The 72,089-nt window shown below is 39.3% G+C and overlaps 1 protein-coding gene and 1 pseudogene across 2 annotated transcripts; one reads left to right on the forward strand and one right to left on the reverse strand.

Moving 5' to 3' along the window:
* Positions 1–16,355: 16,355 nt before the first annotated feature.
* PGSIP6 (plant glycogenin-like starch initiation protein 6) lies at positions 16,356–47,037 on the reverse strand. 2 transcript variants are annotated; one of them, XM_088903993.1, is made up of 10 exons: positions 46,485–47,037; positions 46,091–46,211; positions 45,779–45,964; positions 22,294–22,457; positions 20,492–20,599; positions 20,111–20,248; positions 19,875–20,009; positions 18,630–18,915; positions 18,403–18,523; positions 16,356–16,449 (listed from the first exon to the last, which is right to left on the reverse strand). In XM_088903993.1, exons 1-10 carry the CDS (start codon positions 46,722–46,724, stop codon positions 16,371–16,373), a joined length of 1,578 nt encoding a protein of 525 aa, XP_088760119.1. In that variant the 5' UTR covers positions 46,725–47,037; the 3' UTR covers positions 16,356–16,370. The 2 variants fall into 2 exon arrangements, with proteins under 2 accessions (XP_088760119.1, XP_010247242.1); XM_010248940.3 differs by lacking the exon at positions 16,356–16,449 and adding an exon at positions 16,662–17,011.
* Positions 47,038–62,080: 15,043 nt separating this feature from the next.
* Positions 62,081–72,089, forward strand: part of LOC104590326 (uncharacterized) — a 23,822-nt pseudogene continuing 13,813 nt past the window's right edge.

Raw genomic sequence — 72,089 nt, forward strand, 5'->3', positions numbered from 1 at the left:
GCCACCTCTATCTGATCGGAGGGCTTTAAATTCTCGACCTAACTGTTTCTCGACCTCTTGTCTGAACTCTTTGAACTTTTCAATGGATTCAAACTTGTGTCTCATTAGGTACACGTAACAATGTCGTGAAAAATCATCGGTGAAGGTGATGAAATACACGTGTTGATTCCGTGTCCTAACACTCAGGGGACCACATACATCAGTATGTATAAGGTCAAGTGTGCCCGTACATCTTTCAGGCTTACCGTTAAATGGCCGTTTCGTCATCTTGCCATGCAAACAAGGCTCACAAGTGGGAAGATCTTCTACAGTTAGAAAATCTAAAGAACCATCATTTACCAATCTTGTGATTCGGTCAACACCGATGTGACCAAGTCGGTAATGCCACAGGCAGTTTTAACCATTTAAAACTAGGTCTTTACAGGTTGGGCCGATTTAACCATTTAATTAAATATCAATCCTCAGGCCCATTAGTGGGAAAATTAGGGCTGACTTTCAGCCTTGATCGAACCCTAGATTTGGTCCAAACAATTTGAACCAATCTTGGTTCGAATGGGTCCAGGGTTTGATCTTTAATTAAATCTTTAATTCAAGAAAAATAATTAGAAATTAAATACTGATAAAAGAAAAACAATAATCAGTTAAACAGGGCTATTCACACAATCCATCCTACAAAACAGAGGTTAGAACACAGATTGCAGTTTCACAAACTGCAAACCGCAGATTGCGATTCTCCCATCTGCGAAATCTCCTTCTTTGCGCCGCCATCTTCAATCCAAAATATAATAAATAGAAATCCTACCAAGGCTAACACTGGTGTGCTGCCAACTGTTGGGGTGGCTTGTCTCAGCCGCCAGGGTAAGACCCAAGGCACATGCAGTGTAGGATTAATTGAACCCTTGAACCGGACCAGATTTCCAATATTGCCCTGGACATTGGAGATTGATGGGCAAAACTGGAAAGTTACACCTGACCCCTAGACCCGATTATGGTACTGCACTAGATGTCGGATTGGGCTATCTTTGATATGCTAATCAGTGAGATCTTTAGCGGGGGTCAAAACCTGGGTATGTTGGGACAGTCTGAGAATTCATCTGAGTGGGTGATCATAGTGACGAGATCAGCCCCTTTGTCAGACAAAGGTAATGATCGGGGATGCACTCTCTCTGATGGAAGCCAAACTGCCGGCAGTTGATTTCAATCGTTGGAATTTTGTTTTGCAAAATTTATATATATGATATATATTTAAGTATGGTTTCAAAATTGTTTGCAAATGGTTTTAATTCCCGAGATAATTGTAAGTAGAGAGTGCAGCACTATTCCTTGCAGCCGAGGGAGAGGTCCTCTCTTGTCGGGCAGTGCTTGATCATTATGGGCTGAGAGGTTAAGTGTAAAGCCATTTGGGATGATACCTGATGGGTTAATCTAGCACCTGCCCACAGTCCCTGGGTTTTTATAAGATGGCTTGGCCCAGGGACCACTTAGTGTAAGTGTTGGGCCCATAGGGTCCATGTGATGGGCTCAAGGGGTTCACTGGGCTCTCCAGTGAATTCGGCCAGGCTTTGTAACAAAGGTTGGGCCGAACCCATGTGGCTGGTGTGTAGATCAATGCTTGGGTCCCACGCCATACAAAGAAGCCCAACTGGGCAGTAGTTTGGATGACTTTTGAGCACATAACCTTATTGGGCCTAAAGCCCATTTCGAACTGGGCTGATTTGATCAGTCATTATTAAGGGGTGGATTTGAGATTGGGACAAGCCCAAAAGCTTATCTAATCTGCAGATCAGATTAAGAAGAGTCCTAATCCAAAATACAGATTTGGATAAGGGGCAACTTCTGATATGATCAGTAAATCCTTTCTTAATCATTATTTAACTGGAAGAAACCCTAATCGAATTACATGAATTCGAACCCTAGGGAGACAGAACACACATCCTGCAGTTTTGTGAGATAGGATCTCAGAAACCCTAGAGAAAAGAAAAGCAGTTCGCCATCTCTTTCTCTAGCTCCCTCCTGTTGCAGCCGCTGCCACCTGTCACAGTTCGTTTTCTCTGTCAAAGAAAGATCAAGAAAAGTTCTTGATATTAGTCTTTGTTGAAAGGTTGATTCGGTTTGGTGCTCATTGTCATCCAAAGGATTCTTGCGAATGATTCAGTGTGTATGACGCACCCTGTTGGTTCTGTTCCACAGTTGTTGTGTCATCTTCAGCAGGAGCAGATCTTGGTTCCTTCTTTGGGCGTGAACACCATCTTTGGGATAAATTTTTTTTCTCTGGATCAGGTATAATTACTCCCTTCACTTTTGTTTCAAATCTGGTTCGGTTCTAGTTCAAGTAGGATCCTTGAATATTGATTCTAAAATTAGGAAATGCAGTTCCCAGTTCAAAGGCAGGTAGAAAATTTTTCAAATTCACCCACCCATTCCGCAACTGTTTTGGCGTCCATACGATGGATTCTACCATCCCTTTTAGTGGTATCAGAGCCACAGGTTCGAATCTTGAACCAAGAATTCAGATCTGAACCTGTGCAATTCGGTAGAAGTTGTTCTATCCGGGTATTGCACAGTTTGTTGTTTTATTTCAAGAAATTGTTTCTTGTTGAGGGCGATTGATCTGAAATTAATTTTATTTAAATCTGAAATTTATTTAGAATGGTTCTTGATTTATTTCTTGATTTAATGGATTGTTCATACCTGGAGATCGAAGTGCAGAGTTGGCGCAGATTGTTTGCGCATTCCTTTTGTAATTTCTATTCAATTCGGTCTGTAAAATAATTATTTTTTTGTCTTTATTTTTCTAGACTGGATGTATAGGATTCAATCAAGGATGTAATTAATTAATAGAAATAGGATTTCTATTTTATTTTATTTTATTGATTGAAGAAGACGGCGGCACTGGAGATTTGCAGATGGAGGGATCGCATTCTGCGTTTTGCAGTTTATGAAACTGCAACCCTTGTGACTAACCTCTGTTTTGCAGATGGTGCGAACAGTCCATATCTGATTTATGATTGTCTAAAAAATCAGAAATATTAATTTCATATCTTTCCTTAATTAATTCTTGAATTGAAAATCAGTTTCGGACCATCTCGGACCAAATCTGTTTGGACCGAATCTAGGGTTCGAAAAGGGACTGCTTTCAGTCCAGTTTTCTCACACTACCAAACTCAAATCTGATGTTCAATTGCAAGGATTAATTCGGCCCAACCTGTAAAGCCCAGTTTTAAAAGGTTAAAACTGCAAAAGCCCATCTTGTGAGAAAAGCTATATGGGCCGAACTGCTAACTGCTATTCAGCCCATATACCTGGATGATATTAATTGTTAATATTGTGTTTTTGTTGGGCTGATTAATGGGCTTTACAGCTAGTGATTGATTGGATCAATTCTTCCATTTCATGCGATGTGTGGATGTTTGATGTGCTACGACCATGGGCCATAAGCACTTGGCCCATGATGACTCGTTAATGGCTCTTGCGCACACCATGGCTGAATTCACATCATTGCCATGGTGTCACATAAGGTCATTGGATGAATCCTCCTTGCTTGGTGGGCCCCACAACCCTGAAAAGGGAAGCATGCAGAAACCCTAGCCGATTTAGGCCCACCAGAAATCTGACTTTATGAAAGTCAGTGGGAGCCACTTTGGTTTGACCTAAATTAGAACTAGGGCGTAATTTTGTTCCCTCTGATAATATGAGTGCATGTAATAGGGAGATCCATATGATGGACTCTCTAAAGGCCTTCCATCATTAGCACGATGATGGGTCCTTTAGTAATGAGGAAACGCACCATAAAATTGGGCTATCCATTTGTTGTTGGGTCTGTCAAAGTGTTTCATAAGATGATAGGGGCGTCATAGACCGATGTGGGAGGGGCTTCACCAGAAAATGGGAACTCTCTCACGGTACCTTGGCGTAACCTGAATATGATGGGTGAGCACTCACTGGATAGAAAGGTTTACCTGAAAACAACTCTGAACCTTGTCTGACAAAGGCCAAAGGGAAACTCACACGATGAGTGGATGTGATCTGTCGCAGAAAGGTGGTGGGGTTATGCAGCTGAAACAGTTGGCTCCATGCACCCTATGTGATTTCCCACATTTCCAGAGACATATCGCCGTCTCCGTCACTGAGATAGGAGGGAAATCTCATAGATGAACAAATGGAAATTGAACATAGATTAAAAGCCATATCTATGTAGGTAACATGAATCAAACTAAAGGTTGTGGACTAACGTTTTGTTGTTTTACCAGAAAATGGCAAACGGATAATTTGCTAAGTTTCTTAACGACAAAGCTTAAGAGACCCAATTATGCCGACTGGTACAAAAACCTTATGCTGGTCCTAGCTTCAGAAAAACTGGATAAGGTGGCTAAAAATCCTGTTCCGGATCGTCCGGGGGACAGGGCTTCTGAGGCCTGAAGGAGAGAATACCAGGAATGGGAGGATAAAAACTCCTTAGCCCGCTGCTATATCATAGCCTCTTTGCACAATCCGATACAGAGGCAGTTCGATCAGATCGAAATCACCAAAGACATATTGGATAGTCTGAAGACTATACGAAGAGCAGAATCGTTCTACTCGACAAAAGGTCCTGAAACAGTTCATGACCGCGCAGATGACTAAGGGGCAGCAAGTGCATGACCATTGTCTTCAGATGATGGGCTACATAAACGAGCTGGAGGCCTTGGTTCCGGGCTAGATCTGGTCACACAGATCGATGCTATTCTCAACCTGTGAAGGATCATATCCACTCATCATATGAGTTTTCCCTTTGGCCTCTGTCAGACAAGGTTCAAAGCCGTTTTCAGGTAAACCTTTCTGTCCAGTGAGTGCTTACCCATTATATTCGTGAACGCCAAGGTACCGTGAGAGAGTTCCCATTTTCTGGTAAAGCCCCTCCCACATCGGTCTATGACGCCCCTATCATCTTATGAAACACTTAGACAAGCCCAACAGCAAATGGATAGCCCATTTTCTAGTGCGTTTCCTCATTACTGAAGGACCCATCTTCGTGCTAATGATGGAAGGCCTTTAGAGAGTTCATCATATGAATCTCCCTATCACATGCACTCATATTATCTGGAGGGAACAGATAATTACACCCTAGTTCTATCTTTAGGTCAAACCAAAGTGGTTCCCACTGACTTTCATAAAGCCAGATTTTGGTGGGCCTAAATCGGCTAGGGTTCCGCACGAGACCTCATGATGAGGTGTGGGGCCCACCACTGAGGGAGGTCATCCAATGACCAAAAGGGACACCATGGCAATGATGTGCATTCAGCCATGGTGTGCGAAAGAGCCACTGTCGATTGAGCATGGGCCAAGTACTTATGACCCATGTACGTAGCACATCACACATCCATACATCACATGCAGGGATAAATTGATCCAATCAATCAATTATCTGTAAAGCCCATTTGAAGCCCATTTTAAATCCATAATATTAACCATTAACATTATCTAGGTATATGGGCCAAGCGGTTCAACCCATATAGCTTTAAGGGTTAAGTGGGCTTATAGCAGTTTTAATTGTTTAAAACTAGGCCTTTACAGGTTGGGCCGAATTAACCATTTAATTAAATATCAATCCTTAGGCCCATTAGTGGGAAATTAGGGCTGACTTTCAGCCTTGATTAAACCCTAGATTCGGTCCAAACTGTTTGAACCAATCTTGGTTCGAATGGGTCTAGGGTTTGATCTTTAATTAAATCTTTAATTCAAGAAAATAATCTGAAATTAATTACTGATAAAAAAAACAACAATCAGTAAATCAGGGTTGTTCGCACAATCCATCCTGCAAAACAGAGGTTAGATCACAGAATGCAGTTTCACAAACTGCAAATCGCAGATAGCGATTCTCCCATCTGCGAAATCTTCTTCTCTGCGAAATCTCCCTTTCTGCGCCGCCATCTTCGATCCAAAATTAAAATAAATAGAAATCCTATTTCTATTAATAATTACATCAGATCGAATACCTATACATTGAGTCTAGAAAATAAAAAAAATTATTTATAGACCAAATGTAATAAATAAATCAAGAAACTGCAAATCTTGCAGGTTCCCTGCGCAAACCAAGATTTCGATCTCCTCTTGTACGAACAGCCCATAAATCAAGAAAATCATAAAGAACAATTCTAAATAATAATCAGATTTATATAAAATTAATTTCAGATTATTCGCCCATTAATTTTGGGAACAAAATTTCCCAAAACCCATATCTGCGCAAATCGGGTAGAACACCTTCTGCCCATTTGCACAGGTTCAGATCTGAAACAAACTGGTTCAAGATTTGAACCATGGCTCTGATACCACTGAAGGGATGAGAGATCCATCCTATGGACGCCCAAAAGATTGTGGAATAAGGGGCGAATTTCAAATTTTTCTCTCCCTTCAACTGGGAATCGTATTCCCCATTTAGAAAATCATATTTTCAAGGATCAATTCTGAACCATAAACTGAACCAGATCTGAACCAAAAAGAAGTGGGAAGGATTATACCTGATACGGAGAAGTAATATCTCCCAACGAAGGTGTTCACGCCCAGGGAAGGATCCAAAGACTGCTCCCACTGAAGATGGCGCAGTGCAGGTGGAGCAGAATCAGCAGTGTTCTTCTCCAAGAACTCTGTCCTTCGCAAGAATCAGCAAGATGGCACGTGAGCACAGCTTCCTTTCAATCCTTTCTCAAAGGACTGATGTCATGATCCAATCTTGACTTCTCCCACCAGTGGAGATCGAACTGGAAAGCAGGGTGGCAAGAACAGGGAGGCGGCAAGAGAGTATTTGCAGGGAGCAGAATTCTCTCTTCTAGATTTCAGCACCAAAGAAACCTGATGATCTGTGTGTATATGTTTTTTTTTTTTTTAAAGGCTGCCGCCCCCTTCTTCTTTTATAGTCTTAAAGGGATCAGCTCCTAATCAGATTAGAAGTTGCTAATCCAAATCATATTTGGTTTAGAAGTCCCTTTAAGTGATAAGGGATAATCCTTATCTTATCTGGAGATCAAATCAGCCATCTTCTAATCTAATTAGGAGGTTTCCAGATCTAAATCTTATTTAGATCTTGGACTCTCTAAGTGGATAGGGTCTAGGCCCAATCCTATTAGCTGATCCACTTCAGATTTCGCCCCTTTATTAACTAAATAAGCAGCCCAGTTCGAAATGGGCTTTAGGCCCATTAAGCTTACGTGCTCACTTAACCCTCTTAACTGCTGCCCAGTTGGGCTTCCTTGTATGGCATGGGACCCAAGCATTGATCTACACATCAGCCACATGGGTTCGGCCCAGCCTTTGTTACAAGGCCTGGCCGAATACACTGTTAAAGACAGTGCACCCCCTGAAACCCATCAAATGGGCTCTACGGGCCCAACACTTACCCTAAGAGGTCCCTGGGCCAAGCCACCTTGTAACACCCAGGGACTGTGGGCAGATGCAAGATTAGCCCATCAGGTATTAACCTCAATGGTCTTACACTTAACCTCTCAGCCCATAATGATCATACACTGCCCGACAAGAGAGGACCTCTCCCTCGGCTGCAAGGAACAGTGTTGCACTCTCCACTTATATGGATCCCGGGAATTAAAACCTTCTTGCAAACAATTTAGAAACCATACATATATACTTTTATATCATATAGAATATATTTTGCAAAACAAATCTCAACGGTTGAAATCGGCTGCCGGCAGTCTTGGTTTCCATCAGTGAGAGTGCATCCCCGATCATTTCCTTTGTCCGACAAAGGGGCTGATCCTGTCACTATGATCACCCACTCAGATGAATTCTCGGACTATCCCAACATACCCAGGTTTTGACCCCCGCTAAGGATCTCACTGATTGGTACATCAAAGACAGCCCAATCCGACACCTAGTGTATTATCATAATCGAGTCTAGGGGTCGGGTGTAACTTTCCAGTTTTGCCCATCAATCTCCAAGGTCCAGGGCAATACTGGAAATCTGGTCCAGTTCAAAGATTCAATTAATCCTACACTGTATGTGCCTAGGGTCTCACCCTGGCAGCTGAGACAAGCCACCCCAACCGACTTGGTGGCACTACAGTGTCAGCCTTGTCAGGATAGGTCTCCCCAGACCGACCCACTAGCTGTGAACATTCTAAACTAACACGAGTCTCATTAAGTGTCCAGTTTAAGGGTAATACACAGAAACATACCAAGGGAACTTGAATCAAATATGTATCTTTATTCATTTACAATAAACTCATAAAGTACATCATTCTGATTGAAGCTAAGGGCATACAAAACTGTGTTAGACAGTTTTGTATGCCCTTAGCTTCAATCATTTTGATGTACTTTTGTTATTTAGTGGAAATAAATAAAGTGCATGTTTGATTCATGTTGTTTGGTTTAATTCTGTGTAAAACCCTAAAACTGGACATTTGTAGAGACTCATGTTAGTTTTAAATGTTCACAGCCGTTGGATAAGTCTGGGGAGATTTATCCTGCCAAGGCTGATACTGGTGTGCCACCAAGTGTTGGGATGGCCTGTCTCAGCCATCAGGGTAAGACCCGAGGCACATACAGCATGGGATTACTTGAATCCTTGAACCGGACCAGATTTCCAGTCTTGCCCTGGACCTTGGAGATAGATGGGCAAAACTGGAAAGTTACACCTGACCCCTAGACTCGATTATGACACTTCACTAGGTGCTGGATCAGGCTGCCTTTGATATGCCAATCAGTGAGATCCTTAGTGGGGATCAAAACCTGGGTATGTTGGGGCAGTTTGAGAATTCATCTGAGTGGGTGGTCATAGTGACAGAATCAGCCACTTTGTCGGACAAAGGGTAATGATCGGGAATGCACTCTCTCTGATGGAAACCAAACTGCCGGCAGTTGATTTCAATCGTTGGAATTTTGTTTTTGCAAAATTAATATATTTACATATATATGTACGGTTTCAAAATGTTTGCAAATGGTTTTAATTCCCAGGATCCATGTGAGAGGAGAGTGCGGCACTGTTCCTTGCAGCCGAGGGAGAGGTCCTCTCTTGTCGGGCAGTGCTTGATCATTAAGGGCTGAGAGGTTAAGTGTAAGACCATTTAGGATAATACTTGATGGGCTAATCTTGCACCTGCCCACAGTCCCTGGGTTTTTATAAGATGGCTTGGCCCAGGGACCACTTAATGTAAGTGTTGGGCCCATAGGGTTCATACGATGGACTCAAGGGGTTCATTGAGATTTTCAGTGAATTCGGCTAGGCCTTGTATTAAAGGCTGGGCCGAACCCATGTGGCTGGTGTGTAGATCAATGCTTGGGTCCCACGCCATACAAAGAAGCCCAACTGGGCAGCAGATTGGAAACTAATTAAACACTGAATACCTAATGGGCCCAAAGCCCATTTTGAGGTGGGCTGATATGATCACCCATCAATGGGGCGAATTTGAGATTGAAGTTAGCAAAAAAGGATTGGGCTCTTAGCCTTATCCACTCTTAGAGACCAAATTCAAATCAGATTTGAATCTGGTAACCTCCTGATAAGATCAGGAGTAAGCTAACTCTATCTGGGAAAGGGATTAAGATTATCCCCTATCCAAATACTGATTTGGATTGGGATAACTCCTAATTAGGAGATTTCTTAATCAAGAAGAAAGGGAGGAGATTTTCGAATGAACCAAAAAAGGGAGAAATCAGATTTCGATCCAAGAGGTTTTTGGTAAGCAAGAAGGGTTCCTGCGAATTGAGATTAGATCTCATTCTCTCCAGAAAAGAAAACAGTTCAGCCTTTTCGTTTCTGGAAATCTCCTCCTGCCGCCGCCATCTGCATTGTTGCAAGACTTGATCTTTGCAGAAAAGAAAGTCAAGAAACCAGTTCTTGACATCAGTCTTGCAAGAAAGACTGAGAGAATTCAGTGTTTAGTACATCCAGGGGATTCTTGTGAAGGATCCAGTGTGTAGGACGCACCCTGCTGGTTCTGTTCCATCCACAGCTGTGTCATCTTCAGCAGGGACAGATCTTGGAGCATTCTTTGGGCGTGAACACCAACTTTGGGAGATACTGCTTCTCCGGATCAGGTATAATCCTCCCATTTATCTTTTGGTACAGATCTGGTTTGATTAGGGTTCAAGTAGATCCTTGAATATTGTATTCTAAATTCAGGGAATATGATTCCCAGTTGGGAGAAGGTAGGAAATTTTTGAAATTCGCCCCACCCATTCCGCAACCTTTATGGCGTCCATTAGATGGATCCTACCATTCTTTCAAACTGTCTAACAGTTAGGACACACAATCAACACGTGTATTTCATCACCTTTACCGATGATTTCTCACGATATGGTTACGTGTACCTAATGAGACATAAATCTGAATCCTTTGAAAAGTTCAAAGAGTTCAGACAAGAGGTCGAGAAACAGTTAGGGAGAGGCCCTTCGATCGGATCGAGGTGGCGACTATCTCTCTAACGAATTCAAAGACTACTTGAAGGCCAGTGGGATTATCTTACAGTTGGCTCCTCCTGCAACACCCCAGCTTAACGGTGTTTCGGAGAGGAGGAATAGGACATTGCTTGACATGGTCCGGTCACTTCTCACACGCTCAGAATTGCCCACGTCCTTTTGGGGATATGCGTTAGAGACCGCAATTTACGTGCTGAATAGGGTTCTAACCAAATCGGTTCCGAAAACTCCATACGAACTATGGACCGGAAAGAAACCAAGTGTCAGACACTTGAAGATTTGGGGTTATCCTGCGCACGTTAAAAGAACGAGTGTAGACAAGTTGGAATCCAAGACCAGTCGTTGCCTGTTTGTAGGCTACCCAAAGGATTCAGTGGGTTATCTTTTCCATGACCCAATTGAGTAGAAAGTGTTCTGCAGTCGAAATGCCATGTTCTTAGAGATGGATTATATCTTGGACACTCATCGTCAGGAAATAGTTCTTGATGAGGAGAGCTCAGGATCAGTGGGAGATGTCTCGCAGGTTCTAGGTAGTGACCAACCTAGAAGATCCACCCGGGTATCCAGGCCACCAATCCGTTATGGTTATGACCAGGATAGTTACCTAGTGGAAGCCTTGACTAGTGAGGAGGATCCCGTGACTTACGCGGAAGCTATGTTGGACATAGATTCCCAGAAGTGGGTGGAGGCCATGAGAGCTGAGTTGGACTCGATGGAGGCCAATGGAGTCTGGACTCTAGTAAATCCGCCCTCCGGAGTAAAAGCAATTGGTTGCAAATGGATTTATAAGTGGAAAAAGGGCCCCGATGGCAGGATTGAGACCTACAAAGCTCGTTTGGTGGTGAAAGGGTATACTCAGAAGGAAGGTATCGACTATGAGGAAACCTTTTCGCCCATGGCCATGCTTAAATCCATTAGGATCCTGCTAGCTGTAGCAGCATACCATGACTACGAGATTTGACAAATGGATGTCAAAACCGCGTTCCTGAATGGAGATCTTAGTGAAGATATCTACATGCAGCAGCCGCAAGGCTTCATTGCCGCTGGTCAGGAACACATGGTATGTAAACTTAATAGATCCATATATGGACTTAAGCAGGCTTCTAGGAGTTGGAACATCCGTTTTGACTTTGCCGTCAAATCGTTTGACTTTGAGTAGAATCCTGATGAGCCCTGTGTTTACAGGAAGTCCAGTGGGGATAAGGTCACCTTTTTGGTGTTATATGTGGACGATATCCTGTTCATTGGAAATGATGTAGGAATGTTGATTTCGGTCAAGGTATGGCTTTCGTAGTAGTTCTCCATGAAAGATCTTGAAGATGCTTCCTATATAATGGGTCTTTGACTCTATAGAGATAGATCGAAGCGAATAATTGGATTATCCCAGGCTGCTTACATTGACAAAATTGTCAAAAAGTACAGCATGGAGAACTCCAAGAAAGGAAACATTCCTTTCAGGCACGGAGTCACTCTCTCCAAGAAGATGTCTCCCAAGACTTCTGAGGAGATTGAGGGCATGAAAGACGTTCCCTGTACCTCAGCCGTAGGGAGCATCATGTATGCCATGCTGTGCACTCGCCCTGACATTGCTCAGGCGGTGAGTGTTGTAAGCAGGTTCTAGGCAAACACAGGGCAGGAGCATTGGACAGCTGTGAAGAATATACTTAAATACCTTCGGAGGACAAAAGAGTTTTTTCTGGTATTCGATGGTAGTTCACTACAAATTCTAGGGTATACTGATGCCGATTTCCAATCGGATCCAGATGATAGAAAGTCTACATCTGGGTATGTTTTCACGATAGGATCATGTGCTGTTTGTTGGAAAAGTAGCAAACAGGGGTCCACGGTAGACTCCACAACCGAAGCCGAGTACATTGCCGCAAGTGAAGCTGCCAAGGAAGCTGTGTCGATGAAGAAGTTCGTTCACGAATTAGGAGTGGTTTCGTCCAGCACATCACCCATCCCGTTGTTGTGTAACAACAATGGAGCCATCGCCCAGACTAAGGATCCTCGGGTCCACTCGAAGTCAAAGCACATCGAGAAGAAGTACAATGTACTGCGGGAGATCGTTGGTAGAGGGGACGTCCTGATTCAGAAGGTAGCATCAGCGGATAAAGTGGCAGACCCATTAACTAAGCCACTCACACAGAAGGTGTTTGAGAAACACGTGGAAAGTATGGGACTCCGGCTTGTACCAGATTGGACCTAAGTGCAATTTAGAGCTGTTGAACAGTTTTTGTATGCCCTTAGCTTCAATCAGTTTTGATGTACTTTTGATATTTAATGTAAATAAATGAAGTACATGTTTGATTCATGTTGTGTTGTATACTTCTGTGTAAGACCGTAAAACTGGACACTTAATGAGACTTGTGTTGGTTTTAAATGTTCACAGCCATTGGATAAGTCTGGGGAGATTTATCCTACCAAGGCTGACACTGGTGTGCTGCCAATTGTTGGGGTGGCTTGTCTCAGCCGCTAGGGTGAGACCCAAGGCACATGCAGTGTAGGATTAATTAAACCCTTGAACCGGACCAGATTTCCAGTATTGCCCTAGACCTTGGAGATTGATGGGCAAGACTGGAAAGTTACACCTAGAAAGTTACACCTGACCCGATTATTCCAACCATGAGCTCTTAGTGGGGGTCAAAACCTGAGTATGTTGGGACAGTCTGAGAATTCATCTGAGTGGGTGATCATAGTGACGGGATCAGCCCATTTGTCGGACAAAGGTAATGATCGAGGATGCACTCTCTCTGATGGAAGCCAAACTGCCGGCAGTTGATTTCAATCATTAGAATTTTGTTTTGCAAAATTTATATATATTTAAGTATGGTTTCAAAATTGTTTGCAAATGGTTTTAATTCCCAGGATCCATGTAAGTAGAGAGTGCAGCAATGTTCCTTGCAGCCGAGGGAGAGGTCCTCTCTTGTCAGGCAGTGCTTGATCATTATGGGCTGAGAGGTTAAGTGTAAGGCCATTTGGGATGATACCTGATGGGCTAATCTTGCACCTGCCCACAGTCCCTGGGTTTTTATAAGATGGCTTGGCCCAGGGACCACTTAGTGTAAGTGTTGGGCCCATTAAGAGCTCATGGTGATGGACTCAGGGGTTTACTGTTTCCTACAGTGAATTTGGCCAGGCCTTGTAACAAAGGCTGGGCTGAACCCATGTGGCTGATGTGTAGATCAATGTTTGGGTCCCATGCCATACAAGGATACCCAATTAGGCAGCAGTTTGGAAGAAGAGGGAGCACATGGACTTAATGGGCCTAAAGCCTAATTCGAACTGGTTTAATTTGATTAATTAAAAGGGGGCAGATCAGGGATTTAGATCAGTAGATGGGATAAGGGATTGTCCCTATCCACTCAGAGATTCCAAATCCAAATAGAGATTTGGATCAGGAAACTCCTAATAAGATTAGGAGGGCTGATCTTTATCTGCAGATAACATAAGGGATTATCCTCATCTCTTAAAGAGAATCTAGATCCAAATAAAGATTTGGATTAGGAAACTCATAATAGGATTAGGAGAACCTCTCTTTAAGGCTATGAAAGGAGGAGGAAGGCGAAACCCAGTTCACCTATTCTGATCACAGATACAAGAGAGAAGACACCTCCAGTGAGACTGACGTCATCTTCTGTTATTGCCTTCTCCTCCTGCTGCTGCCATTGCTAGTTCATTCTCCACCTGTAGGAGCGATCAAGAAGCGTTCTTGATATCAGTTTTTGGTAAAAAAATTGATCTGAAGTCGTGATCACTCACCCTCCATTGAATTCTTTCTGAAGAGTTTGGTTCTTGCTGAAGAACCACCTGCTGATTCTGCTCCACCCTACGCTATATCATCTTCAGTGGGAGCAGCCTTTGGCATTTTCCTTGGGCGTGAGGATTCTAAACTAATACAAGTCTGATATGTGTCCAGTTTAAGGGTATTACACAATAATACACCACAATAACATGAATCAAATATGTACTTTATTCATTTACATTAAAAGTCATAGGGTACATCATTCTAATTGGAGCTAAGGGCATACACTGTCTAACACAGTGAACCCCTAAGTCCATCACCATGGGTTCCTAATGGGCCCAACATTTACACTAAATGGTCCCTGGGTCAAGCCACCTTATAAAAACCTAAGGACTGTGCGCATATGCATAAATAGTCCATCAGGTATTACCCTCAATGGTATTACACTTAACCTCTCAGCCCATAATGATGAAACACTACCTGACAAGAGAGGACCTATCCCTCGACTGCAATGAACAATGTTGCACTCTCTACTCACATGGATCCCAAGAATTAAAACATTTTGCAAACATTTTGAAATTTGCAAAACAAATTTCAATGGTTGAAATCGGTTGCCGGTAGCTTTGGTTTCCATCAGAGAGAGTGCATCGCCGATCATTCACTTTGTCCGACAAAGGGGCTGATCCTATCACTATGATCACCTGCTCAAATGAATTCTCGGACTGTCCCAACATACCCAGGTTTTGACCCCCTCTAAGGGTCTCACTGATTGGCATATCAAAGACAACCCAATCCGACACCTAGTGCAGTATCATAATCGAATCTAGGGGTCAGGTGTAACATTCCAGTTTTGCCCATCAATCTCCAACGTCCAGGGCAATACTGGAATTCTAGTCCGATTCAGGTTTTCAAGAAAACCCACACTACATGTACCTCAGGTCTCACCCTAGCAACTGAGACAAGCCACCCCAACCAACTGGGCGGCACATCAGTGTCAGCCTTGGCAAGATAAATCTCACCAGACCGATCCAATGGCTGTGAAGATTCTAAACTAACACGAGTCTCATATGTGTCCAGTTTAAGGGTATTACACAGAAACACACCATAATAACATGAATCTAATATGTACTTTATTCATTTACAATAAATGTCATAAGGTACATCATTCTGATTGGAGGTAAGAGCATACTCTGTTTAACACAGGGTTCTACCATCCATATGATGGATCTCTCATCCCTTCACAAACAAACTTTACTATCAAATACAATATAAGTTTTAAGCATACATATTCAAACTGAACCAAATCGGATTATATTGGATTAGATAGGAGTGGATCTATATCTAATTAAATTCAGATCATCTATGATGCTATTGAATTTGAATGGTTCAGACAATACCATTATGTTTGCAACCCTAGATACCATTCATGACTTTTCAATATACTTTAGGTTGTGCTCGATAGGAGTGTTAATGGACCGGATTTGGGTTAGACTCCATCCAAATCATAATCAATTTGGACGGATTGGACAGACCAATAAGACATTGAATTAGACCAGTTTAGACTTAATAGTCCAAAGTATTTATTGAATTGGATTGGATTAGATTGAGGCAATATCTGCTCCATTACTAAAAGATGAAAATACAGGTGTCAACAGACCAAGTTTGAGTTGGAACCGACCTAAATTAAAATGAATTTGAACAGATTGGACGGTCCAGACATTGAATTGTACTGGTTCAAAATGGTCTTAAACATTCATTGGACTGGATTGGACCAGGTCTATTTGTAATGGACTCACATTGGACTGAATCGGATTGGACCAAATCCAGTCCAATTGGCACCCCTACTGCCCATCCAGCTTTATGTTTGGTCATCTTTGTGTCAGACCTTAACCTGTTCATTAAATCGTTTTACCCACCATCACAAGAAAGAAGAGAACAATTCAAAAGTACACTGGTTGAAAAGATCGAATAATCGATCCATGTTACGGTCCCATTCCTTGATTGACACGCATTAAAAAACAAGAAAACAACAATTTTCCCTTAACGGTGGACAATGGTGAATAGGAGAGATATCATTGGACAAGGGTTTGATTATAATGGCAGAACGTCATGATACCGGAGAAACTTGCAACCAAATTAATCACCATCAGGATCACTATTATGATATAATCTTGGGAGGCCTAAGCACGAGGGAATAGCAGGATTCCTGCCACAACGCTCAGATTGTATTAGAGGAAATCATCCATTTCAAAATTATCCTTGGGCGTGTGAATTGTGAAACCATCCAGTTCAAGTACCTGCCAGGTTGAAATAGGTCAAAACCACAATGCCATTAGCATCCTAGTAAGGGCTCAAGGCAACTCTAATCCCCAATTCTTTTATACCCAACATCCATAAAAAATAGACCCATTGGAGTCGATGACCAAAACAAGAACCATCACAATATTTTAGAATTCTAAAACCCCCAAGCTTCAGTAACGGCTACTATAGAAGGGTGTACAACTGAAAATTTATGAGAACTTCACAAAGTAGTGATAAATAAAACTGCGGTTGTTGAATTGCTGTTACATCAAAATTTTGTAGTGTAAAGAAATTCTAATTTGACAAATATTTTACAAATACACAGATAAGGAAAAAATAGCCAAGTAAATCACAAAGTTGGGAGGAATCCCTGTTCTTATAGTGTACAATTAATTTAAAGATGCCGCTGCCGCTGATCAACATAATAAACACAAGCTTCTTATCTGTGGGGCATCCCGATCTTCAAGGCCTTTCAAGAATGCTCTAATTGCAAGGTGCTCTGAAGCATATGTCATGAAAGATGCCAAAACCAAACCACCCACAACCATCAATCCTAACCTGTGGAGACGCTGGTCATTTCAAACTACATTCTCTTAAGATGAAATGGAATTCAGAAAACCAGACAACTCCCCTCGTTATCATTTGAATCACCACTCAATGACTAAATAAATAATGAGTAAGTTCGCTGGAGTCCAGATCTCCTGCCCACGTCTACCCACCACACAACATCGCAGCCACATGGAGAACATCTCATCCTCCTACACAGTATTATGCAGTGGGAGAAGCTCCCAATTCACGGGGGTAGTGTGTTCTGGGTAGTGGGCAGAGTTTGTGTGGGCAGGAGATCTGGAGTCAGTCCTACATAGTATTATGCAGTGGGAGATGTTCCCAATTCACGGGGGTAGTGTGTTCTGGGTAGATGTGGGCAGAGTTTGTGTGGGCAGGAGATCCAGAGTCAGTTCTCACTGTTTCTCTTCCTCATCCAGAGGTGGAACAGTAGAGGCCGTCAAGGCCATAGAATTGATCAATTAACATATTGTTCACTTTGGCAAATGAAAAGATAATTATGCTGCAGCCTGCAACATTGCATGAAAATCTGATTAACTGTGCAGAGATTTTCTTTTTTTTTTTTGATAAATAAACTGTGCACAGAGTTACTTGCTAGTCTGCAGTCAATTTATCATACGATTGAATTTAACCAAAAGTATCAATAGATATTGTCTGGTGTCATATTCCTCCTAGAAATATTGCATAACTTCTAGTTTTAAGATATTATGATAGAGAAGAAAAACCCCTATATTGGAAATTCTTCATAATCAATAAACAAATATAACAAGGAAACATTTACTAATCAAGTAGGAAGCTTTGACCATACATATTTCTGCATGTGGAGAGATTGTGTTGCCAACCAAGATTGTCCACATAGGGGGCAAGGATTGGCACATGTAAACTTCCACAATCTATATCAACCCTATACCCCACACTGTATTATTGCTGGTTTTCTAAATTAATATTATCACTTGAAAGTGATAATTTTTAATATAAATCTAACCTAGGGATCATCTTGAAAACAAGGCTAGGACTTATGGGCCAAAATCTGTTCTATGAATATAGGGTAGGAGAGTAACATAGGGAGTCGGAAAAAGCAACAGCAATTAACACCAAAAGGCCTTCAGGCCAAGACTGACATAGACTTCCAAATTTTGAACATTTTAAGGAGATAATGAACAAGGATGCATGAAATTCATAAATTTCACTGCCTTTAACTGACAGTGAATTCATGATTAACATGTAGGAGTAATGAAATAATACCAAAATTGTCATCATTGGTAACATTTGAGAAGTTCAAATGGAGAGATTATCCTCAGCCAAATTACAACATAATGTAGCAATCATGAAATATGTTGAGAAAACTTGCGGAAATCACTGAAATCCACTGAGAAAATTACCTCGTAAACATTGCTGTGATCCCCAAAAGGCACGGCAATGAAGGGGCAGCTACAGCAAGAAATGCCATCCCTAATCCGTAATACCATGTGGCAAAATCACAATTAGACACAAGACGATGACCTACATTGCACACAAGAATCATAAGCTAATAAACTACTAAACTAGATTAAAGAGAAACTATTTATACCTCGAATATATATACTGGACATGACTACATTTTACAAACCTTTTCTGGAATCATAGTCAGAAGATTCAGGATGATTGGAAACGGATCCTGCTTGAGTTGCTGTCATCCTACCCCACTGATATATTAAATGGATATAACCTCCAAATAATATGAAGAAAATTGTAAATATCCACTCGTACATCAGCAGTAAACCTGTCCATGGCATTACTTGCCGAGGGACAATTACAAGTGCAAGTGCAATGGACACCACAGCAGCCAGGAAACAAACGAAAACAGAGATTCCACCCAAATAAGCGGGTACCTTGGAATGCAGTCCATTTGAGAACTGTTCAACATAAAAAACAAACCTTAACAGCACAGAAATAAAAATGTCTCCAACTTTCTAACAAGTAAAAGATAAAACAAAAAATTGACTATGCACCTCATTTTTCAAACAATGACCACCACAGAAAACTAAAGGCCTTTATCATTGTCAAATTGATGGTTCCTAAAGATCAAGGTGACCAACTAAACCATACTTTTATAATATCACCATGGACAAATTGACGGTTCCATTATGCCAGTAAAGATCATGACTGCAAATGACAAATGGACAAATACAATAACTTATCAGATTCCATTTTGTTCGCAGGAATAGGGATCTAGAATCGGAATCGAGATGAGCCATCCCGATTCCAACTGTTTAGTTGGGTGGAATCGGAATCCCATTCCCATTTCTGGGGGAATGTCATTCCCCCATTTTAGGGAATGGTCATTCCCTCCCTTGGGAATGAAAACCCATTCCAGCTGATTCCAATTCCCATGCCAATTCTTGTATGAACCAAACAGACTGTGGGAATAGACCATTCAGATTCCGAATCCAATTCCAATTCCACTTCTGACTGTGAACTAAACGGACCCTCAATCATACATTCTGACTTAAAATCTTGGAACTTTTTTTGATAATTAAAAGGGTTCAACTATGATATGGAAAAAGATATGATATCCGAAAAACATCTGACCAATCAACTGGAATCATAAACTTGGGAGTGAATCAGGCGTTAATTATCAAAATGCATGGGTGGGTTTTGATTGGTCAAAACTCTTTCCATACCATTATCCTTCCCACATCATAGATTTTCCCTAATTAAAATCTTAGAACCTTTATCACAAAATGACTTAAAGATAACCCTATTGGTAGAATGAACATTGGGTAATGGCCTTTACCATTGTCAAATTGAAGGCTCCTAAAGATTAAAGTAACTAATAAAATCATACTGATAGAATAAAAATTTGCATACTGACCTGTTGATTGGAATTAATGGACGATGAAGAAACACCAACAGCAGAATAAAAAAATCCACCAGCTTTAAATTTATAATAAAGATGTCTGACATGATCATAGAATGAGTTTCTACAAAATGTGCCACATGAATCCCTCTGCATTTGGATTAATACCAAAATTATTTTGGTGATTACAAGCAACCAAAGTTTATTTTATTAGATTCCAACAAAGTTAAGTCAATTCAAAATGTGCTAACCTGAAAAAGGGAACGATGGTAACAAAGAAGCAGAGCAATTAAGGGAAGGAAGAAAAGAATTTTGACTAGAAGAGAATCATTTGGATTTTTTCCCCCTGCTGTTCCTGGAAGAGATTCTTCAAGATGTTCCCGGACATTCTGCAGGGTCACCAAGATAAATCAGATAGTTGAAGGTACAATGGTGTCTCATTTGTCTGGTAAAATCTTTTCAATGCTTAATTTCAATAACATGCTCCACACAAATGCCAGCATAAACAAATAAAAAACATGATTACCTCATCCTCACATGCAAAACAAGTATACATGTCACACAAAAGCATAGGAACTGCAACACACAAACATGTCTACACATGAATGCTACTCATCCAAACATGTCTATACCTGCCAAATGTCAACAGGTTTTAGGAGCCATGCTGTCCACCAGTCCCATGGTTTAAGGGGACCAAGTGTGTAGTGAATAACCCGGAGTTCTTTCTCATCTACCATCCACTGCATAAATGATATGGACAAAGAGAACATTAGCGAGATAGTTCAAGGAAAAAGTAATGCAAAGCAATGGTCAAAAGTAAATAGAGTTCTATTAGCTAATACTAGAGAAGCCAATATCATATATGAAAGAATTTAATGCAAGACTACCATAACCATGGGCATCTATTGTTAATAACTTAAGTTTGGAAGAAAAAAAGTTGAACACCATGGTCATCTATTGTCCTCGGAAAATAGGGTATCAGGGCTTCTCCAGCAGGGTCGTTCAAATTTAACATGCCCACGATCAATAAAAAATAGTGAAGTTAAACACTACAAACATCAACGAACATTAGTACATTCTTGCTTGAGTAAATGGCAGTTACCAAAACCATGATAATCAATTGCCCATACATGGATGCCCTGTGTAATTGGGATGGTGAGGCGGTAAGAGATGGTCTCTTAGAAAGACAAAGATGACCAGGATTGGAAGAGGCAAGGTCGAGAAGAAGTTTTGTAAAAGAGGGGACTGCAAGAGGAGTAGGAGGCAAGTGAACTCGAGAAGTCTGGAACCCGGGAATCTTGAGACAAGTCTCATATGAGAAGCAGAAAAATAGGGACTTTCCCATTAGGAAAGAGGATCACAATTCTCTAGTCTTTAATTGGTAAACTCCGCTGGGGTTTTGCCACGTGTCCAGTGAGCAATAGTTGTACATGTTTTCTGAAGTTATCAACACAACATCTTCCCCTTTTTTTGATAGGAAACATAAGTTTTCATTAACACCGGTAAAATTTATACAAGATATACAGGTCCAATCCATAAGAATAGGGAAACCAACCCCCAAAAGAAAACCACATTCTTTCCTATGAATTATTAGTTTTACTACTTCTGTTAGTAGATAGTAGAATTGAGAAAAAGGTCTCTTTACAACAGAAAAAGGATGGTATGATCCTAAAAACAGCTTTACATATGGCATGGAATTGTCAGCATACAACATTCCTGATTCTTCATCCTAAACTGTTCGAACTAAAGACACCCACAACAGTATATTCCTGTAAAAGATATCAAACAGTCCAAAAATTTGAGCTCACATCTTAATCTCCATAGCCAAATAGCTTTTCCCTTGGCCCATCTTAAGCACTCCATTACCAAGATGATTTCCTTCTATGATCAGGTCCAGAGAGGAGTGCCATGACTTAGATTCATTTAGCTTAACCCCTCCTAGGTAGAAAGCCTATGCAAAATTAAAAACTTGCCCAGAGGATATGCTTTCCATCCCAAAACAAATGAAATTTGCGTGAGCATATATGATTAACAATCATAATTCTTTTAGGTATCCATTCTAAATTAAAATATGATTATTAGGAGAAAAGGTGTTTCTTCTTCAAAATTCACCCTGCCACTCTTCTAAAGTGTAGTCAACTTGGTTCTTGTTTTCTTGTTCTTTAGAGTGAAAAATACACCACCTGCAAACTATGCTATAAGTAATTGAAATAATTAGGTATTCATAAAAATTGAAACCCAACATTTCCGGTTTTTTAATGCATTGTTTTTCTATTACTCAAGTCATGCTATAACCGTATGAAGATTTATATTTTTTTTTTTATCAGTAACCGTATGAAGATTTATATTGTTGATATAAAAGATAATTTCTAGGGATGCATAAATATTCACATTTCACACAACATATCTATTCAAAAATTAGGATGGCAATTACCTTATTGGCCAGCATATACAGGCCAACATCTGCATTATACAAAGTAGAGAGTCTCTCCATTTCAGGTACCGGTCTAGAATTTATCACATCAGAAGACAAGCTTGGCTCAAAAACATGCGCATTTGCAAATTCAGGGAAGTATGCATTCAGAAACCCCTGATCTCCTGTTATGGTAAGGGAATGTGAGCACATATTACTTTCACAGACAAGTAAGAACTTGACATAATGAATCCCTATATACTTGTATGCTATGTCCTTTCTTACATTCCATAGGAAAGATGTAATTAAAGATATAAGATGAGGGGCACAAAAGAATTAGTATTAGAAGTTATTTGTGAAATAATCTATGTAACCCAGATACAGAAAGGAATAAGTATTCTGAGTCCATCATTCTAGTTGTGACTTGTATTTAAACTTTTAAGTGTCAAAACATAATTTTAAGCCTGACTTCAGTATCATTTGTTTATCTAACAATCCCAATGGTCCACAATATGGACATGCATCCAGAAAAACATGGTTAATTTAGGATATAGTCCACAAGTCTTTTTTGTTTTTTCTTGGATCAATAACAGAACTTCATTAGAAATATGAAAAGATAATTACAAGATTAGGAGAGGTACACTTTCTTAACTCTCCAGAAAGAAATTTGCTATTACAATTGAGCCCAGAATAATTGATTCCTTCCCACCCCTTGTTTTGCTAATACATCAGCAAACCCATTTGCAATTCTTTTAACCCAACTGAATTTCACGTCCATATTTTGTGTCAGCCACCTGAATCTCTTCTTTTCATTACTAAAAACCCAGAGTCCCTTTCTTCCTTTTGCAGTCACTCCACTACCAGACTTGAATCAGCTTCCTTGTGTTCATATCCTTTGCCCTGCGCAGTCCCCTCCATGACAGCCATAATCTCAGCCCCCTTAAGGAGTCACCTACTCCAATGAGGCCTGAAATAGACCAATAGTTCTGCCTTTACTATTTCTAAACAACCCTCTAATACCAGAGGGACCCAGTTTTTTTTCAAGAGTAAGAATAAAAAATTTATTGATAAAAAGAAAAACTGATTACAACCAGACAGTGATAAGATAACACCTAAAATAGATACAGAAGTACAACAAAGACACGATCAAACATGATGGAAACAATCCCCCCTCCCCAACAGTGCAAAAGCACCTAATCTTCAGCTTCAAACGTCTCATTGTAACCATCATCGTCCTCATCCCAGATCTTGCCTCCTTCACTTACCAACTTCTTCATTCTCTCTTCCTTTTTGCTCTTTTCAAATATTTCAAAAGCTCTTCTAGCGAACACCTCACCTCCCCAGAAAAATAAACCTAAGCTCTTGCCAATTTTAACCTCCCTATCAACCAATCTCTTAATCTCTGCTTCCTCCCCCCCTCCTCTCCAGCTTGTTGAGCCAAAGCGAGACAACTATCACCGACTCGACCTCCCTCCTCTGTATTCCTTGACCCTACCCTAACCTCCAAACCTTCCTTTGCCAAAGTCAACGTTTTCTCACCCACTTCAGTTTGAAACTCTTCCCCACACCCCCCTCCTTCATCACCTTTCTTCTTAGGATCTAAAACTTTTAATTTATCCTCTTGTAGACTCTCTTATATTTACTGGAAGGACCCACCCTAATCAACCCGAACTTTAGCCTTGAAAAAACCTTCAACACATGAACAAAATGGAACTTATTTGTCTCTTTGGCTTTCTTCAATCCTTCTGAATGTTTAACGTCTCCTTCCTTGTTCACGCTTCTTAACCGACCTAAATCAACTCCAATCCTCCCAACTAAAACTTCAAGCTTTTGAAACTCCTCATACTCTGTTGACTAACCAGAATCCCCATCATTGTCCCAAGCCTCTTCCAAAATCTCAGCACAGCAACTAGATTTCGATCTCTTATCGGCACCTCCTTCCTAACCAACCTCTTACACCCTTCCTTGCGCTCTCCTTCCTAACTTGCTGGTTCCTTTATTGCTTCCTTCAAACCCTCCTCCCTTCCCTCCTGGCCTCCTAAACAAACATCGTATAGATCCTCCACAACCAAATTCCATGGCTGAGACAAGTTAGGAGGTAGATTGATGAAGAAATCATCAAAAGAAATAACTTTACCTATTTGATGACCAAGCCTTTTTACCTCCTTTCTTCCATCACAAGGTTCCTTTAAATCATAGATATTCTCAAACCTGTCGCATTGAGCTCCTTTCTTGAAATACACATGAGCAAACTCGTCAATTGGACTCGAGAGCCACTTACCAATATTTTCATATTGAAATGAAAGCCAGATTATTTGACTCTTCGAAATTTCTCTTGTTTGAAACCCTTAAACTGCAACAATGCTTCTTAGAAATCACTTTGTCTCTATTAGGAAGCCTAGCTCTCGAGACACGAACCTTATCCAACCCTTCAACGCCTCTTCCAGATCGAAATACCTCCTCGTCTTCTAAAGTTCTAGAAGCCACGTTTTCTTTAACAGTTTAACCACCCCAAGTCTCCTTTTTTTCATCTTCCACATTTCCCATAGGAGGAGCCCCCCTTATCGTCATCGCCTTCTACTATAGAAACACCCTTAATAGCCCTATTTATCTCCATAATAACCACTTCATTTGATATCGCATGGGCCCCACCACTTTCAGCTCTTTTTGGGACTCTTCGAACATTAAACTCGATGGACCCCAACAAAAAATCCCCAATTGAACCATTAAAATTTTTAATTCCAAAAATACCCTTGTCTTCAACCTTGCACCAATCCCCTACATTATAGACCTTCTTGGCCTCCTCATTTCATCTCTTCATATTTTCGATTCATCTTCTTGGATACAAACCTTCTACTACCAACCTTAAGTCAAACCTTTCGCCAACAAATCGAAGGGGCAAGGACATCGAGACACGGTGGATCTCATCAATTTAGATTAAAATATAAGTAGCAACCAAGTTTCTCCGTGAGATTGTTTAGGGTCAACAAATCTAAATCTCCACACAGATCTCCCACTGCCTTGAAGGTTTGAAGACTCCATGCATGCAAAGGAATCTTGAACACAGTAATCTATCGTTTGTTGGGAACATCTTGAAAAGAGGGCTGAAAGGAAGGTCTACAATTGAGTTAAGTTGAGAACATCTTCCCATTTGTGATAATACCCTTTGTTCACCCTCATGAATTTATCGCGTATCCCCACCTGATCTCTCTTCTAGGCCTTTGAAAATCCTCATCAAAGGAAGGTGTAGGTATATGTTGATCACCACAAGTGTGGTGGCACAGAAGGTGCTAAACCAATACCATAGAAACACCCATGACAAGCTCATAACTCAGCAAACATCCGTGACGAGCTCAAAGCCTGCACAGACTTGCAATGTTCTCAAAGCCTAAAATGATCTTGCGATGAACTCAAGACCACCGCAAGCCTGCAATAAATCCAAAGCAACAATGACAAAGACAAACTCAAAGCCATCGTGAGCCTGCGTTGAGCATAAAGCCATTGCGAGGCTACGATGAGCACGAAGTCGTCACACACCTATGATGAGCTCAACACTACCGCGAGTCTGCAATGAGCTCAAAGCCATCGCAGGTCAGAGACAAATGAAGAAGCACGTAATCCACTAACGTCACGTGTGACGGAGCACCCAATGAGATTAAAAGACACGTGAGATTAGTATTGAAGTCATTCGTGCCACGTCAGTCTAGGAGGCTCGCAAAAGGAAGTAGCATACGTGTACTATGAGAATCCTTTGACAAAAGGAAACCTCACCTCAGATATATCTCATAAGACACGTGACGAAACACTGGCAGTGTTCCCTGAAAACTGACACCGAATCGAAGATTCCCTTTCCTATTGGGAGTTAAACACTTTTGGCTCTTTCCTTTCAGGACCTCGGGATCTCTCCCTATAAATAGAGGTCTAACTCATAATGAAGAGATCATTCTATCATTCTACCTTTTTTTTGATAAATAACAGAAACTTTTATTAATAGATACTAATAGAAAAAGATACAACAGGAGGGGTAAAAACTCTTAAACCTCCCAATAAGTGCATTTCAGTTTACAATATTGCCTAGAAAAAGTTGACTCTTCCCACCGCTTGTTTGGCCAATGAATCTGCCAGGGAATTGGCACTCCTCTTAGTCCATTGAAACTTGACTTCCATGTTTTAAATGAACTGTCTAACTTTCTTTTTCTCATTTAGAAATTTCCACAAACTAAAATTGTCCTTTTGCAACCAATTGGTAGCCATCTTAGAATCACCTTCCACCATTAGTTTTCTGATATTCAACTCTTGGGCTCTTTTTACCCCTTCCAAAACAGCCAATATTTCAGCACTAAGAGAACCCCCCCCCCATCCAATAGAACCAGAATACATGGCAATAATTCGACCTTCTCCCTCGCTACTACCATCAAAGTTTAGTTTAGTGAACCCCACAGCTAGAGGAGACCAAATTGGGTTAGATGAAATCTTCATTGGAGCTGACCAAGCCACTTCTTTCCACTTCCTGATGATGTCTCCTTCTAAATAGTTTTCAAAGAGCTTCATTGTCTTAGCCCAATGAGCCACCCTTATAGAAATTAGTTCAATGATGGCACCCTTATTTCTTTCTTTCTCATGAAAGGTCCTTTGATTCCTTTCCTCCCAAACTATCGAACATATAGCTGCTCTTATACATCTCCACAGAATTTTCCCTCTTCTTCAACCCCCTAACTGAAGTAGAATGGAACAAGCTTTGTACATTTGGGAGGGGGTCCACCTGCAACCAAAAAGAGAGAAAAGCCAACACCATATCTCTTAAATAAATGGGCAAGATACCAATAAGCGATGGCAAGTCCCACCATTCTTCTTACAAAGGATGCACCAATGCGGGGATAAACACCAATTAGGCCTTTTTCTTTGAAGTAGGTTGCAAGTGTTACACTTTTCTAAGAAGGCTTCCCAACAAAAAGCACTAATTCTAGGAGGGATTAGTCTATCCCAAACTTCCAAAACTAGGAAGGGTTGTCCAAAAACAGGTGGGGAATGAACCAATTCTTTGAAAAAAGAAGAGCACAAGAAGACACCTGAAGAAGAAGGGACCCAAATCCTATTATCCCTCCTATAGGGGTCAATACCCACCTCAAGTAGGATTTTGAGCAGGTCAGAAATAAGGTTTAGTTCAAAGTCTCTAAGAACCCTTCTAAAACCCAAGTTCCAATCAATAGTTGAATTAGAAGTGGTAAGAAAAGTGGAGATTGGCTCATTTTTAAAACGTGAAAGAGAATACAAAGAAGGGAATAGCTCTTTCAACGGTGTGTTTCCCACCCAAACATGATCCCAAAATTTCACAAGGTTACCAGAGCAAAGGTCATAACTGATTAGAGGAAGGAAAAAAGGAAGTATGGCATGAATGGATTTCCAAGGAGAAGCTCTTGTAGCCCTAGATGATACTCCCGTGTCCCAACCATCCGCCGCTTGCCCATGAATACGTAAGACAACTTGAGCCCACAATTTATCCCTCTCCAACGTCAATCTCCAAATCCATTTCCCCAATAGAGCTTCATTCTTTTTCTACAAATTACCTAAATCAAGCCCACCATCACTTTTGGTTTTTGTAACTATATCCCACCCGGCTCTATAATCCCTTTTCTCCTCTCTTGGTTCCCATAAGAAATCTCTAATTAACTTTTCCAAAGTCCCACATACTCCCTCAGGCATTTTAAACACAGGCAAAAAGTAAACAGGCAGGTTAGCCACTGTTGACTTAATCAAAGTTATCCTGCCTCCCATGGAAAAGTAAACAGGCAGGTTAGCCACTAAGCTAACCTCTTAGTGAACCTATCAATCACTGGATTCCAAAAGCTCTTTTTACTTGGGTTATCCCCTAGTGGCAGTCGCAAATAGATCAATGGCCAATGGGCAATCTCGTAACCCAAAATTCGAGCCCTTCTACTTCACTTTCACTCAAATTAATGCCAATCACTTAGCTCTTATCTAAATTCACTTTGAAATTAGTCACCTGTTCGAACACATTGATCACTAGCTTTAAATTACCAACCCAACTTACCTCGTCCCCACCACAGAAAAGAATTGTGTCGTTAGCAAATTGTAGATGGGTTATTGGGACCCTATCCCTCCAACCTTTCACCAAGTTTCTAGAATATGCCCTCTCAATGAGCTTCCCTAAGGCTTCAGCAATAGGGTAAAAAGGAAAAGAGAAAGGGGGTCTCCTTGCCTAATGCCCCTAGTAGCCGGGAAGTGATTTACCACCTTACCATTCACCAAAATAGAATAGTAGCATGTCCTAATACATCCTTTAACCCAACTACACCACTTCTGCCCAAATCCAAAGGACTCTAGGACTTCCAATAAGAACGACCAGTCCACCAAATCGTATGCCTTTTCGAGATCCAATTTGCACACCAACCCTTTCTTCCCACTTCTTTTGAAGTCTTCCACACTCTCATTTGCAATTAGGATTTGATCCACAATTTGTCTATTCTTCACAAAGGCACCTTGATCCGGGGAAATTATTAAGGGTAGCACCTCTCTAATCCTCTGAGATAACACCTTGGCAATGATTTTATAGATTATTTACCAAACTGATGAGCTTCAACTCTTTGGGATGACAAGCTTCTCCCTTTTTCAAAATCAAAGCAAGGAAGGTAGAATTTAGACCTGGATTGATAACCCTCTTTCAAAAAATTCAGAAAACTCTTTGAATATCATCCTTAAGTATCTCCCAGCAGTCTTGATAAAAAGCCATCGTAAAGCCATCAAGACCAAGTGCCTTAGATCTATCCATAGAAAATATGGCTATCCTTATTTCTACTAATTCAAAACTTCTCTCCAACCACACTCTTGACTCTTCTGAGAGCCTAGACCACTCCAAACCTTCAATCTATAATCTGCTAGACAGAGGCCTTCTATTGATGGACTTGAAGTGGTCCACAAAATCCCCTTCAATCTGTAATCTGCTAGTGGGTTACGGTTATACCATTAATCACTAGCTTAGAAATGAGGTTCTTCTTTCTCCTACCATTAGCTATAGCATGAAAAACTTTTGTGTTCCTATCACCTTCCTTTACCCACTTGTGTAGCGTCCAATGAAATTCCATACCTTCCCAATTAACCCTTGGGTTGCTTCCTAACCACCACTCCTTTACTTTTTCCTCAAAACTTGGTTGGGACAACCACATATTCTCAAATCTGAAGGTGGTACGTCCTCTATTCCTAGGCTCAAGCTTACTTATCAATATTGGCCAATGATCAAAGGTAACTCTAGGCAATGTCCTTGACACCAAGTCTCCCCTAGTGTTTTAAAAGCGCAAGGTGCAAAAAAAGCGCAAGGCGCAAGGTGAGGCGTGTGCCATTTTAAGAAATGGCGCAAAATTACAAAAAAAAGGCAGAAAATTCCAAAAAAAATTAAAAAATATTAAACATAATGTTAATAAAAATATAAACTTCAAACTTCAAAATAAATGATTTTAAAAACCTATTATCTAAAATTAAAATACATAAACATAACATGTAAAGTGTACTCAAATGAAAATTTAAAAATAAAAGCAAACATATAAAGCATTTTCAAGCATGTAAAACCCACAATCTCTTTTTTCGTTAATTGCATTGCTTCAAGTAGTTAATGTGATGTAAAACATATTACATTCTTCATTCTATGAGTCGCCTTTGTAGCACGCCCCTCGAGGCAAGCCCGAACAAGTCTATGTTAGGGTCTAAAATTCTTATTTCTCACATCAAAAATAATAACCCCCTATTTGCTTATGTTGTTCATTCATTTATTGCAATAAAATATCTTCTTAAAAGGCAATGAAAGTTGTAAAATCATTATTTTTTATGAGAAATAAGAATTTCAGACCCTAACATAGACTTGTTCGGGCTTGCCTTGAGTGGTGTGGTCAGGGGTTCGGGGGCAAAGCCCCCAGCCTAGCTGTTGGACTCAAAAAAAAAAGCAAAAACCGCAAAATTTTAAAAGGCGCATGCCTTGGCTGAGGCGCAAGGCGCACCAGGTGCACGCCTTTTGAAAGAGGTGCGCCTAGGACCTGGGCAAGGCGCATACCCCAAAATGCACCTCGCATGTGTGCCTAAGCGAGCCTAAGGCGCACCTTTAAATCACTAGTCTCCCCAATGTTCTTCCCAATCAGCAGTGAAGAGATATTTGATAAACGCCATACAAAGAGAGGCTAGGTTGAACCCATGTGGCTGATGTGTAGATCAATGATAGGGCCCAACGCCATACAAAGAGAGCCAAGCTAGCCAACATTAAAGCGGAAATGAGCCTGAAAGATTAATGGGCCTAAAACCTCATTTTGAACTGGGTTAATTAGATTAATTAAATAGGGGTGGATCTGGGATTTGGATCAGTAGATAAGATAGGGGATTATCCTTATCCACTTAAAGAGTCCAGATCCAAATAAAGATTTGGATCAATGGAACTCCTAATTTGATTAGGAAGGCTGATATTAATCTGCAGATAAGACAAGGGATTATCCTTATCACTTAAAGAGTCCAGATCCAAATATAAGATTTGGATTAGAAAACTATTAATGGGATTAGGAAGTTGTCTCTTTAAGGCTATAAACAAGAGAGCAGGGCGAACATCAAAAGAGACATTTGCTGAATACAGAGAGAAGACAACACAATTAGACTCCTCTTGCCTTCAGCTCCTTTTCTTCCTGCTCTTGCCGCCCACCCTGTTGGATCTCCAGTTCTTGGATTCGATCAATATTGGATCTTAATATTGTTTCTTGCGAGAAGAAACAATCTAGAAGTTGTGCTCACTGTCTCATTCGATTCTTGCTGAAGAATCTCTAGTTCTTGGTGAAGAACTACCTATTGATCCTACCTCACCCTAAATTGTGTCATCTTCAACGGAGGGAGGATTTGGTACTCTCTTTAGGCGTGAACACCTACATTGGGAGGAGCATTCTTGTATGCATTCCGTATCAGGTATATCCCTCCCTTAATTTGGTTTCAGATTTGGTCTGGATTGGTTACAAGAACGAACCTTGAAAATGCAGTTTTCTAAATTGGGAATAAGATTCCCAGGTGGGAGTAAAGAAATTTTTGAAATTTCGCCCAACCTTCCTACAGGGTTCGGCTATACATATGATGGAATCTCTTCATTTTCTTCTTATCTACCTCCTTTCCTTCCCCTTCCCTTTCTTTCACTGAATTTTTTATCCCCTTCCAAATCCAGCTTCATCCTCTCAACCTTGGTTTAAAATGTCGTGAAATGTCGGAAATGTCGCCCCCGACATATGTTGGTGTCGGGACCCAGCGGCAAAATTTTACCCGAATTAAAAAAAAATACAATATGTCGACCGATATTTCAAACATCTCGGTAAATGCTGACAATATCATTCCAAAAAACAAAAATATATATATAATATATCAAAATATTTCCAAGTATATGTCAACAACTCAGCATATATTTGAACTACAAACATCTCATATCAAACAAAAGGAGACGTTAAAGGGGAAAAAGAAGAGGATTTTTTAATAAAAAAAAAAAAGAAGAGGGTTTTACATTTTAGCTTGTGTACCTGGAAGTGGAGTACAACTTCAGGATCTAACCAAGCACAAGAGTGGTCACACGCTGAAATATCTTTTTCTTGGAAGCAAGACGTTCAGCTTATGAAACTTTGAAGAAATTTCTCTCATCTTGATTCAGATATGCAATAACCCTATTTCTCTCTCATGGTGAATAACCATGAAAAACCTAGGAAAAAAGGAGAGAGAGAGAAGGCAACGGAAGGTGTGAACTCAAGGTCAAGAAGGAGAATGCTCTTCGTCATCTTCTATTTTTCTTGAAGGGCTTCATTGAGTGTTGGTTTGTTGCTCATTGGTTGTAGACACTCTACGTCTCTCGACATTTGAGGAAGCTGAAGTTCATTCAAATGAAATTGAAACCTCAGCCTTAACTTAAGTTTATTTAAACTTTAAATTCTTGTTATAGTCCATGATGGTCTATGGAAGCCTATAGACCATCACAATAGCAAGCCCTAAAATGGAATCTTTAAAACAACTTTATATAAACATGTTACAATGCAAGAGAGTCTATTGTAATATTATAGACCACATAAATGAGAAATTATAAATAGAATCTTAATTTCACTCTTATTACAGTACATGAAGGTCTACAACAATAATGTAGACCCTCACTACAAAAGCCACTAAAATGAATAAATAATAAGAAAATTAATATTTGAGATAAAATTACAATATTCATTAGAAAACAAAAATAAAAAACAGAAAATGTTAACTACTTAGTATTTTTATAAAAAAGAATTAACAAAAAATAAAAACAAAAGAATAAATTAATTACTTTATAATATAAAACATAAAATATTTTTCAAGTAATAAAATATTAACTAGTTAGTATTTTTAAAATATTTATTAAAATCAGAAAATGTTTATTAAATTTTATAATAAATCATATTCTACATTTAATATAAAAGATCAGAATAAATTTATTAAATTTTATACTAAATCATAATTTATTAAAAATTTAGTATTAAAAATCATAACAAATTCATTAAGTTTTATAAGAAATCAGAATTTATCATAATCTTAATGCTACAAAAAGGAGAATCAGTTTATTAAAAACATAATGTACTATAGCTTTAATATTTAAAAAATCAGAAAAAAATGAATTTATATTTACTAGTGTAAAATAAATATATTAGAATCTATAATAAATCAGAATTAAAAATAAGAAAAGAAAATATCGGATAACCTTGTAAAAACATCAAAATGCATAATAAATGAGTAAATCGTCATTTAATAATTTGTTATTGATCTTAGTTTCTTAGCTTTATATAATGGTTGGGAATAAGATAATAGTCGAGAAATAATGTATTAATGCTTTTTTTATCATTTTATAAAATATCATTGCATATTTCCACAATGTCTCTAATTTTTACAATATTTCCCCTCGACATTTCCAACATATGTCCTATATTTTGGTAAGCGACATTTCCATTGACATCGATATTTTAAACCTTGCTCTCAACTTCACTCAACTTTCTTTTTCTCACCTTCCCTTCTTTTCTATTCTTCAGGTATGCTTTCAGCTCATTTGGGTTTTTTTTATTTTATAACCTAGTTTAATCACATATTCATCCAACGAATCATTTTTTGTTTCTTCTTTTTCAATCTTCTCCCGATCCTCCTCTCCGATCTCCTCATTCTTTCTAGACTCCATCTCATCTTCGACTACTTTATTCCCACTATCCTTACTCTCATTTTCCTTCTCCTCTAAATCTTCCTTTGTCAACTCATTGAGCTCTTCCACTATAAGGCTCCACACTCTCTCCCCTCTCTTCTCTTCCTCTTGTGCCTTAGCTACATCATGGGCAACATGGAAGCAAATCTGGAATCTGGGATACAAACAGAAAGGCCAGAGCTAGGATTAGTACCAAAACCCAAAAGCACAAGCATACCTAGAACTGAATTTGAGGTAGGTTCAACAAAAGATTGGGCTTCACAATTCACTTCCAGAGCAGGGATTTTGCAAGGAGCTTCCTGAGCCTGATTCACACTCACAATTACTTCCAACGCCCTGTCGTTTATCCCCTCCTGTGGTACCTTTATCTAAAGTTTGGTGAATGGTTGCTATCATCTTATATGTTCCCTACCCACTACTTAATTTCTGGCTCGGTGATCCTCTTTCCAACGCTCAATTTTCCCCTTTACCCTCCAGAATGTACTTTGCTTCTCTTAGCATTCCACCATCGTCAGAAGGTCTTAGAACAACGGTGACACCATCATGTTCCCTAGAAAATAGAACGGCTGTTGCACTAAACAAATCCTCCATTTCCTCTTTCTCCTACATATTTACCCCAAAATTGTCGCTCTTTGTCTCCAAACCTGGTTCGTAATCATCATCTGAAGAGTCACAGTTAACCCAACCAATGTCTTCCTCTTCGAGCTCCTCTCTCCAAACTCTGGAATATCTGGGATTTGGGCGATCTTCTCCCAATTTACCCTGACCCCCTACTTTGGATTTAGTGACTAGAACCCACTGCATATTAAGTTTCAGAGAGCTCATGTCACTTGGGCTATTTCGAGCTTCATGTTGTTGCAGGTCTTGTGAAGAAGACAGATCGCCACTACAGTCTCCTGTCGCAACCAAAGGGGCCCGATTCACATGACCCTTTATAGTGTCACATGAGTCGACTAAAGCATATGGGCCTTCCTTTAGGTTCAACCCCGTTCGATCCACTAAAAGACCGGTTGAGTTGGAGAGAGAAATGTGGTTAACTTTCAACACTCTAGGTGGACCCAAACCTTGATCCGACCAGGTTGCCCTTTTAACTACTTTAGCAAAAGATGGACCGCCTGTAATTTTCAATTCAAAAAAATAGAATAGTTTTTTCTTTAAATACACAAACTGATGGGGTTTGGTCGTTCAACTTTCAAAGAGGGTAAGTCTTTCTTCGCATGACTGCTCACGTGTCCACATTTCTGGTCCTATTCTTCGTCAAGTGTTACCCACCTAGCCACATCATCATCACCTTCAAGCTTCAACCTTTCGCACCAGAACAACACTTCCACTTCCGAGGCAATCCAGATCTTGTACCAGTAGCCATCAGCACAAAGGTTGAGAGTTCTTGGTACTGCTTCGGGTTTCACACTGGCGATCTTCATGTTCACTACTCTCAATCTACTGTCTTGAACAATAAGAGAACACCGCCCATGGCTATCGCTATTTTTTGAAGAATGGCTTTTTGCCATAAGTGAAAAGGCAAACCCAATAGCTTCAACTTGAAACTCCCGTCACTAGTTGTTACTGTATTAGCCGATGGGCACCAGTGTTCTATTGTTATGGTACCCTCTTTTGTGTCTATAGTGGTGAAGTCCATCGTTTCCCTCCCCCTACATCCATTACAACTTTTCTGTTGTTAAAAGGGATTAATATAACGGTTCGATGAATCCCAAGTTTGGACGTCACCTCCTCTAGTAATCCTTTCCAGTCATTTACCTTTTTCTTTGCCGAAAGGATTAATCTCCGCTGCCAAATTCCTTTCTCCCCCTCCGATGAAATCCTTGGTTCCGGTGTTGTAAGAGACACTGCCACTGAGTCTTGATTTTCATCATTTTCTTCCAAGCCCAACCTTTCCAATTTTTTCCTTCTATCATTTCCTCCTTTCCAAGTACTCTTACCATTTTTTCTCGTACCTTTACTACCTCAGTCTCTCTCTCAACCATTTTTTGGTGTAGCTCGTTTGCAGTCGTGGTCCAGCCTTGCAACTTGTTGCCTTCAGGTACTATGATCCTTTGTTTTTATTCCTTTTTCAAATATTTCTTCCAACGAAATGAACCATCCATTGGAGTTTCTCCTTCTCTCAGCAATTTATTCCCTCCTTAACTACCTAAAGGTGTTATTCCATGCCCTACACCAACTTACATGCACTGCTCCATCCAGAAAGCTCTGAAACCAGGATACAGCTTCACCCACTAACAATATCGTTCCTTTCCTTCCTTCCCTTATCTTTATCATAAACTCCTTCTAATAGACAATCTCTTCCATCAAGAATTTTTCTCTCTGCTTTAAACACTCTTCTCCACTTTCTGGCCAGTGAGAAGCCTTCGTTCTCCATTCTTTTCTCTCCTTCTGAACGAGAGCTTTATAACCATCTTCCTTTGCTATAGCTTATGTTTCTTTTATGCTTTTTCAGGTGTTACACACACAAAGTGCTTGGTATCCCCATATTAAAAGTTTTCCTCCACAAACTGCACCATTCTATCATTCTACATTTCTGTCACTCATAGCCTATAGCTTTGCCCTCAGCCTTCCTTCGTCCTTTAAGGAAACACCCGTACGTAGCCTTACCACACCACTCACAGAAAGTTCTAAAGTTGAGTTTTCTCCTCCCGCTACGTGTTATGCCTTTTGCCAACTTAGTGTCTTCTACCTCTCGACCTTCGTCCAAACACCATTAGAGAAGACATCAAGAGATCAAGGAACATCCTCCAATTTCACTCTAGCGATTTCAATCATTGCAGCTCTGAGGCTAGAGATGTTACAAGAGATGAGGACACCTCCAATTGCCATCACAATCTTCTCCAAGAAGGATTTCTTCCAAAGATTGAATGGGAGTCCAATCAATCTAATGTCAAAGGCCTTGTTATGAATCTTCTTATTGTTACAGGAGACCATCCAGCCTTTGACACGTATAACCCCCAACTCTATTTCAACGCTACAGGGCTCCACCATAGTCTTCGACAAACAAAAGGGGAAAACAGTTACTCCTGAACCAGAATGAAGTTTCTTCTTTACTACATTCAAGATGATTCCCCAATCCGTCACTTCCCTACCTGCTTTCAAAACCAAAACCCTCTCACAATCTTTTCTCTGTTCTTCAAAACCAGCTTTTGTACTTTGTCAGAACTACCACACCCTGTTCTTTTTCCTTCTTGCACTTTTATCATTGTGAAATCTTTGCTAATTTATGGTTGACAGTAGGGATAGCAACGAGCCAAGCTTTTCACGAGCTACTAGAGCTCGAGCTCAAACTTGGTTGAAACTGAGTTCGAGCTCGAGCTTGAGCTTGAGCCCAATTCATTGGCTCGATTATTAAACGAGCCGAGCTTGAGCCTACTAGAGCTCGGCTTGTGAGGCTCGCGAGCCAGCTTGAATATATATATATATATATATATATAATCAATTTATAGAAAATAATATATATAATAAAAATATTATAATTATTAATTTTTATAATTCTTAATCTTTTAAATATCAAATAAAAAGTATTTTATATATAATTTTTTATTTTTATAAAATGTTTTTTTCTCAAAATCGAGCTCAAGCCGAGCCGAGCTCATGAATTTTTTACTCGAGTCGAGCTCAAGCTCAAGGTTCTAGCTCGAACTAAGCTCAAGCTCGAGCTCGAGCTTGATAGTATTCGGCTCGGCTCGGCTCGAATCCACCCCTAGTTGACAGGAATTAACAGCTGGTTTGTTATAATTGATCATGGGGTCTTTATAGTCCAGACCATGTAGCTTGACAGCTTCCTCTTCTTTAGTAGAAACACCTACAACATCTCCCACATCAGCTTCCATCCGATACGTTTTTTCCCTTCTGGAAGACAAACCAGCTGTTTCTTGTTACAGCCAAAGAACTCTGAAACCGCCATGAACCTTCTCTTGTGATTTTTCCTTAATTCGGCATCATATTTCCTTCTTTGAAGTACCAAGGAACTTTTCCAACCCACCTTCTTGACAGAAAACAAAGCTCCATTGATGAATTTCTTCAGCTATTATGTCATTTCATCGATCAAGAAGGTTGTAGCTTTTCCTTCTTCCAACAGCAAATTTTTTGCTTCAATCACCAGTTCTTTCCATCTTGTGGTGGGGAAGAAGAAACCTTCATCTCTTTGCTCTCTCTCATCTCCTTTCCCCGCTCCACTTTTTTGGATTGAAATGGTCTACAAGTCTTATGATGAAATTTTCTATTTTTTGGTTATCTTTAGAGATGTCAATCAGTTGGGTTAAATGGTAAACCTTCCTTGGTCTGACCACATTGGATTGGGTTCAGGGCAGGTTAAATGACTCTTCTTTTGTGATCTGTCATCTATGGGATCCAGCTATTCCCCATCTTTTGTAGCCTTCTTTTTTTCCTTTTGTACCCAAAAAAAAAAAGAAAAAAGAAGTTAAATGACCCTAACCCTTATCAGGTTCAGGTTGGGTTTAGGTTTTGCTAGCCCCAATCCTTTCAGATACTGTACCCCTGTATATAGAAGGGTACTCTTGTAATTTAGTATAAGCTGTGACTTGTAAACCACTAACCCTAGATGAAATATTATTGAAACTTGTTGAGAAGGTAAGGATATTTGTGTTATTTGAGGTTCTGCAAATATTAAGTTATGTTCCATCATACATGTATATAAGGGAAGAATAGTAATTGCCTATTATGTTTGACTTAGTAGACATCTGTCTCAACTTAAAAAGGGGCCAATCAGACTTTATAATCAACAAAGAAAACTATTTATAGTGGCTGACTGGGAGAGGAAATATTAACTTTTTTCCATTGGACCTTCTTAAAAGCCTGCTTCTTTCACTCCTCTTCTGACGCATCAGTGCTAATGCCGGAACAAATCTAATAACAGGTCACATAGCATCAGTGCTATGTGAAGACTACAACAGGTTTCTCGAATTTGAGGAGGTGCTATGCCGGAACAAAACTAATAACAGGTCACATAGCATTAGTGCCATCTGAGAACCCCTTATTTGCTAATGTTGTTGATTCACTCATCCTAATAAAATATCTTCTTAAAAAGCAATTAAAGTTATACAATCATTATTTTTTGTGTGAGAACTAAGACGTTAAGACCCTAACATGGACTGGTTTGGGCTTGCCTCAAGGGGCATGGTACAAAGGCAGCTCATAGAATCAGGAATGTAATATGTTTTACACCACATTAACTGCTTGAAGTAATGCAATTGAGGAACAAAAGAGATTACGGGTTTTACATGCTTGAAAATGTTTTATATGTTATGATTTTATTTTTAAATTTTCATTTGAATAAGCTTTACATGTTATGTTTATGTATTTTAACTTTAGATAATAGGTTTTTTAAAACATTTATTTTAAATTTTAAGTTTATATTTTTTATTAATATTATGTAAAATATTTTTTTATTTTTTGGAATTTTTTTTAATTTTCTGACTTCTTTTTATTTTTTAGCATTATTTTTTTTGTTTTGCACATTGCTTCAAAAAGGCACACGCCTCACCTTGTGCCTTGCACCTCGGGCACAAATTGGCCCCTGCGCCCTTTTTGCACCTTGCGCTTTTAAAACGCTGATCCAGCATCCTCTGCACTCTCTCAATGATTGGCCTCCAAATAAATAAAGCAAAGGATTTGGCACCAACCGGCATCCCCAGATACTGAAATGGAAGCTCCCCAACTTGACATTCAGGCACTGCAGCACAGTTCAACAACACTTCCCTCTCCACTTCCCCAACCCCAATGATGGTGCTCTTTGCTAGATTCACTTTTAAACCTGTCAGCATCTCAAAGTTAGCCAGAACTACTCTCAGGCTAAGGACTTGGTCAATAGAAGCATCCAGGAAAATCTGCATGTCATCAGCATATTGCAGGTAAGATATACATGGGCCATCAGACCAAGCTTTGAATCCCTCAATAAATCCAGCATCCTCTCCACTCTCTCAATGATTGGCCTACAAATAAATAAAGCAAAGGATTTGGCACCAACCGGCATCCCCAGATACTGAAATGGAAGCTCCCCAACTTGACATTCAGGCACTGCAGCACAGTTCAACAACACTTCCCTCTCCACTTCCCCAACCCCAATGATGGTGCTCTTTGCTAGATTCACTTTTAAACCTGTCAGCATCTCAAAGTTAGCCAGAACTACTCTCAGACTAAGGACTTGATCAATAGAAGCATCCAGGAAAATCTGCATGTCATCAGCATATTGCAGGTGCGATATACATGGGCCATCAGACCAAGCTTTGAATCCCTCAATAAATCCATGCTGAACACCTTTAGCAAGCAACAAGCTAAGAACCTCCATCACCAATACAAAGAGAGGGGACAGGGGATCTCCCTACTGCAGGCCAGGATGCTTGAAAAAAATCTGAAGAAACTCCATTCAATAAGATTGAGAAAGAAACCGAAGACACACAAGCATAAATCCAGCTCCTCGTTGATCAAAAATAAATAAATCCAGCTCCTCCATTTTTCCCCGAAACCCATCAATCTTTGAATTTCCTCCAAGAAACCTCCATCTTCAGTTTGCAAATGGCATCATAATATTGCAAGAAACCCTGAGCATATAAAAAACCTGCAAGAAATCATTGATTCCTTTGAAGCGGTCTCCAAATTGAAGATAAATTGGGGAAAGAGTTGTGTAGCAGGAATAAATTTGGAAGAGGAAAACATGAGAGGGATAGCTAAGATTCTAGGTCGTGCGGTCAAGCAATAGCCTTTGGAATACTTAGGACTACCATTCTGAGGGAACCCAAGATCAGAAGTTTTTGGAAACCAGTGATGGAGAGATTTACAAAGAAGTTGGTTATGTGGAAGAGGAATTACTTATCCATAGGGGGAGAATAACCTTGATTAGAGCAACTTTAGCTAACCTGCCAGTTTACTTTTTGTCCACCTTTAGAATTTTAAGGAGGGCTGAGCTATTAGCACATCTTTAGGAACTAAAACTTGCCAGAAAGCAGATTTTAAAAATTTGGAGATTGAAGGGGACTCAAAACTGGTGATCTCTTAGTCTAACAACAGGGGTAATACTCCTTGGATATATAGACATTCACTGAAAGAGTTTTTTTTTTGGAAAAGGTAAGGTAAATTTATTCAAACAGAAAAGGAGAACATTACAACAAAACCCAGGCCAAAAAGACTGCCTGTGTGTGAATCAGATTACAGACTCATCCAACCAAACTCCTCAGTAACCGACACCGAAGAGATCACTTGCCCACAGCTCTCTGCACTGACTCTTCAGGACTTTTAGCTCTTCTACAAAAAATTCTATTATTTCTCTCAGCCCAAATAGACCACAAAACAGCTGCAAGAATGGTCTTCCATACTAATTTTCCTTTCTTGTTGAGATCTTCCACTCTCCAACAGTACAGCAGATCCTTGACTGATCTTGGCATAACCCACACCATGGTGAAAGTCGGGCAGTGAATGCACAGGTGATCAGTAGTTTCTAAAAGAGAACCACACAGACCACAAGAGGGTCCAGGATCTGAAAGCCACGTCTCTCCATATTAGCTCTAGTCAAACATTTATCAAGAGCCATTGTCCAAACAAGAAAGTTAGCCTTGGAGGGCTAATTGGATTCCAAGTCTGATTGGCAGGAAAATTTGAATGACCTGAACTGTGCAGCTTGAGGGCCAATGACTTAACAGAGAAACAACCATCTGAATTCCATTTCCAGCTCCATTAATCCTCCAGATTCATATCTATCTTCTGATTTTGAAGTAGCCCCAACAACTCCACAGATTCTTCCAACTCCCAATCAAACAGACTTCTCCTGCAAAGGGGGGTCCAAATAATGGTTCCTCCAAAAAAATTATAATTCTCAGCCACCGATGAGTCTTGATTAACAGAACATTGAAAAAGAAGAGGAAAAGCATTCGCCAAAGGACCCTCCAAGCACCAGGGGTCCTTCCAGAACTTTATTCTATCTCCTTTACCCACCTAAGACTAATCCCTTCCAAGAGGGTAGGAAGGTTCTTCATTATGCCTCTGTCTAAAGAGAGCTGCCCCTGCTTGGAGGAGGACCCCTCGATCTCCAATTTCCCCACTCCACCCCATACTTAGCAGCTACTAGGTTTCCCCGCCATGCATTCCTTTCAGAAGCAAATCTCCATAACCAGTTACTAAGAAGGGCTGAGCTAAATTTCCTCAGATTTCTTACTCCCAGCCCCCCCCCCCCCCCCTTCTTCCTTGGGGAGACACAATTGATCCCACTTGACAAGGTGAATTTTCTTTTCATCTTCCCAACCCCTCCACAAAAAATACCTCTGTAATTGCTCCAATCTTTTTGCTATTTTGTTTGGGATAGGGAAGAGGGAGAGAAAGTGGGTAGGTGAGAGAGGGTGCTCTTGATCAAAGTCACTCTACTCCCAAAGGACAGATATTTTTCCTTCCAAGAAGCCAGTTTTTTCTCCATTCTTTCAATAACTGGGACTCAAGCTGAAGAAGAAGACTAGGCAACCCCAAATACTTCACCGGGAGGAATTTGACCTGGCAAGTCATCACCTCTCCACATTCCTCTAAATTTGAGACTTCGCCCATTGGGATTATCTGACTTTACTCAGATTAACTTTCATCCCAGACCACTTCAAACCAGCTAAGAATTCCAAGTACCATTTCCAACTGATTCGGAGAGGCATCAACAAAACATTCACTAAGAGAGATTGAAATCCTAGCAAGGGAATGCTTCTTTCACATGGATCAGAAGGACTGGCAAATGGGATGGGAGAGATTGAAATCCTAGTAAGGGATCTCAATGCTTCTTTCACATGGATCAGAAGGACAGGAAAATGGGATGGCTAACTCTTCAGTAAAACAGGGGGTCTACAGGCAGCAACTTTTCTGGGTCGTATCGTAACACATTATGAAGGATTGTCTGTGTTTTCTATTTTTTTTGTAATCCTGTAACTGTTTTCCTCTCAATTATTAATAAAATTAATATTTCCTTGCCTATCAAAAATAAAAGTTTCAACTTTCAGATGTTCAAGCCAGGTAGCACCAACAAATAACATATGAAAACCTGCAATGGGGTAATACATCCCGGGCATTCTCTCCTGCCTTGCCACAAAGACAACAAAAATGAACAAGTTTTATTCCTTTGGATCTCAGCATGTTGATGGTTTTTACTCTTCAGTCTTCCCTTAATAGCCACCCACAAGGGGAGAGGAAAATAAAAACTTTCAACGGAACCTTTTGCTTCCAGATCCATTGTCAAGGAACCTTATCAGCTTATCTTCAGATGATTGAGATAAGTTTCAGAACCTTTGTTTAACAGTGAAGCATTCAGACTGGTCATTTGACCAACCGAGGCTATCCTCCCTTAGAGGTTGAGGTTTAACCTTCCCCAATAGTTGCAACATAGCTGATAGGGATTCAACATCCCTCTGAAGCCATGGAATCCATATTAGCTTACCACCGATAGATTCATAGAACTCATGATCTTTAGCAGATTTATCCAGTGCTAATGCATAGATGTTTGGAAATTCCTGACATAGTTGCTTAGTTCCACACCACCAGTCCTTCCAGAAATGGATTTTCTCACTATTCTAACTTTGAATGTAATAAAATTGAAGAAAAACTCCATATTCTGCATAACTCCTTTCCATATATTGGTGCCATTACAGCTCATGAATGTGATTTGTTTCCCAACCCAAACCAACCTCCCCATATTTATTACTTTATCAGTTTCCTCCAAACTGCCTTTTCAAGGCCAAACCACCATAACCATTTGGATAACAGTGCGTTAACTTGTTTAATTGTTTCAGGGACCTACATCCAATAAGAACAGATGCTGGAGCGTTGAACATAGATACATAATAAGTATGCAGCTTTGATAGACACTTCGAATGAGGGTGACCATTCCTCCTTTTGAAGGCATTCCTTTTTCCAGCCTACCAACTTGTAGCTAACCCGATTAATAATTACCAGATCCCAAATGTCTCTAGATTTGTAATTAGCTCCCAAAGGAAGGCCCAAAATTTTAGCTGGCAATGATCCAACCCTACACCTTAAGACAGATGCAAGATCACCAATGGATCTTCAGACTTGAAGCAGCCTCGAAACAAATCAATATGCATATAAGAAAAACTAAGTCCTGCGTAGCATGTCTAAAGCAAATAGGAGAATCATCGGCAAATTGAAGCAATGTCACTGCATTACCATCGGTCAAAACTTTGTAACCTTCCAAGTGACCTCCTTAAACAGCTCTACTGATCATTCTACTGACAGCTTCTACTACAATAACGAATAAAAATAAAGATAGGGGATCCCGTTAGTGCAAGCCTCTCTTGGCTACAATGGAACCTCTAGGAATTTCGTTTACAAGGATTTAGCTGCTTAGAGGAATACCCCCCCATCCAGTTCCTTCATTTCACTCTTGTAAAAGGACTCTTTTTTGAAAGGACACTTAGGCCCCGTTTGGCACGTCTTTTTCACACGATCTGTCCAGTGTTTTAAAAGTGCAAGGCGCAAAAAAGGCATAAGGGTCATTTTGCACCTGAGGTACAAGGCGCAAGGCGAGGCCCACGCCTTTTTAAGCAAGGCACAAAAATAAAATAAGAAAAGCTAAAAAATTTTAAAAAAAAGCCAAAAAATTTAAAAAAATAACAAAAAACATATTATTGAACATAATATTAATAAAAATATAAATTTTAATTTTGAAATAAATGTTTTAAAAGAACCTATTATCTAATATTAAAATACATAAATATAACATGTGAAGAATATTCAAATGAGAATTTAAAAATAAAATCAAATATATAAAACATTTTCAAGCATATAAAACCCACACTCTTTTTTTTCTCAATTGCGTTACTTCAAGTAGCTAATGTGATGTAAAACATATTACATTACTGATTCTACGAGCCACCTTTGTACCACGTCCCTTGAGGCAAGCCCAAACAAGTCCACATTAGGGTCTTAAATTCTTAGTTTTCACAGAAAAGAATAATGATTTTATAGTTTTAATTGCTTTTCAAGAAGATATTTTATTAGGATGAATGAATGAACAACATTACCCTAACGTGGGCTTGCCTCGAGGAACGTGACACAGGGATCTGTGGGCAGAGCCCCCGACCCTACCATTAGACACAAAAAAAGCAAGCATCAATGTTTCAAAAGACGCACGCCTAGGCTGAGGCGTAAGGTGCACCAGGCGTGCACCTTTTGAAAGGGTTGCACCTAGGACCTGGCACGGCACCTACCCTAAAGGCGCTTACCTTAGGCACACCTTTTAAATCATTGAGTCTGTCGGCTATTTACAAGCCCGGCAAACCGTGATTCGGTATTTTCCCGTTTGGCTTGCGACAAATCTAGCTGCCAAAAGCCGACGCACTGAAAAGATGCGAGAAGCCCAAAACGGGCGATTTTCAGGAAGCTCCAAATGGAGCTTTTGTGTTTTTTTCTATTGGTCTTCTTGTGAAAAGATACGCCTTAACCAAACGGGCTTCAGGCTGCTCAGATCTTAATGCAAAAGCTTAATGCGTCTTTTGACTGTCAAAGCTACCAAAAGATCTTCCCAAAAAGACTTGCCAAACAGCCCCTTTGATTATGAAAGTTGTTTACTATATTTTTTTAAATGCATTGATTTTTCTTTTTGAATAAGAAATGCCTTGGTTTTGAATAACTACTGTTTGCAAGTGTTGACATTCGGATTTAACTTGTATGGCTTGGACATGAAGCCAAGGCAAGTACCTGCATTATCATTTTATAATCATATAATTCTTAAAAAGATTATGTCCTTTATCATTTCAAAACATATCAACAAATATTTTTATGAACTGGTGTTTACAATGTTATAATATTCTTACGATAATTCTACACGGAATTTTCAACATTGTTGACATATTTCTTATTTGTAAGTTGTTGACACTTTGACTTGGGTGTGAATCATGTAATGAGAACAGTCTTGAAGCCTACTAGAGTTATTAGTAAGCTATGTTATGTTTTTCTTCCCCTATATATGATGCCTAGAACTCCATTATAGTGATTCGTATAGCATGTGTTTTTACGTGAGTAGGATTGTCAAGGCTGTCTATTATCAAGACAAAACATAATAAACTTTATTAATGCTATCTAAAATTAAAGTGAATAAGAACCCTTTGGTAATGAATACTGAACATGCATGCTATTAAAAATGGTCTCCTTGTGCTTTAGTTGAATGCATCCTTTAATCAAGTGCAGAAAGTACTAGAAAAAATACCATATGGAGAGAAATATAACATCAATGGCAAGGAAAAACGCTATGTTAAGAAAGACATGAACCTCCTGTGTAAGAAGGCAAAGTGGTCACTTGGCTCATCATATCATTGAAACGCTCTACAGATGGCTCTACCACCATGACTCCTGAATTCATCCTTTCAGAATGCTTCAGGTTAGCGCAGAACTTTCCACATTTAAAGAGATCTTCAATACTCTTGAGCACAATGGTATCAGCATCAAGATAGACAACTGCGTAGGACAATCTACTCAGAATATAAAAAACTTGAGCAAGTAACATAAAAAGGAGAGAAAATTCACTGAAAGAAACTCACATAGCGTCAAACTGTTCAAAACCAACCAAGCAAAATCAATTACCTTTCTTATAGTCTGTCATGTTAAATATCTTCAGTTTCGTATATACCCCCCAAAACCTCTTTGGCCGCACTTGATTGGGGTTAGCTAACAAACTTATAGGCTCCACAATCCAACCATCCGCCTAAACGAAAATCCCGATTAAATGATAAGAAACACGTAGAAAAGACAAAATCCTGAGATGAAAGCTTACCGGAATTCATTCCACTTAGAAAGTTATATAAATACAAATATACAACTAGAGAATCAAAACCTGCTTCAAGTATATGTAAACCCACAAAATAGTGCAAAGGAAAAGATCATTTACACATGCAGTTGAAGAAATAAACTTATCACAAAAACTGCAATTCCTTGACCTATATCTTTTTTTCCGTTTCGTAAAGGGGAATCATCGTACCTTAAGGAGCTTCTTAGCATAGTCCGACACACCATCGGAAACAAGAACAACCATATCTTTGGTAGTTCTAGTGTCGCGAATCGATTTCCCGAGAACCCGAACGCCAAGGAGAAACTCATCTCCGTAAAGAAGAGTAGCGTAAGCCTCCTTCTGAGACCCCAAAACTCGATCTGTGAGTCCGAATAGAAACAACGCAAACAGAACCACCAGAAAACGAGGATTATGGAATCTCGATCTCATCCTTGCGGAGTATTGAAATTCAAATTGGACGATAAACAGAAGATCCACCCCGGCAAATCAACTTTTTGAATCGAAAATTAATAAAATGAATCTTTTTGCTGCAAGCAATCCATGAAAACAAAAACAAAAGAGAGACTCAGAACTCAAAGCTTTTATCGTAAACCCTAGTCCGCGTCAAGCCTGCAATCCAGTCTCCGTCGTCAAAGACTAAAATCTTGCTCTGGCGTTTCTTTGTTAAGAATTTTGTTGTTTTTTTGCTGGTTATTGTTAAGAAATTAAAGATATAAAAGAGGATAAAAGTCTTAGGGTTTGCGAAATTGACTTACTGTAGCCTTAATGTTTATGTATTTTCTTAGGGTAAATGACTTACGGGGGGGTCTGTGACAAAGGCCCTCCTGGTACTTTGTTTTGCGACAATGACCCCCCCCCCCCCCCACTATGACCGTGACACAAAAACCCCCCTCCATTAGTTTTCCATTGAAATTCACCATTACAATATTTTTTAATTCCCATACTGCCCTTACAATAACTATTCTCATAATGGGTGATGATGAGGGGTGATTTGGCCCAACCAAATAAGTAAAGGACATGTGGATGCGGCCTGCCAGCCACATGACAAATCAATGTGTGGTGCCACATCAGCAGATCAAGGGACCTCGAGTGCTCGATCACTTCAGAGCCGGAGCACTTCGGTACCCACGTGCGTCGAGGTGCCATATAACCGAACCTAGAAGCTTGCCAGTTGTCTCCGAACTTCTCAGGATCACACCGCAAGACTATAGGCCTTATCCTTACCCTGCCCGAATCGAGGAGAAACGGTAAGACTTGTCAGTTGGTACATTACCCTCCTTCCAAAGCGGAAGGGATTCCTACGTCACGGGCTGAGAAATTCGGAAGCATTTCGCGAGACCCACGGTAGCCCAGCTATATAAGGGCATCAACCCCCAAGACTCAGGCCACCCTGGGTTCTATGATCCTTTGTCTGGTAGTTTGGTCCAGCTCACTATGTGACTAGTATCCAAGTAATCTTCTAGCTAGGAGCTTCCAGATCACGCACCATCAATTGGCACCATCGATGTGAGCCTCATTGGGGGGTAGGACCACTCAACATCACTCCCTCAAAGTCCCTTCTATGGTTATCGGACAATTCACCATCCCCCTCACTGCCTCAAGGGTCCCCACCATGTCGATGTAGCAGACGGGTCAGTAGATAAACGTCCCGCTGCCAAGCGTCACCAGTTTAATGATCTACTTTAGAGTGTCAAATCCATGCAGATTCAGATGCAGCAGATGCATCAGTTCCAACAGTACTATTTCTATCAGTAGTACTAGCAATAGTTTCCACCACTACAGTCGAACCAGCAGCCAGGTCAATACCAGAATCAGATCCAAAACCAGCAGCCTCATCATAGTATTCGCCAATCTCCCCATCGAGGTGAGAGAAACTTACAGGTACCGGTCCCTCCTAGGGGCCGAACCCACCTCGGGGTAGGACCGATGGCCAACACACCCCTCCAGTTTCTCAAAGGGGGAACCTAAAAGATAGGCCCGAGGTTAGCCAGCATGAAAGGAAATGTCAGCAACAACATTCACGTCTTGAGAATCGTGAGTCACGGCTCGATGATCGCCAGCTTGGGCCCGAGGTGCGGGCTCAAGACGAGACCCCTTGGCACCCAGCAACAACCAACACTAGTCTCGTGACCAGGAAGAAAGAACCCTAGTCCACCTCACAATAGTGTTCGGGAGCAAGAGCGGACCAGAATCGAAGTACCCGATAACACAGAAGTTAATAGCACCAACGTGGAGCCAGCAAAGAAGCAGCAGTGGGGACATCGTAAGACTCGCCGATCTTCCGCCAGGAACAACTTGCCAGCAAGGAGCAGTCGCCTGCTAGAACGAAGTAGGGAAAGGGAGGAAGTGAGCTCAGTAACTGCACAACCGGCTCTTGCCTTGTTGAGTCGGCCCTCCCCTATCACCCGAGCTACTAGCAACCCCGATGCCAAAGGACTTTAAGGTACCCCCATTGGAAAAGTACGACAGAAGTTTCGACCCCAACGACCATGTAGACGTGTTCCAATCTCAAATGCATCTCGCCAGAACAGACGAAGCGTGCATGTGCGTAGCTTTCTCCACCACTTTCAATGGACTAGCTTGAACTTGGTACAAGAGCATCGCGCTATGCTCAATCAAAAGTTGGGCACAATTCATGGATATGTTCACAACCCATTTCATCACTAGTAAAAAGTGTCCGAAGTCACAAGAGAGCCTTCTTAACATGGTGTAAATGGAAAATGAGTCAATTCAGGGCTACATCAAGCATTTCAATGAAATGTACTTGCAGATACTCGATCTTGACCCAACAGTGCGCCTCACCACAGTGCGGAAAGAAGTTACACACAAGGAGTTCAGATGGTACGTCGAAGTAAATCGCCCGAAGAACATCATGGAGTTCTTAGCATTGCCAAAGAGGTTCATAAGCACATAAGAAGAGCTTGGTAGGGTTGTTCATAAGAAGGCCCAACCTGACCAAACTGACCAACCCGGACCGACCCAACCCGAGTCGGTCGGGTTTTCATCAGCACAGGTCGGTTTCGGGTTGTGCAAATTCCTAAACCGATGATTCGGGTCGGTTTCGGTTTTCTTGTGTGAAAATTGAAACCGGCCCGAACCGAATCGACTTAGTTCCTAGTTCAAACATGAAGTTCCAAAGCCCATTAGGCCACCTAGTTTTTGAATGGCTGCAAGAAACTTTGGATTAGTGAATAGTGATTAATGAACAACTTTTGTGATTAACTTTTCATTTAAATTTTATCATAGGAGATGGCTGAAATGATGTTCAATTTATGACTGTTTTTAAAATTAGCAAGATTTTATCACAGGGATGAACTTAGAATCGAAACCGACCCAACCCGACTCAAACCGACCAGGTCAGTTTTGCTTAACACTGGGTCGGTTTTGGTTTCTATGTAAGGTAACCCGACCAAGTCGGGTCGATTGGAAAAACCGCAGTAAACCAACCCAACCCGACCCATGAACAGCCCTAGAGCTTGGCCAAAAATCGGAAAGCTAGCAGGGCAAGAAGAGGAAAAGAGAAAAAGAATGAACAAGCAATGGCAAGCACAAAAGAAATAAGAGCAAATCATTGAGAAGAAGCAAGTCACCTCGCTCAAGAAGTAAGTTTGGCAAGCAGAACGTGATGCAATGGGACCCTACCAGCAATCTTGGCAAGCAACGGCCCAGCATTCCCGAGGAGGTAGAAGAGGTCGCTCCCGTGTTGCAAGCAAAGCCGAGTTGGATTGACCTACTCGTTGATCATCTACTCCACGAGACCCTACCAGCAGAACATAATGCAACTCAAAGGGTAGAGCGTCAATCAGCTCGGTACATCCTTATCGACGGACGGCTATACAGGAGGTCCTTTACGCTCCCTACCTACATTGCTTGTGACCTTTAGAAGCCGAAATAGTACTTCACGACATCCATGAAAGACTATGCGGAGGACACGTGGGGGGCAGAGCACTTGCCCAAAAAGCACTTAGACAGGGCTACTACTGGCCCACCAAGAAGGTAGACGCACTCAAACTCGTCAAGAAATGCGACAAAGGGTTAGAGGTACGCCAACATCCTCCGTCAACCTGCTGCATCTAAAGTACCTGACTAGCCCGTGGTCTTTCGCGTAGTGGGGGATTGACATCCTCAGACCATTTCCACCGGCAATCAAGCAGAGGAAATTCTTGGTCATAGTGGTGGACTACTTCACAAAGTGGGTGGAAGTTAAGCCGTTGGTGAATATTACAGCTCGGAACGTGCAGAACTTCTTCTGGAAGAATATTGTGTGTCATTTCAAACTATCCAAGGTGTTGATCTCAGACAATGAGAAGCAGTTCGAAGACATCAAGTTCCAGAACTAGTGTGCGAGATGGGGTTTCAGCAAAACTTCACTTCGGTGGCACACCCGCAGGTGAGCGAATAGGCCGAAGTAACGAACAGGGCCATCCTCCGCAGACTAAAAGCTCGCTTAGTGCAAGCTAAAGGGTTGTGGGTGGACGAGCTGCCCAGTGTCCTTTGGGCCTATAGGACTATCATCAAGACTACAACCGGTGAAACACCCTTCAACCTGATGTATGGAACGGAGGCCATGATTCCGACAAAGATCGAAGTACCAACATTGTGGCTCAAAGCATATGACGAAGAGGTGAATGACAACGAGCTACAGAACAATTTGGACCTGATCGAAGAAGTATGCGACCTGACCTATATCCGGACTGCGGCCTACCAACAACGGGTAGCTCGGTACTATAAGGCCTGGGTCAGAAGACGACAATTTCGAGTTGGTGACTTGGTGCTCTGTAAGGTAATGGTACCTGAGCCTGGTGTAGGTAAGCTCGGACCGAATTAGGAGGGTTTGTACCGGGTGAGATGAATCTTTGGAGAAGGCACATATGAACTCGAGACTATGGAAGGGAAACAAGTACCTCGAGCTTGGAACGTTGACAACTTGAGGAGGTATTATCTATGAGTTCGCGACTCCAATACGACTAAAAACCATGCACCGGAGCGTCCGATAAATTGGACAAGGTAGCCAAAAACCCTACGTCGGAACGTCCGGGTGATAGGGCTTCTAAGGCACGGAATAAAGAGTATTAAGAATGGAAGGAGAAAAATTCTCTTGCCCATTATTATATCATTACCTCCTTAGACAATCCAATATAGTGACAGTTCGATATGATCAAAGTGTCCAAGAATATCATGGATAATCTGAGGACAATGTATGGAGAGCATAATCATTCTACTCGATAAAAGGTCATAAAATTGTTTATGACCGCTCAAATGACTGAGAACCAACAGGTTCTTGACCATTGTCTAAAGATGATGGGCTATATCAATGAACTGGAGGCTCTCGGTTCAGGGCTTGATAATGACATTGAAATTGATGTTGTTCTTAACTCTTTGCCACCCTCCTTTAATTAGTTTATCATGAATTACAATATGAATAAGCTAAAAGTTAGCTTTCAGAAACTCAGCAATATGTTGCAAAGGGCTGAAGAACTAATTAAGAAGGATAGGATGATTTCCATGCTTGTTGGAAGTGGTAAATCGAGCAAGAAGAAGAGGAAGGCAAAGAATAAGCCTCAGAAGAAAGTTGGCAAGACCAAAAAGCAGAAGGATAAGACATCATATGTCTGTCACTTCTACAAGCAGACCGGCCACTGGAAGAGGAATGGTCCTCAATATCTAGAGACCAAGAAGCAAGTTAATTTCGAATCCTTTATCATAGAAACTAATTTGTTGGACACTTCGGCATCCTGATATATTGACTCCAAGGCTTCTACTCATGTAACACATTGTAGGGGTTGAAGACAAGCAGAATAATGATTGATGGGGAAGTGACTCTTTACTTGGGGGTTTTTGCAACTGTTGCAGCTACAGCCATAGGAATTGTAGAATTGTATTTCAAAGAAGGAGTTATTTTTTTAAATATTATCTTTATGTACCGAATTTGAGAAGAAGTTTGATTTCTGTTTCAAAATTGTGTATGGATGGTTATTCTATTCAGTAATGTGATTACTATTAAATGAAATAACAAATTCCTTACTTACGGAGAACTTGAGAATGTTCTCTATGTTCTCCATCTTTCTCTGGAAACAAACTTAATTGAAACTACATCGGATGTAATCCCCAAGAAAAGCACTTGTGATACAGTTAATCCCGTATGCCTGTGGCGTTACTGACTTAACCACATTAATATAGATCATATCATAAGGTTGGTAAAGGATGATCCGTTGGATTTTCTAACTATAGAAGATCTTCCAACCTGTGAACCTTGCCTTTAGGGTAAGATGACGAAATGACCATTTATAGGTAAGCTTGAAAGATCTACAGGCACACTAGACCCGATACATACTGATGTATGTGGTTCCATGAATGTTAGGACACGTAACTAGCACGTTTACTTTATAACATTTACCGATGATTTTTCTCGGTATGACTATGTGTATCTAATGAGACACAAGTCTGAATCATTTGAAAAGTTCAAGGAGTTTAGACAAGAGGTCGAGAAAACAGTTGGGGAGACAGATTAAGGCCCTTCGATCAAATCGAGGAGACGAATATCTCTCCGACGAATTCAAGTAGTACTTAAAGGAAAACATGATTGTATCATAACTAGCTTCTCTTACTACACCACAATTAAATGGTGTATCGAAGAGGAGAAATCAGACTCTATTGGATATGGTCCATTCACTTCTCATCCGCTCAGAATTACCTATATCCTTTTGAGGTTATGCATTATAGACTGCGAACATGCTGAACCGGGTTCCAACCAAATCCGTTCCTAAGAGTACATATGAGCTATGGACCGGTAAGAAACTAAGTGTAAGATAATTCAAGATTTGGGGTTGTCTGACACATGCTAAAAGAACAAGTACTGACAAATTGGAATCCAATAACAACCGTTGCCTATTTATAGGCTACCCCAAAATCTCTATAGGTTATTTATTCTATGCTCCAAAGGAGCAAAAGGTGTTTTGCAATCGAATGCCCATTTCTTGTAAGAAGACTATATTATGGACAATCATCATCAAGAAGTTATTCTTGACGAGGAGAGCCCAGGGGTAGTGGGAGATGTCCCATAGGCTCTAAAAAATAACCAACATAGAAGATCTACCCAGGTTTCTAAGCCTCAAGTTAATTACGACTATGGTTAAGAAAGTTACTTGATGGAAGACATGAACAGTGAGGATGATCCCGTGACTTATAAGTTACTTGATGGAAACCATGACTTATAAGCTCAACTCTCAGCATCTTAAAACAATCCACCCAATAGAATCCGTTACAAGAGAGCACTAACCAAACCCAACATTGCCAACCCAAATAGGAACCAACAAAACCATGCGATGTCCGTTGAATCTATCATTCGATAACTTATACAACAAAAGCTTAGGATGAAATAATCCACTTTATTAAAAAAATCCAACCAAAGCTATCGATACCTTGCTAGAAGGATGCCATCAAAGAAAACCGTAGCTGAAATCAATCCAAACAATCCAAGACTATCCAAACCGACCTAATCTATCAAGTCAAAGCTTAACTAAAGTCAACCCAAACGAAACATGATGTGGACAATTTTAGATTATTCAATTTCTAACCATCCAATCCTAATGCAATTGAATCTAACTCAACAAAGATAAAACCATCTGTAGAGATCAAATATAGCTAAGGTTAATCAAACCCATTCTTCCAAATTCTGTGAAACTTAATCTAGCCAAACCTAGGTAGAAGCAACTACACATTATCCAGAACTATTGAAGCCATGGCAAACCAATCAACCATCAATCAAATCTATACCCACTAACAAAGCTTCTAGCACAATAAACTCTCCTTACTAACAAAAATGAACCTGACATACCTAGATAGTGTAGGAAATTAACTCAACTCTTTTATAAAATAAAACTAGGCGTACTCATAGGAAAATAAAACAAATAAACGTATATCAATCCAAACAACCCGTCTAAACAATCTAAAACAATTCAAAGAAGAAACTTGTAAACGATATATCAAAATCTATCATTCTGTAATTGGAACCAACACAACCATGCAATGTTGGTTGAATTTATCATTCCATAACCGATATATCAGAATTCTTGGAAGAAATAATCGACATTGTTTAAAAAGTTCATCCAAAGCTATCCATACCTAGCTAGAAGGATGCCATCAACGAAAACTGTAGATGAAATCAATCCAAACAATCTAAGACTATCAAACTGACCTAATCTATAAAGTGAAATTCAAACTAAAGTCAACCCAGTGGAAACATGATGCGGACAATTTTTGATTATTCACTTTCTAACCATCAAATCTAGATTCAAAAGAGTAGGTCTGATTTAGAAGAGGGGACTATAGGGATAGATAAAAAAGGATAATGTAGTCCAGATAATGGAAGAGGGGACGTCCTGATTCATAAGGTAGCATCAATGGAAAATGTAGCTGACCCATTAACTAAGCCACTAACACAAAAAGTGTTTGAGAAACACATGGAAAGTATGGGACTTCGGCTAGTACCCAATTGAACCTAAGTGCAACTGGGAACTGTTAGATAGTATATGCCCTTATCTCCAATCAACATGATGTACATTATGACATTTATTGTAAATGAATAAAGTACATATTATTCATGTTATTGTGGTGTATTTTTGTGTAATACCCTTAAATTAGATGCATATGAGACTCGTGTTAGTTTAGAATCTTCACAACCGTTAAATAGATCTGGGGAGATTTATCTTGCCAAGGCTAACATTGATGTACTGCCAAGTTGGTTGGGGTGGCTTGTCTTAGCTGCCAAGGTGAGACCAGAGGTACATGTAATGTGGTTTTTCTTGAAACCCTGAACCGGACCAAAATTCCAGTATTGCCTTGGACCTTGGAAATAGATTGACAAAACTCGAATGTTACAGCTGATCCTTAGACTCGATTATGATACTGCACAAGGTGTTGGATTGGGCTGTCTTTGATATGCTAATCAGTGAGATCCTCAGAGGGGGTCAAAATCTGGGTATGTTGGAACAGTCCAAGAATTCATTTGAGTGGGTGATCATAGTGACATGATCAACCCCTTTGTCAGACAAAGTGAATGATTGGGAAAATGCACTCTCTCTAATGGAAACCTAAACTGCCGGTAGTGAATTTCAGATGTGTTTGAAATTTGGTTTTGCAAAATATAATTATATAGACATATACTTATATATTATGGTTTCACAAATTGTTTGCAAAATGTTTTAATTCCCGGGATCCATGTGAGTAGAGAGTGCAACACTGTACCTTGCAGTCGAGGGAGAGGTCCTCTCTTGTCGGGCAGTGTTTGATCATTAAGGACTGAGAGGTTAAGTGTAAAACCATTGAGAGTTATACCTAATGGGCTAATCTTGCTTCTGCCCACAGTCCTTGGGCCTTCATAAGATGGTTGGACCCAAAGACCATTTAGTGTAAATGTTGGGCCCATTAAAAGCCCATAGTGATGGACTTAGGGGTTCACTGTATTCAATAGTTAATTCGGCCAGGCCTTGTAACAGAGGCTAGGCTAAACCCATGTGGCTGATGTGTACATCAATGTTAGGGTCCCATGCCATACAAAAAGAGCCAAGCTAACCAGCATTAAAAGGAAGTGAGCCTGAAAGCTTAATGGGCCTAAAAGCCCATTTCAAACTCGGTTAATGGATTAATTAAATAGGGGTGGATCTGGGTTTCGATTAATAAAAAAGGATAAGAGGATAACTCTTATCCACTTAAAGAGTCCAGATCCAAATAAAGATTTGGATCAAGGAACTCGTAATTTGATTAGGAATAAGCTGATCCTAAACTGTAGATAAGATAAGAGATTATCCTTATCACTTAAAGAGTTCAGATCCAAATAAAGATTTGGATTAGGAAAATTCTAATTAGATTAGGAGGTTGTCACTTTAAGGATATAAATAGAGAGCAGGGTGGACCTGAAAAAGACACAACATAGAGAAGACAACTCAGTTTGATAGTTTCTGCCTTCAATTCTTTTTCTCCTACCTTTTGCCACCCTACACTATTCGATCTCTAATTCTTGGATCTGATCAAGATTTGATCTTGATATTGTTTCTTGCTAGAAGAAACAACTTTGAAGCTATGCCCCATTCGATTCTTGTTGAAAAATCACAAGTTCTTGGTGAAGAACTACCTGTTGATCTTGCCTCATCCTAAGCTATGTCATCTTCAGTGGAGGGAGGATTTGGTAAACTCTTTGGGCATGAACGCCTATATTGGGAGGAGCTTTTTGCATCGATTCCGTATCATGTATATCCCTCCTTAATCTTGGTTTCAAATTTGGTCCGGTTTGGTTACAAGAAGGAACCTTGAAAATGCAGTTTTCTAAATTGGGAATAGGATTCCTAGATGGGAGTAAAAAAATTTTTGAAATTTTGCCCAACATTTCCGCAGGGTTCGGCCATCCATATGATAGATTGCCCATCCCTTCAAATCAAACTCATTCTTCCAAATCATGTGAAACTGAGTCTAGCCAAACCTAGGTAGAAGCAACTATACATTATCCAAAACTAACCAAGCCGTGGCGAACTAATCAACCATCAATCAAATCAATACCAACTAAGGAAACTTATTAGCACAATAAACTCCCCTTACTATTAGAAACGAACCCGACATACCTAGATATAGTTGGAAATCAACTCAACCCTTTATAAAATAAAACCAGACCTACTCATAGGAAAATAAAACCTATAAACATAGATCAATCCAAATAGTCCCATCTAAACAATCTAAAACAATTCAAAGAAGAAATTTGACTTAATCACATTAACCAACAAAAATAGAGCTTATTATAACTCTAATCACACTAGTCTCACTTAAACAAACCCATTATAACACATATTGCAGACTGGATAATCTCTCAATTCTAAGTTCAACAAAACCAACGTATTTAGAGAAGATGGGAAATCAACTCAACTCTATCAAAAAGTGAAACCTGACCTATTCAAATCAAAACAAAGCCAATAAACAATGACCAATCCAAACAAATCCATCTAAACAACGTAACAAAAGTCGGAGAGAAAACTTGACATAAATAAGATCAACCAATAATAACCAAGCGTATTACACCCCTAAAGTCACAATTTTAACTTAGACGAACCCTTCATATCTCTCTAGATAAGCTAAATCCACTCACTCAGACTTATACATGCCAAACATAACCTATAAGAACAAATTCAAGAAAATCCCCTTGGCTGCGAAAACGTCTTTGTGCCAAATGAACTCACCTATACTTAGATCAGAAAAGAAGGATGCCATGAAAGAAAACCGTAGCTGAAATCAATCCAAACAATCCAAAACTATCCAAACCAGCCTAATCTATCAAGTCAAAGCTAAACTAAAGTCAACCAAGACGAAACAAGATGCGGACAATTGTAGATTTTTCACTTTCTAACCATCCAATCCTGATGCAAATGAATCCAACTCAACATAGATAAAACCATATGGTAGAGATCGAATATAGCTAAGGTTAATCAAACTCATTCTTCCAAATCCTGTGAAACTATGTCTAGACAAACCCAGGTAGAAGCAATTACACATTATCCAAATCTAACAAAGCTGTGGTGAACCAATCAACCATCAATCAAATCTATACCCACCAACAAAGCTTATTAGCTAAATAAACTCCCAATACTAATAGAAATGAACACGACATACCTAGATAAATTAGGAAATCAACTCAACTCCTTTATCAAATAAACTAGACCTACTCACAGGAAAATAAAACCAATAAACATAAATCAATCCTAATAGTCTCGTCTAAATGGTTATTGCTTCACCACACATTGTGCCATCTTCAGTGGAAGTGGGTTTTGGTTTTCTTCTTGGGTGTGAATACCTTCATTGGGAGTTACTGCTACTTCGTATTAGGTATATCCCACTCCTCCCTTTTAGTTTCAGATCTGGTCTAGTTTGGTTCGAGATTGGTCATCGAAAATGCAGTTTTGTAAAATAGGGAATGCGATTCCTAGATGGGAGAGAGAAATTTTTGAAATTTCGCCAAATCTTCCTTCAGGGTTCGGCCATTCATACGATGAATCTCTCATCCCTTCAAATAGAACCTATAGGAATAGATTCAAGCTAATCCACTTTGGCTACGTAAACGTCCTTATGCCAAATGAACTCACCTATACTTCTAAAGATCAAAAAAGACGTTTTCATATTTCATAGCCACAAATATTCATAGCACTTACAATTTCATATTCAAAAAAGTCTTTGAAAACACTTACAGATAACACATTACAATATTAGTGCCAAACTATAAATTGCAATCACTCCCAGCATCTAATGGAGATTGAGGTGCTGGCCAAATGGCTTAAGCTAATATTCCCAAATATTCTCAAGATCCTTTGCAAGGAATCGGTGGTCCGATGATTAGGACAAGGACAAAGAGGATGAAAGAGGCTTTACAAGGCTTAATCATGGAAGTGCATGACAAAGAGGCTATTCTAGAAGATTCTAAAACTGTTCTAAAAGTTTCCAAAGCTTCACCAAGGATAATCATCTATGTTTATGTGCAAAACGATGTGCAAGGCTTAGATCTTGAAGAACAAAGCTTGGAATCCATGACATAAGACCAAGGCGCATGGACATGATAAGAAAAGACCCAATCTGCATGCTAAGATGTATTGATGGACTTGGCGCATGGACATGATAAGAAAATGCCCAATCCGCATGCTAAGATGTATTGATGGGCATGTTTTGTCTTGTTTTGTTTTACTTTGACTTTTCTATGCTTAGTTGTCATTAGTTGTAGTCTTTTAAAGGATTTCTATTTCAAGGCAGATTTGTTTCCTAAACTAAAGGGATCCTCATTAGTTAGGAGTTTCCTTATAAGATAATGATGTTTACATGCCTATATAAAGGCCACAACTATGTAAAACGAAAATCAATCAATGATATAGAGGTATTTTCAGCAAGCTTAGCTTTGCATTCTTGTGTTTTTGGCATAATACAATTTCTTGACTTATCAAGGGAGTGATCAACCTTTGTGGTGTCTTCAAGATTAGATTATTTAAGGTCTTAGATTCCTTAAGGTTATAATCTGATCAACTACAACTTGTTTTCTAGTTTCTGGGTGCACATAACAACTTGATTCAAGAGTTCCTAGACCGGGTCGTCTAGTGGGTTGTTATCATTTGGTATTAGAGCCTTGGTTCTAAAAACATGTTAGTTATCCTTTGCTTATCCTTATTTTGTGTTTTTCTTTGATCTTTGCGCATTTCTTATGTTGTCCTTGCATAGTTTTTTTGAATTCTTCCATTCGACTTCTTTGTGTTTTTGAATAAAGTCAATTATGTTTTGTGTGTTTAGTTTGGCAAAAAAAAAAAAAAAGAGAAGAAAAGAATAAAGAAAAAAGAGACAGAAAAAAACATCCAATTCGAAAAGAGAGAGATTGAGAAAGATAGAAAAGAACATCCAATTAAAAAAAAAGGAGGAGGAGTTAGATTGCAGATCTGATTTTTAATCATTTTCCCAGCATAACTGGGATATCTTGAATTGCAAAATCATATTCCTATAAGTCATACGAGTTCTTTCCTTTTTGGGTTTGACTAGTTGACTTAATTCAAGAGCCAACTATATAATCCTTTTTGAGTTGGGATTTCTTTTCCTCTAACAGCTGTCTTACTATATTAATTAATACTAATCCTTATCAAATAAGGATTCTTGTGTCTAAATTAATTTAATTTTGTGCTTCATTGTGCAAGGTTGTTTTGGTGTATTCTAGTGATTTCTTTTGCATGTCTTTTGCTTCCTTTTGAAGTTTTCTTATTTTTTGGCCCCTATAATTGATTTTTTCCTTCCTTATTTCTACCGTTTGCATAAACTAAGTTTTTAAAGTTCTGATTTTGAGATTTGCCACCATCTAACCGATTGCTCATTGAGATTTATTGATCTTGATTCTGTTAAGAACATAAAGGGGGCTGGCTTGAGTGGGAAAAAAAGGCAAAGAAAGGTGAGATCATCATCGAGAAAAGTCAACTATTTGATTTGAGTGCAAACACGTGAGGGAGTGTGTGAGGAACAAAAAATGGCAAAGAGAGGTGAGGAACAAAATTCTTTTATTTCCAGCGAGTTTTTGCATGTTATAACCATGAGTATTGAAGGAGAACCACAAGAGATTGACATGAAATTATTCATAAGAGATGTTAATGAACAATTTAGAAAGTTGAATGTGAGGCTGGATGATTTGCAATCCTCATGTATTTTTAAGTCCACTAAAAGACGTGGGTTTGATGAAGAGAGGAAGATGATTCGGATTTGGAGGAATCATGTTCTAAACGAGGCAAAAAGGCTGTTTCCAAAAGAGATAGCAGTTTGGGCAGCATAAAGATGAAGATTCTGACCTTTCAAGGAAAAAATGATCTCGAACTATACTTAGAGTGGGAAAGAAAGGTTGAGCACGTATTTGATTGCTATGATTATTTTGAGGAGAATAAAGTAAAACTAGCAGCCATGAAGTTCATAGATTATGCAAGCATATGGTGGGATCAATTGGTGATCAATAGACGTAGGAATGGAGAGAGGCCAATTCAGTCATGTGAAGAGATGAAATTGGTAATGCGCAAGAGATTTATACCAAGCCATTACTATAGAGATTTGCATAGAAAGTTGTAGGGGCTGGTTCAAGGTTCCATGAGTGTAGAAGACCATTACAAAGAGATGGAGATAGGCATGATTAGAGCAAACATAGAGGAGGACCGAGAAGCAACAATGGCTAGATTTATTGGCGGCTTGAACAAGGAGATTGTTGATGTAGTGGATTTACAACACTATGTGGAGATGGAGGAGTTGTTGCACAAAGCCATTAAAGTGGAGAAGCAAATCAAATTAAAAGGGTTCAGATTTGGTTCTTCATGGAAACCTAATTGGAGGGACAACAAAGCTGCCTCAAAAACAAAAGAGGAAGCAAAGCAAAAGGATTCGGTTACTGTTCATAAAAGTAAAACCAACACTAAAACTTCTTCTAAGTCACATGAAGTTAAGTATTCTATTTGCCAAGGATTCGGGCATATTGTTTCTCAATGCCCAAACAAAAGATTTATGATTGTGTTGGAGAATGGAGAAATAGAAAATGCTAGCTCAAGCGAGGATGAGATGCCACCGTTGGAGGATTGTTTTGATGTTGAAGTTGCAGAACCCGTGCATGGTGATTTGCTGGTTACAAGGAGAGCCCTAAGTATACAGCGTAAGGATGATGGTGATGAGGAGCAACGTGAGCATATTTTTCACACAATATGCCATGTGAAGGATAAGGTATGTACTATGATTATTGATAGTGGAAGTTGTACTAATGTTGGTAGATAAGTTGAATTTGCTACCATAAAGCATCCTAAACCATACAAATTGCAATGACTGAATGAATGTGGAAAAGTGAGGGTAACCAAGCAAGTTCTGATTTCCTTTTCAATTGGAAATTATGAGGATGAGGTTCTATGTGATGTGGAACCAATGCATGTTGGTCATATATTGCTTGGCCGACCATGGCAGTTTGATGGGAAGGTTACACATGATGGGTATAAAAACCGTTATTCTTTTATAATGAATAATCGAATTATTGTACTAACCCCTCTCAAACCTTTGTAAGTTTATGAAGATCAGATTAGGATAGCAAGAGAGTGCAAAATGAGAGAAGAACAAAAGTGTAAGCAATAGGAAAGGAAAAAAAAGAAAGTGAACAAGCAAAAGCAAAGAGAGCAAGTGAAACCGAGAGGAAAAGTGCAAGTGGAAAGAATGAGGCCGAGAGGAAAGTTGGGGAGAAAAGTGTACAAAAAGGAGAGTAAAGCATGGGAATGAGTGAGAAAAATGAGGTTAAGAGTGTCACGATTGCAAGGCAGCAACTACACGTACTTATGTACAAGGATGTTTATTTTTCGACTAATGACCCAAACCCCTCTTTGCCTAGTGTTGTTGCGTCTTTATTGCAGGAGTTTGAGGACCTATTTCCCGAGGAGATTCCCCATGGATTACCTCCCTTAAGAGGTATTGAGCATCAAATAGACTTCATACCCGGTTCCACCATACCAAATCGACCTGCTTATAGAGCTAATCCCGAGGAAACAAAGGAAATACAAAGGCAAGTGGATGAGTTGGTGTAAAAGGGTTTTGTAAGGGAGAGTCTTAGCCCATGTTCGGTTCCTGTCGTCTTAGTCCCAAAAAAAGATGGAACATGGCGTATGTGTGTGGACTGCCGAACCATTAACAAAATAACAGTTAAGTATAGACATCCTATCCCTAGATTAGATGATATTCTTGATGAATTGCATGGCTTTTGTTTGTTTTCTAAAATTGATTTAAAGAATGACTATTATCAAATTCGCATGTAAAAGGGAGATGAATGGAAGACAGTATTTAAAGCTAAATATGGATTGTATGAGTGGTTAGTAATGCCTTTTGGTTTAACTAATGCACCTAGTACATTAATGAGGTTATTGAATCATGTCTTGCATGCTTTCATAGGGAAATTTGTGGTAATTTACTTTGATGATATTTTAGTTTATAGCAAAAATTTGGATGAACATGTGAAACACTTGCATGCTGTTTTTAGTGCGATAAGAGAGCATCAATTGTATGCTAAACTCTTGTTTTCTACTAATGCACATCCTCAAACGGATGGTCAAACTGATGTAGTTAATAGGACATTCACTACTTTGTTGCGTGCTATCATTCAAAAGAACTTAAGGCAGTGGGAGAAGTGTTTTTCACATATTGAGTTTGCATATAAAAGGTTTGTTCATTCTATTACTTCTTTTTCACCTTTTGAAGTTGTTTATGGATTTAATTCTTTAACTCCTGTGTATATTTTACTGTTGCTTACTAATGAACATGCTAATCTTGATGGTAAGAAAAAGGCAGCTTTTGTGAAGGATTTACATGCCAAGGTTCGGGCTAACATTGAAAGGAAGAGTGAGCAATATGCTAAGCAAGCTAATAAGGGGCGTTTGAAGGTTGTTTTTGAACCTAGAGATTAGGTTTGGGTGTACATGCATAAGGAGAGGTTTCCCACACAAAGGAAATTAAAATTGCAGCAAAGAGGAGATGGACCTTTTCAAGTCTTGGAAATAATCAATGATAACGCCTACAAGCTAGATTTGCCAAGCAACTATGGTAATGTTAGTGCGACTTTCGAGGAGGGTGGGAATAATGAACATTTTTAATGTTGCTGATTTATCTTTGTTTGATGTAGGTGATTCGAGGACGAATCCTTTCGAGGAGGGAGGGAATAATGGAGATCGAGGTACTGGCCAAATGGCTCAAGCTAATATTCCCAAATATTCTCAAGATCCTTTGTAAGGAATCGGTGGTCCAATGACTAAGGCAAGGACAAAGAGGATGAAAGAGGCTTTACAAGGCTTAATCATGGAAGTGCATGACAAAGAGACTGTTCTAGAAGATTGTAAAACTGTTCTAAAAGTTTCCAAAACTCCACTAAGGATAATCACCTATCTTTATGTGCAAAACGATGTACAAGACTTAGATCTTGAAAATCAAAGTTTGGAATCCATGACATAAGACCAAGGCGCATGGACATGATAAGAAAAGGCCCAATTTGCATGCTAAGATGTATTGATGGACTTGGCGCATGGACATGATAAGAAAATGCCCAATCCGCATGCTAAGATGTATTGATGGGCATGTTTTGTCTTGTTTTGTTTTACTTTGACTTTTCTATGCTTAGTTGTCATTAGTTGTAGTCTTTTAAAGGATTTCTATTTCAAAGCAGATTTGTTTCCTAAACTAAAGGGATCCTCATTAGTTAGGAGTTTCCTTATAAGATAATGATGTTTACATGCCTATATAAAGGCCACAACTATGTAAAACGAAAATCAATCAATGATATAGAGGTATTTTTAGCAAGCTTAGCTTTGCATTCTTGTGTTTTTGGCATAATACAATTTCTTGACTTATCAAGGGAGTGATCAACCTTTGTGGTGTCTTCAAGATTAGATTATTTAAGGTCTTAGATTCCTTAAGGTTCTAATCTGATCAATTACAACTTGTTTTCTAGTTTCTGGGTGTGCATAACAACTTGATTCAAGAGTTCTTAGAGCGGGTCGTCTAGTGGGTTTTTATCAGCATCTTAAAACAATTCACCCAATAGAATCCGTTACAACAGAGCACTAACCAAACCCAACATGGCCAACCCAAATTGGAACCAAAACAACCTTGGAATGTCGGCTGAATCTATCACTCTGTAACCGATATAAGAGATGCTTAGGATGAAATAATCCACTTTTTGTAAAAAAATACAAGTAAAGCTATCGATACCTTGCTAAAGGATGCCAACAAAGAAAACCGTAGCTAAAATCAATCCAAACAATCCAATACTATCAAAACTGACCTAATCTATCAAGTCAAAGCTAAACTAAAGTCAACCCAGCTGAAACAAAATGCAGACATTTTTAGATTACTCACTTTCTAACAATCCAATCTGGATGCAAATGAGTCCAACTAAACGTAGATAATACCATCTGGTAGAGATCGAATATAGCTAAGGTTAATGAAACCCATTCTTCCAAATCCCGTGAAACTGAGTCTAGCCAAACCTTGGTAGAAACAATTACATATTATGCAAAACTAACCAAGCTGTAGCGAACCAATCAACCATCAATAAAATCTATACCTACTAATAGAGCTTCTTAGCACAATAAACTCCCATTATTAATAGAAATGAACTCAGCATACCTAGATAAATTTTGAAATCAACTCAACTCCGTTATAAAATAAAATCAGACCTACTCACAAGAAAATAAAACCAATAAATGTAGATCAATCCAAACAGTCCCGTCTATACAATCTAAAACAATTCAAAGGAGAAACTTGACATAACGAATTTAACCCACAAGAACAGAGCTTATTTCAACTCTAATCACACTATTCAATTTAACCCACAAGAAGGAAGCCATGAAACAAAACCATAGCTTAAATCAATTCAAACAATCCAAGACTATCCAAACCAACATAATCTATCAAGTCAAATCTAAACTAAAGTCAATGCAGCTGAAACAAGAAATGGACAATTTTTGATTATTCACTTTTTAACCATCCAATCCTAATGCAAATGAATTTTACTAAACATAGATAAAACCATCTGGTAGAGATCGAATATAGCTAAGGCTACTGAAACTCATTCTTCAAAATCCCGTGAAACTGAGCCTTGCCAAACCTAGGTAGAAGCAACTACACATTATCCAAAACTAACCAAATAGTGGCGAACTAGTTAACCATCAATTAAATCTATACCCACTAACAAAATATACTAGAACAATAAACTCCCCTTACTAATAGAAACGAACCCAACATACCTTGATATAGTAGGAAATCAACTCAACTCCTTTCAAAAATAAAAGCAAACATACTCATAGGAAAATAACACCAATAAACGTAGATCAATGCAAACAGTCCCGTCTAAACAATCTAAAACAATTCAATGGAGAAACTTCGCTTAAGTAATTTAACCCACAAGAATAGAGCTTATTACAAATCTAACCACACAATCCTCACTTAAACAAACCCATAATAACTTATACCATAGGCCAGATAAACTCACAATGCTAAGTTAAACAAAACCAAATTATTTAGAGAAGCTAGGAAATCAACTCAACTCCATCTGAGAAGTAAACTTGACCTACTCAAATCAAAATGTAGCCAATAAACATTAACCAATCCAAACAAACCCATTTAACTAAGACAAACCAAGTGTATTACACCCCTAAAGTCAATATTTTAACTGAGTCAAACTTTTCATATCTCTCAAGATAAGCTAAATCCACTCACTCAGACATATAAGTGCCAAACAAAACCTATAGGAACAAATTCAAGCTACTCAACTCTAGCTGCGTAAACGTCCATTTGCAAAACGAACTCACCTATACTTCAAAAGTTCAAAAAAGAAGTTTTTGTATTTCATAGCCACAAATATTCGTAGCACTTACAATTTCATATGCAGAAAAGTTTTTGAAAACCCCAACGGGTAACACATTACACTATTAGTTCCAAACAATAAATTACGACCACTCTCAGCATCTCGAAACAATCCACCAAATAGAATCCGTTACAACAAAGAACCCACCAAACCTAATGTAGCCAACCCAAATTGGAACCAACACAATCACGCAATGTTGGCCGAACCTATCATTCTATAACCAGTATAACAGATGACTAGGAAGAAATAATATACTTTATTTAAAAATTCTATCCAAAGCTATTGATACATTGCTAGAATGATGCCATCAAAGAAAACTGTAGCTGAAATCAATCCAAACAATCCAAGACTATCCAAACCAACCTAATCTATCAAGTCAAAGCTAAACTAAAGTCAATGCAGCCGAAACAAGATGCGAACAATTTTCGATTACTCACTTTCTAACCATTCAATCCTAATGCAAATGAATCTTATTATACATAGATAAAACCATCTGGTAATGATCGGATATAGGTAAAATTAATGAAACCCATTCTTCCAAATCCTGTGAAACTGAGTCTAGACAAACCTAGGTAGAAGCAACTACATATTATCCAAAACTAACCAAGCCGTAGCGGACCAATCAACCATCAATAAAATCTATACCCACTAATAGAGATTCTTAGCACAATAAACTCCCATTACTTACAGAAATGAACCCGACATACCTAGATAAATTTTGAAATCAACTCAACTCCTTTATAAAATAAAACAAGACCTACTCACAGGAAAATAAAACCAATAAATGTAGATCCATCCAAACAGTTCCTTATAGAAATTTGGATTAATCAATTTAACCAACAAGAACAGAGCTTATTACAACTCTAATCACACAATTCTCACTTAAACTAACCCATTATAGCTTATACCATGGACCGAATAATCTCATAATTCTAAGTTAAACAAAACCAACATATTTAGAGAAGCTTGGAAATCAACACAACTCCCTCAAAAATTGAAACCTGACCTACTTAAATCAAAACAAAGCCAATAAACAACGACCAATCCAAAGAAACCCATTCAGACAACGTAAAAAATCTCGAAGAGAAAACTTGACATAAATTACTTCGACCAAAAAAAAAACCAAGCGTATTACACCCTAAGGTGAATATTTTAACTTAGACGAACACTTCATATCTCCCTAGATAAGCTAAAACCACTCATTCAGACTTATAAGTGCTAAACACAATCTATAGGAACAAATTCAAGCTAATCAACTCTCGCTACGTAAACGTCCATTTGCAAAACGAACTAACCTATACTTCAAAAGTTCAAAAAAGAAATTTTTGTATTTCATAGCCAAAAATAATTATTACACTTACAATTTCATATGCAGAAAAGTCTTCAAAAACCTCAATGGGTAACACATTATACTATTAGTGCCAAATAATAAACTACGACCACTCTCAGCATCTCAAAACAATCCACCAAATAGAATCCGATACAACAGAGCACTAACCAAACCCAATGTGGCCAACTCAAATTGGAACCAACATAACCATGCAATGTCGGCCGAATCAACACAACCATTATCCAAAACTAACCAAGACATGGCAAACCAATCAACTATCAATCAAATCTATACCCTCTAATAAAGATTATTAGCACAATAAACACCCCTTACAAATAGAAACGAACCCGACATACCTAGATTAAAGTAGGAAATCAACTTAACTCCTTTATAAAATAAAACCAAACCTACTCACAAGAAAATAAAACCAACAAACGTAGATCAATCCAAACATTCCCATCTAAACAATCTAAAACAAATTAAAGGAGAAACTTGACTTATTCAATTTAACCCACAAGAACAGAGCTTGTTACAACTATAATCACACTATTCTCACTTAAAACAAACCCATTATAACTTATAGCATAGGCCGAATAATCTCACAATTCTAAGTTAAACAAAACCAACATATTTAGAGAAGCTAGGAAATCAACTCAACAGAATAAAAAAAATGAAACTTGACCTACTCAAATCAAAACAAAGCCAATAAACAACGACCAATCCAAACAAACCCATTTAAACTACGTAAAAAAACTCAGAGAGAATACTTGACATAAATCACTTCAACCAACAAGGACCAAGCGTATCCACTCACTCAGACTTATAAGTGCCAAACAGAATCTATAGGAACATATTCAAGCTAATCCACTCTAGCTGTGCAAACGTCCTTGTGCCAAACGAACTCACCTACACTTCTAAAGATCAAAACAGAAGTTTTCATATTTCATAGCCACGAATATTCATAGCACTTACAATTTCATATGCATGAAAGTCTTCGAAAACCTTAACAGATAGCACCTTACACTATTAGTGCCAAACTATAAACTGCGATCAATCTCGGCATCTTAAGACAATCCACCCAATAAAATCTGTTACAGCAGAGCACCAACCAAACCCAACGTGGCCAACCCAAATTGCAACCAGCACAACCATGCAACGTTGGCCGAATCTATCATTCTGTAACTGATATATAAGAAGCTTAGGAAGAAATAATCCACTTTATTTAAGAAATCCAACCAGTGCAATCGATACTTTGCTAGGAGGATGCCATCAAAGAAAACCGTAGTTGAAATCAATCAAAACAATCTAAGACTATTCAAACCGACCTAATCTATCAAGTCAAAGCTAAACTAAAGTCAACCAAACTGAAACAAGAAGCAGACAATTTTAGATTAATCACTTTCTAACAATCCAATCATGATGCAAGTGAATCTAACTCAACATAGATAAAACCATTTGGTAGAGATCGAATATAGCTAAGGTTAATCAAACCCATTCTTCCAAATCCCATGAAACTAAGTCTAGAGAAACCTAGGTAGAAGCAAGTATACATTATCCAAATCTAACCAAGCCGTGGTGAACCAATCAACCATCAATCAAATCTATACCCACCAACAGAGCTTATTAGTTAAACAAACTCCCCTTACTAACAGAAATGAACACGGCATACCTAGATAAATTAGAAAATCAACTCAACTCCTTTATAAAATAAAACTAGAACTACTCGCAAGAAAATAAAACCAATAAACATAGATCAATCCTAATAGTCCCGTCTAAACAATTCAAAGGAGAAACTTGACTAAATCAATTTGACCCACAAGAACAGAGCTTATTACAACTCTTATCTCACAATTCTAACAATCCAATGATGATGCTATTAGATAGTGTATGCCCTTAGCTCCAATCAGCATAATGTACATTATGACATTTTTTGTAAATGAATAAAGTACATATTTGATTCATGTTATTGTGGTGTGTTTCTATGTAATACCCTTAAACTTACGCATATGAGATTCGTGTTAGTTTAGAATCTTTACAGCCGTTGGATAGATCTAGGAAGATTTATCCTGCCAAGTCTCACATTGATGTGTTGCAAAGTTGGTTGGGTTGACTTGTCTCAGCTACCAGGGTGAGACCTAAGGTGCATGCAGTATGGGTTTTCTTGAAACCCTGAACCAGACCAAAATTCTAGTAGTGCCCTGGACCTTGGAGATAAATAGGCAAAATTGGAATGTTACACCTGACCCCTAAACTTGATTATGATACTGCACTCTCTACTCTCTGATGGAAACCTGAACTATTGGTAGTGGATTTCAAATTTGTTTGAAATTTGGTTTTGCAAAATATATTTATATATAGAGATATACTTATATATATTATGGTTTCAAATGGTTTGCAAAAGGTTTTAATTCCCAGGATCCATGCGAGTAGAGAGTGCAGCACTGTACTTTGCAGCTGTGGGAGATGTCCTTTATTGTCGGGCAGTGTTTGATCATTAAGGGTTGAGAGGTTAAGTGTAAGACTATTGAGGGTTATACCTAATGGGATAATCTTGCATCTACCCACAGTCCTTGGGTCTTCATAAGATGGCTGGACCCAAGGGCCATTTAGTGTAAATGTTGGGCCCATTAAGAGCCCATGGTGATGGACTTAGGGGTCCATTGTATTCAACAGCGAATTCGGCCAGGCCTTGTAACAGAGGTTGTGTTGAACCCATGTACCTGATGTGTAGATCAATGTTAGGGTCCCACACCATACAAAGAGAGTCAAGCTAGCCAGCGTTAAAAGGAAGTGAGCCTGAAAGCTTAATGAGCCTAAATGCCCATTTCGAACGGGGTTAAATGGATTAATTAAATAACTACAAATTTGGGTTTGGATCAGCAGATAAGGATAAGCGGATAACTCTTATTCAATTAAAGAGTCTAGATCCAAATAAAGATTTGGATCAAGAAACTCCTAATTTGATTTGGAATAAGCTGATTTTTGAACTACAAATAAGATATGGAAATACCCTTATCACTTAAAGAGTCCAGATAAAAATAAAGATTTAGATAAGGAAACTCCTAATCAGATTAAGAGGTTGTCTCTTTAAGGTTATAAATAGAGAGCTGGGCGGACTTGAAAAAGACACCAAATACAACCCAGAGAGAAGTCAACTCAGTAAGACTGATCTTGCCTTCAGTTCTTTTTCTTCTTGCTCTTGCCATCCCACCTTGTTCGATCTCTAGTTGTTGGATCTGACCAAGATTTGATCTTGATATTGTTTCTTGCTAGAAAAAATAATTTTGAAATTGTGCTCACTACCCCATTTGGTTCTTGTTAAAGAATCAAGTTCTTGGTGAAGAACTACCTACTGATCCTGCCTCACCCTAAGCTATGTCATCTTTAGTGGAGGGAGGATTTGGTACACTCTTTGGGCGTGAACACCTACGTTGGGAAGTGCTTTTTGCGTGGATTCTGTATCAGGTATATCCCTCCCTAATCTTGGTTTCAGATTTGTTCTGGTTTGGTTACAAGAATGAATATTGAAATTGCAGTTTTCTAAATTGGGAATAGGATTCACAGATGGGAGTAAAGAAAATTTTTAAATTTTGCCCAACCTTCTTGCATGGTTCGGCCATCCATGTGATGGATCTCCCATCCCTTCAGATGCAAATGAATCTAACTCAACATAGATAAAACCATCTGGTAGAGATCGAATATAGCTAAGGTTAATCATATCCATTCTTCCAAATCCCATGAAACTAACTCTAGCCAAATCTATACCCACTAACAAAGCTTATTAGCTAAATAAACTCCCCTTACTAACAGAAACGAGCCTGGCATACTTAGATAAAGAGGGAAATCAACTCAACTCATTTATAAAATAAAACCAGACATACTCGCAAGCCATTATAAATTATACCACAAGCTGGATAATCTCATAATTTTAAATCAACTCAACTCCCCTTACTAACAGAAACTTGACTTAATCAATTTAACCCACAAGAACATAGCTTATTACATATCTAATCACACTATTCTCACCTAAACAAACCCATTATAACTTATACCACAAGCCGGATAATCTCACAATTTTAAATTAAACAATACCAACACATTTAGAGAAGCTGGGAAATCAACTCAACTCCATCAAAAATTGAAACCTAACACAGTCAAATCAAAACAAAGCCAATAGACAACAACCAATCCAAGCAAACCCATTTAAACAACGTAAAAAAAGTCGGGGAGAAAACTTGACATAAATCACTTCAACAAGAACCAAGCGTATAACACCCCTAAAGTCAATATTTTCACTTAGACGAACCCTTCATATCTTCCTAGATAGGCTAAATCCACTTACTCTGACTTATAAGTGCCAAATAGACCCTATAGGAATAGATTCAAGCTAACACACTCTGGCTGCGTAAACGTCCTTGTAAAAAACGAACTCACCTACACTTCCAAAGATCAAAAAAGAAGTTTTTCTGTTTCATAGGCACAAATATTCATTGCACTTACAATTTAATATTCATAAATGTCTTCGAAAACCCAAACAGAT

The sequence above is a fragment of the Nelumbo nucifera genome, chromosome 4 (assembly GCF_055504915.1).
Source record: "Nelumbo nucifera cultivar China Antique chromosome 4, China Antique-T2T, whole genome shotgun sequence".
In the NCBI taxonomy this organism is placed as follows: domain Eukaryota; kingdom Viridiplantae; phylum Streptophyta; class Magnoliopsida; order Proteales; family Nelumbonaceae; genus Nelumbo; species Nelumbo nucifera.

What these genes read in the sequence shown, in the direction of transcription:
- PGSIP6 (XM_010248940.3), bottom strand. Translation starts at nt 46,724, where the DNA reads ATGAGATCGAGATTCCATAATCCTCGTTTTCTGGTGGTTCTGTTTGCG. An exon ending in TGTATATGCTGGCCAATAAG is followed by an intron (nt 20,600 to 22,293) that starts GTAATTGCCATC and finishes TCATTTATGCAG; the next exon opens with TGGATGGTAGATGAGAAAGA. An exon ending in TGACTATGATTCCAGAAAAG is followed by an intron (nt 18,524 to 18,629) that starts GTTTGTAAAATG and finishes TGTGCAATGTAG; the next exon opens with GTCATCGTCTTGTGTCTAAT.